Source organism: Thermobia domestica, chromosome 9, assembly GCF_964235325.1.
Source record: "Thermobia domestica chromosome 9, izTheDome1.hap1.1, whole genome shotgun sequence".
Lineage (NCBI taxonomy): Eukaryota > Metazoa > Arthropoda > Insecta > Zygentoma > Lepismatidae > Thermobia > Thermobia domestica.
This window is the reverse complement of record NC_137462.1, coordinates 251,493,546-251,565,634: the sequence shown is the minus strand read 5'-3', so window position 1 is coordinate 251,565,634 and position 72,089 is coordinate 251,493,546.

Below are 72,089 nucleotides of genomic sequence, written 5' to 3'. Positions count from 1 at the left end.
CAAAACATTCACAATCTTATCTTTAGATTCAATAATAAATTTAAGTGGAATGATAAAATTGGAGTAATCTGAATACTCAATAAAGTTTTTAACAAGAATACCAATGTTAAAGATAAATTATAAAAATGTAATTTAGTATTATCTAAATCAATTATATTTCCTATGCTTTTAACTTTATAATCCTTAGTGGAATGAAAATGTAGAATATTACCTAAGTATAAAACCACCATAAACTTATTCTCTTTTAAGAAAAAATTCTTAAGCCGTGATCTAGTTCCTTGTGAATTGTAACGCCCCCTTACACCAAGCCTCGCCTAATCGAAACCACATTGAGAGTTTATTTAAAATAACAAAACAAAAATGAAACAAGCTGTCAATCTGGGCTCAGATAACAAAGCCTGGCAGAGAGGGCTTGGGAGCACGGAGTCGAGCCGAAACGCGTAATCAACTTGGATAGTATGGGCTGGAATTGCAGATTCAATATTTCTCATTTAAGGAAGGTAAACACCTCAAATGCAAACTAAATAAACTTGTACACAATGTTTCAATTTTAAATATAACAACTTTATTAACACTGGTGGGTGGTGTATATGCACTAAATCGTTAGGATAGCGCATATACACTCAAATTAATCGTGAAATAAACAACTATCGTAACAAATATTTCTCTGTCTTTTAAACTTAATACTATCCAAAAAAATTCACTTTTTTACTTTAATAGCAGTATCAAATCTTCTTCTTAATCCAATTCACAATTATATTATTCAAAGAATCAAAAGTCAATGATTAATATTTTCACAAAAATTCTACTTTTAATAATGATTAATCTTATGTTCACTTTTGTGAATATTGACTACTCAAAGGCAAATTCATTCTAAAATTGAAATTTCTTCTAAATATGATTTCTGACAATATTTTCAATTCTCAAATTGTTTTTAATCAAAAAGATAGCAAACAAAATAGTTCTAGATCAAGAATGTTACCTTTAAGGCTGATGACAACTTTCGAGAAAAATATAAAGTATTTACGTCTTTCGAGAAAATTAACTAATCTCGCACCCTCTTTAAATATATAGTTAAATTACTGCAAAGAAAAATACTTAATTAGCTGAAATACTGGATCCGCAGGTGGTTCAAGTCTTAGTTCGATGTTTCGGACCAAAGTAGAAAACAAGAATCGCCACAAATCTGGGAGGAATTTTATTACTAGTGGAAAGCAAAGGCCCGCGAGTTTAATCCCTTTGAAGACAAACTACAACAACCGCACAATCCACACTTTCAACGAACACAACTACTTTATAGAAATTAGAATAGACTACTCACCCAGTTTTCGGAAAACTTAATGGTTTACCTACGAGCTTCCTTCCTCTTGTTGGATACTTGGTCTCTTTGACTAACGATATACTAACCACGTTAGCAACTCTTTGTTCTGTGCCAGAAGTTTTGCTCTTCAAACTTTCAAGATTCTGACTAATTCAAACATCAGAACACTTTATTACAGAGATTCACCATTGGACAAATCTTTAGGATTGCCAGAAAAAAAGATAACTACTCTAGCAATCACTTCAGACTCTAACAAGAATTGCCCAGCACTACAAATTTTCTCTCCTTAATAAATTTCTTTTTTTGAAAAAAGAAATATTCCAGAAAGATAAGGAGTAATGAAACAGGCACAAATTTTAAGTCAAATTCACTCTCTGATTACGATCAATAGAGCGAAATGAAGGGTTACATTCAATCCTCACTTTCCCTCAGATAACGGAACCTTGAGTCACCGAGCCAGGTAGAATCGGCAAGACAAGCCAGCCCCACTGAACATACACGCGCTACACTCTTTTTTCTCAATAGTTGTCATAGCACAAGAGTTTAAAGTCAATTCCCCCTTACATATTCCTTTCAACTTTTGTACTTTTTTCTTTTCTCTTCTTTTTCTCAAACGAAAAACTTTCTACAACATTGAATTAATCGTTTTAAATACTGAAATTCTTAACAATATTAATATAAATAACAATACTAATTAATTATATACAATTGTTCCTTCTTATAAACATCCATACTTCGTCTTCACAGAACTCAGAAGGATGGTATGTTACAACTTTTTCAGTTGTGGCATAGACTTCAAACTTGGTATAAGCATGTATCTAAAGGACTAGTACAAAAAAAGAGAATGCTTGCAATCATTCGGTTTGAAACACACATATTCTCGCGAGACAAAATGTATTTTTCTCTCGTCTGGATACTATAGCGAGAAAATGATGCTCAATGTTTTTTCCAAAATGTTTCTGGGGGGTACGCTGCCTCCATGGGGCTCTTAGAGAGCCCACGCAAGAGACCAAATAATACGTGTATAATAGAATAATAAATAGAATATTATCAGCAGTGCTAACTGTGATCCACCAGATCATTGTTTCTGAAAGAAACACTGGTGATGCCCCATCTGTAAAGCTACATATCTTTCTTCTTAAATAGTTGAGTATCGTCTCGAAGCTTCACACGAACATACTGCCTAGTTTCCAGACAATCTCAACAGTTAGCGTACAAATGTATCCTTTTCGTCTATATTTGCAATAACGGAAATATTTTGTTCACGCAATGCCAACACAAACTATTTTGATAAAACGAAGCACGTGATAAGAAAGAAAAACGCAAGATTAAACAAGGTTTGACGGGGAATCGAACCCAGACCTGCTACTCAGAACGCAGACACTTACCGCGGAGCTAACTTACAACGTTGAATTATGTTTGTTCTATTCTCCTCAATATACCACATAAGAGGCCAAATCTAGGCAATTCAAAAATATGGCAATTTTGCATTCAAGATGGCGACTTCTCCAATGATTTGTTTCTTCACTTAAACTGAACTACGTCCTTAATAACATAGCGAAACCTCGCTTACCTACCAAAAGCACAACTTACAATTTTCATGGTTACAAATTTTTGAGCCGAAATTTTGAATCGAAGCTGACGACTTTTCCAACATGTCCGATTTTTCCCCTCACATGCACTGTAATCTAAACACTTGAACGAAATTTCGTGATTCCACCATATCTACAAGTTGTGTAGAATTAGACGCGCCCTTATTACATTCCTAACACTTTCTTACACCGAATATGACTAATTTTATTTAAGTTTAAGGGCGGATTTGCTAAATACGCATCAGAATAAACATCATCTTGAAAATTTCAACGTCCGACATGCAGCCATTACAAATTTCACATCTTTTCGATTTGCGCCGCGAAACAAAAACGAATTTTACTGCTCATTTTAATATCATAAACTATGTTCCTAGCTTCACTGCCTGACAAAATATGACGTTTCTATGGTGTGTGGAACTACTCTAAAAACCAGCATTTCGAAACGACAAAAATTTCGACACTTCATTTACATGGAAAATGTCGCCTTTTTCGTGATATCGTAATTTTCCCATTACTCACATCCCATGACGAACAAGTATGCAAAATTTGGTGTTTGTATGTTTTGTGGAAGTATGCAAACAAGTAAGTGTGTTTCCGACTTTGGAGGTATATATAATTCGCCACAGATGCCGGCCGCTACGCACCAGTACTATGTGAGCAGTAAGAAGGAAGTCAAAAATCTAAGGAAATCGGTTTTGTAGGGGATTGACGTGAGCCTACTGGGCAGGAGACCTGGGTTCGATTCCTAACAATCTTTTTCTTCCTTTTTCTTACTTTGAAATTTTATTTTTATAGCATATATTGTTTGCCTACTATATACGCTGCCGACGGGACAATTGTCAAAAGGTGCGTATATATATATATATATATATATATATATATATATATGTGTGTGTGTGTGTGTGTGTGTGTGTGTGTGTATTTCCTTAAAATTTATAATCTTATACTTTTTAAGTTGTGTCATAGACTTCAAACTGGTATACGCATGTATTTAAACGACTAGTACAAAAAAAGAGATTGTTTGCAATAATTTCCGGTTTGAAACACACACTATTCTCGCGAGACAAAATGTATTTTTCTCTCGTCTGGATACTATATCGTGAATTAGAAACGTGTATAATAGAAACGTGCTCAATGTTTTTTTAAATGTTTCTGGGGGGTACACTGCTTCCATGGGGTTCTTAGAGTGCCCACGCAGGAGACCAAATAATACGTGTATAATAGAATAATAAATAGAATATTATCAGCAGTGCTAACTGTGATCCACCGGATCATTGTTTCTGAAAGAAACACTGGTGATGCCCCATCTCTAAAGCTACAAATGTTTCTTCTTAAATAGTTGTGTATCGTCTCGAAGCTTCACACGAACATACTGCCTAGTTAAGAGACAATCTCAACAGTTAGCGTATAAATATATCCTTTTCGCCTATATATGTAATAACGAAAATATTTTGTTCACGTAATTTTCGTGATATCGGAATTTTCCCATTACTCACATCCCATGATGAACAAGTATGCAAAAATTGGTTTTTGTATGTTTTGTGGATGTATGCAAAATTTTAAGTGTGTTTCCGACTTTAAAGGTATATAATTCCATGAGATGCTAACCACTTATCTATCATGTGAGTGTGAAGTAGAAACTTGAATATTTAAAATTTTAAGCAGTTCCCTAGACCAGTGTCAGTTCGTCCGTGACCTTCGTGCAGTTCACGTCGTGTACTGTGTTGTGTCTGTACGAGTTGTGTCCTTGGAGTTTGGTGGAGGGTGGTGTCTGTTTGATTAGTTGTTTTTGCCCTCGTTTGGTGTTGTGTTTGCTGACTGTGGAATTGAATTGAATTGCATTGTTTCTTTGTTTTTTTTCTCGAAATGCTAAGTTTATTAATTGTCATTATTCAGTGACTAATGGCTGCCACACGTCTTGATACGATTCGTATTAACTTCCAGAGTGTAGTAAATGTTCCTAATTCTATTTACTTACATGAATGGATACACAATGAATTTAAGTTTCCATTAAGTGATGTTTTGAGCATAGAACTTGATTTTGCTCGTGAGTTTCTTTTTATTAAACTTTCTCATGCGGACTTGTGTGATCGGATCCTCATGGATCGTAATGGTGTTGTGTCATATACTGACGCTGAAGGTACTTATGAACTGCCTTTAGAATCGGCTTCTCACATGTTCAAATTGGTGAAAATTCATACAGTTCCTATGGAAATTTCGGATGCTCAAATAAAGCAAGTGCTGGGACAGTATGGTGAAATTATTTCTATGGACAACGAAAAACACACCAAAGGTCATTATTATCCTGTACGAACTGGTCGGAAACTCTTAAAGATGATTTTAAAACGGCATTCCTTCCTATGGTACCATCTTTAATTTACGGCTTTGGGTTATCCATTTACGGCAATCTAATACAAATGCTAGGTGTGATAGCGAACATCACCTCATTTCCTCCTGCCCTCATCGCCAGGCCAAGCCAGTTCAGCCTCATGAGCATACGTCAACGACAGTGGCTTCATGTGTCCGTACCATACTGAGGGGACCCCCTCCCCCATTACAACTTGACAGTGTGCCCGACCTTACAAATTACAGTATTTTTCCTGTATTGCAACCGAAACCTCCTTCAGACCCTCCAGATAATACCAGTGTTGAGTGTGTTTCTTCTGTGCCAGCCCCCACCCCCGCTGTAACTGGGGAAGTGCTTTTTTCAACAGTAGTTCCTAACAATTCTAAAATTCTACCTAGTGCTGAGTATTTTTTTGAAGCTGAACCTTCTAGTGCCAAATGTTCTACCCCGGATCCTGTATTTTGCAGTCGCAGCAACAGTCATACTACCGTAGTAGAAGAATTGCCCGGCTCTCCGGTACCAGTTTCACTGCCTCCCACTGTTGAGACCCCTGTGGATACTCCTGTGACAGGTTTGAATGCTTCATCTACCAAGAGTACGACTACTCCTGACGTTCACCCTGTTTCTACCACTCCGACTTGTTCTGACCCTATGGTGCTGGACAACGTTTCAACCGCAGCTACTACCACGGAAGTCAACCGTTCATCATCTGCATCTCCAGAACGAGGACGTCGAAAACGTAAGAAGCGACATGAACTTGGTAAGTTACTCTTTTCTCAAACCGTTCAATTACAAGATGATATCAGTGCTCCCGAGGATGTCAGTGCTTCTCAGTGAACTCGCCGATCTTGTGTAAATTGAAAACTACAGTGCCTAGTGTATATTGGATATTGTCTTGTTTTTATAATGAATCTCCTCCCGATCCGTTTCTTACTTTTATGGTCCCTTTTTATAGGGGTTTCATTGTGTTTGTTACCGTTTCCGTATGACTATTTCTCCATGTATTCAGTGAATTTTGCTACAATTAATGTTAATGGTTTGTCTTCCGCGGTTAGAAAAGCTGCTTTAGTGGTCCATTATATTGGTCCATTCTCTTGACGTATTGTTTTTACAAGAAGTAAACTTTTCTACTCTTAACTTACTTCATCACTATATATCTATGTTGCTAATGATACTCCTTCTGGTACCGGAACCGGTCTCATTTATAGGGCAGATTTGGCAATTGATAATTTATTTTTACATCCGGAAGGTAGACTGTTAACAGCAAAATTAGAACACTGCCACCTTGCTGACGTTTATGCTCATTGTGGAAGTAATTAAAAAGCTGACAGAGAGCATTTTCTTGCTACGGATCTTGCAGTCGCTTTACATGATAGTACCGCTCCTATTATCTGCGCAGGGCATTTCAATTGTTCTCTTCTTGCGCAAGATCATCATCCAGGACGCAACTTTTCGTCTACCCTACAACAGGTAATCACTTCGTTTAACCTTATGGATGTTTGGAATTATTATAAGCCTACGGAACTGGGACATTCATTCTTTACTAGCCACAGTTCTAGTCGGTTAGACAGATTTTACATATATAAATCTTTAATTCCTTGTGTGCTAGATATACAACTTTAACCATGCTTCGTTCACCGATCACTGTTCTGTATTGTTAACATTGAAGTTACCTGTTCAAAAATTTTATGAGTGTTCTCCAGTATGGCATATGAATACATCTGTATTAACGGATCCTCAGTTGCAACAACCCCTTCTCACTAAATGGCGTCAATTTTTCAACTATAGTGAACGTTCATCCTTGCTTACTCGTTGGGAACTTTATGTTAAACCGGCTTTAAGATCTGTATGTAGACATTATAGTAAGGAGCGTTGGCATGCTTATCATACCCAGTTTAATTATTATACTCGTTTACTTCATGATTATTACTCTGCATATCCTGGACCTATGCCTCCTTCTTTGTTTGTCAAGGTCAAAGAAATTAAAGCGTTACTGATATCATTGTATCGGAAGCGCACAAAAGTTTTTTTTTGTCAGAAGTAAAACAGAAAGTTGTAATGCAACGAAGGATACGGCACTTCAGCAAATTTGTAAAGAGCGCAAACGCGGTCAACATAAACTTATAAGTAAATTAGTAGATCAGACTAACACTGTGCATCAGGGTAATCAGGTCGTGCCATGCTTTCATAAGTATTATACCAGTTTATATACAAATGTATCTCCCATAAATACTTCCTCTTCCCCATTTTTTGCTATGCTTCCTAGCTTGGAGGCTGTCGATCGAGAAACTCTGGATGCACCATTTACAGAACAGGAAGTTAAAAATGCTATTCTTATGGCTAAACGATAAAAGTCAGCAGGTCCTGATATGATACCCAATGAAATGTACTTAATGTTTACTGACTTGATGTTACCATTCCTCACTCAAATGTTTATTGAATTTTGGAGTCGGCCTCACTTGACTCGGCACATGAAAAAAGGCTTTTTGGTATTAGTTACTAAACATACCCATTCTACACGCATTCAAGATTAACGTCCTATTACCTTACTTAATTCTGACTACAAGATTCTTGCCCGTCTTCTTGCAAATAGACACGTCTTACACCGTTTATTGTCTCCATTTCAGTTTGGTCATGGCTCTTGCCCCCCCTTGTATGTCACCTTAAGTAATATCAGGGACACTATTGCTTATTTTACTAATGTTCATGGTTCTACCACTGCATTACTCTCAGTCGATATGACACAAGTTTTTGATCATCTCCATCTCGATTATTTATATCAATTACTGCCGTCTTATGGTATCGGATCTCATTTTATTTCTATGATAAAAGCGCTTTCTTCCGATCGCTTACTTCAAATACATTGTAATGGTATATTATCTAAGCAATTGGTTGCGAACAAGGGTCTCCCCCAGGGAACATCCTTAAGTTCCATTTTATACAGTTGCACCCTTAGTTTGTATACTATTGCACCCTTAGTATACAAACTTAATAATCTTTTGCCTGGTATCCGTATTGAAACAAGGGCCATTTGCATTCAAGCATATATTGATGATGTCCACGTCATACTTAATTCCCCTGCAGATTTACAGGTGGTTCAGACGGAGCTTAATAAATTTGCTAGTATTTCGGGTGCTGTTGTTAATTACCACAAAAGTAAACTTTTTTGTTTTCACTCTGAGGCTGAGCAATTTTATCACACTCCTATTACTCTTGTTGATGGTTTTAAACTTTTAGGAGTTCACTGGCGACGCACAATAAAAGAAACCATAGATTATAATTATTCGCAATTCACGGCTAAAATAATTTCTACTTTATATGGTAATAAGTTGCGAGACCTTACATTATATGGTCGTGCTTATTTTCGTAATGTATTTGCATTTTCTCAACTCCGGTTTCTTGCTCAAATTTTCCCATTACCGGTCAAATATGATAGTAAACTCACCAGCCACGCATTATACTTTCTGTGGCAAAAACAAATCTTCAGAGTTGCTCGTCCAACTATCAATTAGCCTTTTGCTCATGGAGGTTTACGTATTTTAAATATTCGCCAGCAATGCCGCAGCTTATTATTACACTGTACATGTGTTTTACTTTGTGTGTATGATTCTTCAATCACAGGTGTGTTACTAAAACAATGTCTTTTTTATTTAGATTCGTCAGTAAGTGTTCTACCTTGGTCTCATATGTACCCACACCTTACTAATGCTATTCTTGATATAAGTTATGCTCTCATCAGTCATGAGAAAATTGAAACGTATACTGTTAAACAATTATATTGTTATTATCATAGTAATATAAGGTATGTTCCTAACATACAGCAGCAATTTCCGACTGTTCAATGGTCGCAAATTTGGACCAATATTACGGCAAAATTTCTTTCTTTTAGTCTTCAATCGCTTTGGTTTCTTCTTGTCCACAATTTAATTGTTACAAATGTACGTAGATATAACATTGGACTCAGTAATACTATGTACTGTGCTCCTTGCCCTACTGAGGATACAATTGAACATCGTCTTTCAGGGTGTCATGAAAGCAAAGTGATCTGGTACAAATATTGTTCTATTGTAAGCCGCATTCTCCGTTTGCACCGAAAATATGTCACTGTTAGAAAATGTTGCTGCTTCCTGAATATAAACATATTCCGCAACCAAAGCACAATCTTATTATCTGGTTAACGATAACTACTGCAGCTTTAATACTTGAGGACGATATCAAAGGAAATACTGATCTGTATCTGAAACTTTTAATTTCTCGTCTGTCACTTTTTACATCTCAACAACAACAGAAATATTTTGCTAATTATATAAACGCCATTTATTAACGTTCAAAATTTGTTTTCTGTTTCCTTTTAGTTTAAGTCTGTGCTTAAGTATGTAACTGCAATTTTCTTGAATGAAGAAAAAAAAGTGGAAACATCTCAGACTACTGCGGGCGACACCTGGGTTCGATCCCCATCGATTTCTTCTTATTTTTTTCTTTCTTCAAACTTATATTTCGTTAACATATATTGATTGTCAATAAGGTTTAGTCTATTATACGCATCATTTCATTTCACCTTGCACGCCAGAGAAACTATTGAATCGAAAGCACTTTTCCACGTATCTCATATATTATAACTATTTACGCTGGTGACCACACAACATGCAAAAGGCGTTTTTGAGCATCTATTATGACTAATTTCCAAACCGTTTTTCCGATACTAACGTACTTCCGATTTGCAGGCTAGATGTGTGGTATACATTGTAAACTTGTTATACGAGGATCAAATAAGACAATAAACGGGAAGATTTTGTGCGATCATTTTTCCGATTTCTAGCATCGTTTCGGGGATGTCAGCTAATTTCCGGTTTGAAGAACACACATTTTAATCGCGAGACAAAATATCGTACAAGTGATGCCCAGTATTACTTCCAGACCTGTATTTCTTCGGGGGGGGGGGACCGCCGGACCTTTAAGAGTGCCTCTCGGAGCACATCAATATAATACCTCTTATAATACAAAACGTAGAACTTCTGAACAGAAGACCTGCGTTCGATCCCCATCAAATTCTTTTCTGATTTTTTTCTTTTTCGAAAATTTATTTTTATAGCATAGGTGATTGGCAATAAGCTTGACTCTATTATACACGGCATTTCATTCCAACCGGAACTGCCACACAAACTATAAAATCGAAAGGGGCACTTTTCCATGTATCTTATATATTACAACTATCTATGCTGCCGACGAGACAATTTTCAAGAGGTGCCCATTTGTGTGTGTGTGTGTGTGTCTTTCCTTAAAATTAATGTTTTATACTTTCCAGTTGTGGCATTGACTTCAAACTTGCTATACGCATGTATCTTAATGACGGACATAAAAGGTGAGAGAGATATTTGGCAATCATTTCTGGTTTGAAGCAGAAACTGTTGTCGCGAGGCAAAATGTATTGTTGTCTTGTATGGACACTATATCGTGAAAATGATGCCCAATGTTTCTTTCAGACACTTTTTGGAGGACAGTGCCTCCTCAGAGCGCCCCTGGAGGAGATCAAAATAATACGTTTATAATACAATAACAAATAGAATATTAACAGCAGTGCACCCGTCCTAATAATTCTCCCCCCCCCCGCGGAACATTGCTTTCGAAAGACACACTGGTGATGCACCATTTCCAAAGCTACATATCTTTGAATTTAAATACATCAGTATCGTCTCGAAACTACACACGAACATACCAGGGGGAGGTGATCGGGGGGGATCGCCCCCAAAAAACAGGAAACTTTCTTATTTTATATAAAAATAAAATATATAGTTTATTTTTTGACGCTCTTAAAAGTAGCTCTAAGTAGCAGTATTAAAACCCACCGCCCCCAAAAGTCCGTCCTGGATCCGCCCCTGGAACATACTGCCTCGAGTCGGGACCATCTCAAAAGTTGCTGTATAAATATACCTTTTCCCTCTACGTATGTAATAATGAAAATATTTCGTTCCCGCAATACGAACAGAAAGTAGTTTGCTAATACGAAGAAATGGAGATAAGAAAAAATACAAAACCTTTCAGCCGGGAATAGAACCCAGACCTGTTACTCAGAAGACACAAACGTTACCTCTTTTTTTTTTTAAAAAAAATCTTTATTCAAGATATTTGCAATTACATAATTAAGCACAGACTTAAGCTAAAAGGAAACAGAAAACAAATTTTGAACCTTAATAAATGGCGTTTATATAATTAGCAAAATATTTCTGTTGTTGTTGAGATGTAAAAAGTGACAGACGAGAAATTAAAAGTTTCAGATACAGATCAGTATTTCCTTTGATACCGTCCTCAAGTATTAAAGCTGCCGTAATTATCGTTAACCAGATAATAAGATTGTGCTTTGCTTTCGGAATATGTTTAAATTCAGGAATGAGAACATGTTCGTAACAGTGACATATTTTCGGTGCAAACGGAGAATGCGGCTTACAATACAACAATATTTGGACCAGATCACTTTGCTTTCATGACACCCTGAAAGACGATGTTCAATTGTATCCTCAGTAGGGCAAGGAGCACAATACATAGTATTACTGAGTCCAATGTTATATCTACGTACATTTGTAACAATTAAATTGTGGACAAGAAGAAACCAAAGCGATTGAAGACTAAAAGAAAGTAATATTGGTCCAAATTTGCAACCATTGAACAGTCGGAAATTGCTGCTGTATTTTAGGAACATTCCTTATATTACTATGATAATAACAATATAATTGTTTAGCAGTATACGTTTCAATACTCTCATGACTGATGAGAGCATAACTTATGTCAAGAATAACATTAGTAAGTTTGGGGTACATATGAGATCAAGGTATAACACTGACTGGCGAATCTAAAGATACATAAAAAAGACATTGGTTTAGTAACACAGCTGTGATTGAAGAATCATAAACACAAAGTAAAACAAATGTACGGTGTAATAATAAGCTGCGGCATTGTTGGCTAATAAATAAAATACGTAAACCTCCATGTGCAAAAGGCTCATAGATAGTTGGACGAGCAACTCTGAAGATTTGTTTATGCCACAGAAAGTATAAAGCATGGCTGGTGATTTTACTTTCATATTTGACTGGTAATGGGAAAATTTGAGCAAGGAACCGGAGTTGAGAAAATGCAAATACATTAAGAAAATAAGCACGACCATATAATGTAAGGTCTCGCAACTTATTACCATATAAAGTAGAAATTATTTTAGCCGTGAATTGCGAATAATTATAATCTATGGTTTCTTTTATTGTGCGTCGCCAGTGAACTCCTAAAAGTTTAAAACCATCAACAAGAGTAAAAGGTGTGTGATAAAATTGCTCAGCCTCAGAGTGAAAACAAAAATGTTTACTTTTGTAGTAATTAACAACAGCACCCGAAATACTAGCAAAATTATTAAGCTCCGTCTGAACCACCTGTAAATCTGCAGGGGAATTAAGTATGACGTGGACATCATCAATATATGCCTGAATGCAAATGGCTCTTGTTTCTATACGGACACCAGGCAAAAGATTATTAAGTTTGTATACTAAGGGTGCAATAGCTAAACTGTATAAAATGGAACATAAGGGGGATCCCTGGGGGAGACCTCTGTTCACAACCAAATGCTTAGATAATATACCATTACAATGTATTTGAAGTAAGTGATCGGAAGAAAGCGCTTTTATCATACAAATAAAATGAGGTCCAATACCATAAGACGGCAGTAATTGATATAGATAATCGAGATGGAGATGATCAAAAAATTGTGTCATATCGACTGAGAGTAATGCAGTGGTAGAACCATGGACATTAGTAAAATAAGCAATAGTGTCCCTTATATTACTTAAGGCTACATACAAGAGGGGCAAGAGCCATGAAAAAACTGAAATGGAGACAATAAACGGTGTAAGACGTGTCTATTTGCAAGAAGACGGGCAAGAAACTTGTAGTCAGAATTAAGTAATGTAATAACGGCAATCTTGAATGCGAGTAGAATGGGCATGTTTAGGAACTAATACCAAAAAGCCTTTTTTTCATGCGCCTAGTCAAGTGAGGCCGACTCCAAAATTCATTAAACATTTGAGTGAGGAATGCTAAAATCAAGTCAGTAAAAATTAAGTACATTTCATTGGGTATCATATCAGGACCTGCTGACTTTTGTCGTTTAGCCATAAGAATGGCATTTTAAACTTCCTGTTCTGTAAATGGTGCATCCAGAGTTTCTCGATCGACAGCCTCCAAGCTAGGAAGCATAGCAAAAAATGGGGAAGAGGAAGTATTTATGGGAGATACATTTGTATATAAACTGGTATAATACTTATGAAAGCATGGCACGACCTGATTACCCTGATGCACAGTGTTAGTCTGATCTACTAATTTACTTATAAGTTTATGTTGACCGCGTTTGCGCTCTTTACAAATTTGCTGAAGTGCCGCATCCTCCGTTGCATTACAACTTTCTGTTTTACTTCTGACAAAAAAAAACTTTTGTGCGCTTCCGATACAATTATATTAGTAACGCTTTAATTTCTTTGACCTTGACAAACACAGGAGGAGGCTAGGTCCAGGATATGCAGAGTAATAATCATGAAGTAAACGAGTATAATAATTAAACTGGGTATGATAAGCATGCCAACGCTCCTTACTATAATGTCTACATACAGATCTTAAAGCCGGTTTAACATAAAGTTCCCAACGAGTAAGCAAGGATGAACGTTCACTATAGTTGAAAAATTGACGCCATTTAGTGAGAAGGGGTTGTTGCAACTGAGGATCCGTTAATACAGATGTATTCATATGCCATACTGGAGAACACTCATAAAATTTTTGAACAGGTAACTTCAATGTTAACAATACAGAACAGTGATCGGTGAACGAAGCATGGTTAAAGTTGTATATCTAGCACACAAGGAATTAAAGATTTATATATGTAAAATCTGTCTAACCGACTAGAACTGTGGCTAGTAAAGAATGAATGTCCCAGTTCCGTAGGCTTATAATAATTCCAAACATCCATAAGGTTAAACGAAGTGATTACCTGTTGTAGGGTAGACGAAAAGTTGCGTCCTGGATGATGATCTTGCGCAAGAAGAGAACAATTGAAATGCCCTGCGCAGATAATAGGAGCGGTACTATCATGTAAAGCGACTGCAAGATCCGTAGCAAGAAAATGCTCTCTGTCAGCTTTTTAATTACTTCCACAATGAGCATAAACGTCAGCAAGGTGGCAGTGTTCTAATTTTGCTGTTAACAGTCTACCTTCCGGATGTAAAAATAAATTATCAATTGCCAAATCTGCCCTATAAATGAGACCGGTTCCGGTACCAGAAGGAGTATCATTAGCAACATAGATATATAGTGATGAAGTAAGTTAAGAGTAGAAAAGTTTACTTCTTGTAAAAACAATACGTCAAGAGAATGGACCAATATAATGGACCACTAAAGCAGCTTTTCTAACCGCGGAAGACAAACCATTAACATTAATTGTAGCAAAATTCACTGAATACATGGAGAAATAGTCATACGGAAACGGTAACAAACACAATGAAACCCCTATAAAAAGGGACCATAAAAGTAAGAAACGGATCGGGAGGAGATTCATTATAAAAACAAGACAATATCCAATATACACTAGGCACTGTAGTTTTCAATTTACACAAGATCGGCGAGTTCACTGAGAAGCACTGACATCCTCGGGAGCACTGATATCATCTTGTAATTGAACGGTTTGAGAAAAGAGTAACTTACCAAGTTCATGTCGCTTCTTACGTTTTCGACGTCCTCGTTCTGGAGATGCAGATGATGAACGGTTGACTTCCGTGGTAGTAGCTGCGGTTGAAACGTTGTCCAGCACCATAGGGTCAGAACAAGTCGGAGTGGTAGAAACAGGGTGAACGTCAGGAGTAGTCGTACTCTTGGTAGATGAAGCATTCAAACCTGTCACAGGAGTATCCACAGGGGTCTCAACAGTGGGAGGCAGTGAAACTGGTACCGGAGAGCCGGGCAATTCTTCTACTACGGTAGTGGGACTGTTGCTGCGACTGCAAAATACAGGATCCGGGGTAGAACATTTGGCACTAGGAGGTTCAGCTTCAAAAAAATACTCAGCACTAGGTAGAATTTTAGAACTGTTAGGAACTACTGTTGAAAAAAGCACTTCCTCAGTTACAGAGGGGTTGGGGGCTGCCACAGAAGAAACACACTCGTCACTGGTATTATCTGGAGGGTCTGAAGGAGGTTTCGGTTGCAACACAGGAAAAATACTATAACTAGTAAGGTCTGGTGCACTGTCAAGTTGCAATGGGGGAGGGGGTCCCCTCAGTAGTGTACGGTAGGGATGGCCAGACGGATCCGGATCTCGGATATCCGGATCCTATAATATCCGGATGCGGATCCTATAAGATCAGGATCTTAGATCCGGATACGGACTTTCGGATCTTAGATCCGGATCCGGAATTTCGGATCTTGGATTCGGATCCGAAGTTTGATCTTGAATCCGGATCCGGAATTTCGAATCTTGGATCCGGATCCGAAGTTTCGAATATTGGATCCGGATATTCGGTTCCTGGATCCACACCCGAAATTTCGAAGTTCAGATTCGGACTCCTGATTTGAATATTTTAGGCCTTAGATTGAGACCCAGAACTAAAATATCCATATGTATAAAATTTACTAGGGAATTTTATCTATCTCAGTGGGAAGACAATTCAATTTAAATGGTAAAAGATTACATGAAAATCTCATTTTCACATTTTTCGAGGTTAGACCACTGTTGCGCACACCCCATCATTTAGTCTTTAGTATATCTTTAAACGTACTACAAGTATGTCACTTTCATCTCAAGTCAGTAGTTGTATAGATCTGCCTTTTGTTATATATTAATCGAGTTAGGATTAAAACTCGATTATTTGTGAGACCTATGGTAATATTTTCAGAATGAGTTATAACGTTGAAAAACTGCATAGTAATGCTGCATATTTTCTTTGTGCCACATTGGAATTTAATGTAGTCTATCTTATACAGTCGGCTCTTATAATTAATTCAATGATCTGAACTCCTGCAGCATTACGCTAAAATCATGGATGTCTTTGAATTTTCGTCATTATTTCTATTTTTTATTACGAGCAAAATAAATATCATAAGCGGCATTTTACATAATACATATAGACACAGATCAGTCAGTTGATTGCTTAAAGTTTATAGCAAAGCTATTACATTTCTAAGACACTGGCGACCTTAGGACAAAATCCATGGCTTTCCCATAAAATCTTAAATCTCTCTATATAAAAAGGGCAAAGTCCTGAGTGAGTGAGTGACAGATCACCGAACAGGCCAAATCGCTTAAGCTACAAACTTGAAATTTGGACAGTTTATAGGCTTTGTGACGTAGGATACCACTAAGGAAGGACTTTGGGAAATTCGACGAGGAAGGGGGGAAATGGGATGGAAAATAATGATGATTCTTGACGTTAGATACTTCAAATTTGTTATTTGGGTTTCTCATTGAAAATAATTTGATACTTGTTAAAGTGCTTTTTGATATTTAAATTAGAAGGGGCAGGGAAGATGTAGAAAGTAAAAGAACGGGTGGTAATTGCAATTATTGCAATTAGTATAATAATATGCCTATATCTCGGAAACTCAAAGGGTCAGAAACATGGAATTTGGTATTTGGACTTCTCACTTAAAATAATTAGATACGTATTTCAACGTTTTTTTTGATATGTGGCCCAGAAGGGAAGAAAAAGGGCGAGAAGAAAATTAAGTGGAAATTACAATTATTGTGTTAATATGTTCAATCCTTTAAGGTTAGAGACTTGAAATTTGGTATTTGCATTTCTCATTGAAAATAATTTGACATGTGTTTCAGTGTTTTTTGACGTTTTAGTAAAAAGGAAAAGAAAAGAGATGGAAAGAAAAGAGGGTGGGGATTGTAATTTTTATAATAACATGTCGATATTTGGGAACCTCTGAAGGTTAGGAGCATAGAATTTGGTATTTGGACTATACATTTGAAATAATTAGGTATGTACTTAAGCATTTTTTGATGTATGTCTTAGAGGGGAAGAAAAAGGGGCGGGGAGAAAAGACTTTTATATCTCGGAATCCTGGAATGTTAGAGAAATGAAACTTGTTATTTGAACAAAAATTCGTTATGAAATGAAATCCTTGAGTTTTACGTCCCACGCTTATGCCGGTTAGGCTAAAGGGGACGGTGATTATGAGAAATAAATGAAATGAAGAAAGTGGGAGGAAACGGGAAAACCCCGAGAGAACCCACGAGCACGGTGTTTGTCCACCACAAAATCCACACGGCGCAAGCTGGGATCGAATCAGGGACCGCAAGCACCGGAGGTGAACGCTCTACCACTGAGCCACCGCTCCCTCTTAAAAATTCGTTATGTTTGCAGGCGTATGATGTGCGAGGCCGTAGACCGAGCAAATGTGTGGGCTGGGGGAATGCCCCCATGTACTCGCACTGAAATTCGGTATGTCTCGGGATACGGGAATGTTATTACATACAATTTGATATTTGAACTGAGGTTCGGTATGGTTGTAGGTTTACGAGGTACGAGGTCATAGGCCGATCAAATGAGATATCAGAGGGTCTAAGGGCAAATCCCCAGACATTTCTTTTTAAATTGATTATGATTAGAGGCTTTTGTGGTGCGAGACCCTAGTAGCGAAGCCCCCAACTAGCTGAGATCTATTTAGTATATAAATGTATTTGCGTAATGACTGGAAATGCATGTATGCCTGTGGACAAAATTGCATAAGTAGCCACGAGAAATGACAATCCTTTAAGATAAAAATTTTAAAATGCTACCAAAATGTACTCTTGAATGAGTTGTTTATTATGTTTGAGCAGGGGCGAATCCAGAACGGACTCCTGGAGGGGGCGGATGGATTCTTAGCGGGCAGTTGGAGATGCTAGCAGTGAAAAATTACTTAGATGATCTGAAATTTCCACAAATAACTACTAAAGTACACTGTTAATTGTGGCGCTGGGTAGAGGCGAACGACTTTTCGCCCTCCCCCTGCATCCGCCTATGTGTTTACATGAATGATATAGCTTCTTATACAACCTATGCAGAGTTAATAGTAGTGGATTACTAATTACAAAGATACGTGTTACTGCTCGAGGCTCTATATGGTATTTTGTATACACATACAGTACATTATTACATTGATTTTTATACATTAATTGCCATTTAGAACTTCATCTCTACTACAATTCTTAATTCTAACTGGAGTGGTACGGTCACAGAGAAACGTTTTTTTTAAAGAAAGAAAACAATCTCGTCAAGATCAAGAAAAGGAAGTTGCTCCTTAATTTGATTTGATCTATATTTTATGGGCTGTTCTATTAGCAATGGCCTAGCCCATCACGACTAGGAAATGGCCTCATTCAGTGACCACAATAACTCAGAAAGAATTAGAAAAGTAAGCAGACTGAGTATAATGAAGAAGCTTGGGCTTGAGACTAAAGTTTCATCCCAGCATTTGACTAGTGTTACAGAAAACAAGGGACAAATTTCCATCAGGACGACCGCTTTAAAAAAGATTTACTACCTTTTCGGTCAAGAATTTCCACTAGAATCGAATCTGATAATGAGATTGCTCTTACCTAAGTCGACAGTTTTACCCAATCAAATTTGGAGTAATTGTGCCATATTAAGGCACGAAAACCAAATATCAACAGAATGAAGAGAACGCAAGGCTGTCACACGATCAGATACCAAAAATGTCTTAAAATCTTATTTTAAGCATAGGAATGAAAAAAAAAACTTTGTCAATAATTTCGAAAATTTTGCTGATTCGGAAAACCCGAATTTTCTGACACGGAGTTTCGAAACCGGATCCAAGTTCCGGTTTTTCAGGTCTGGATCCAAGATCCGAAATTTTGGATCCGGATCCAAGATCCAAAATTTCGGATCCGGATCGAAGATCCGTTTTTTCGTATCCGGATCCGGATCCAAGATCCGTTTTTTCGAATTCGGATCGAAGATCCGTTTTTTCGGATCAGGATCCAAGATGCGAAATCTCGAATCCGGATCTAGTGTCCGGATATCCGGACCCAAGTAGATCCGGATATCCGGATCCAAAAATATCCGGATCTGGCCATCCCTAGTGTACGGACACCTGGAGCCACTGACGTTGACGTATGCCCTTGAGGCTGAACTGGCTCCAACCTGGCGATGAGGGCAGGAGGAAACGAGATGATTTTCGCTATCGCACCTAGAACACGTTTTAGTTTGCCCAAAATAGGTAACCCAAAGCCGTAAATTACAGATGGTCACATACGAAGGAATGTTCGGTTGCAAAATCATTTTTAAGTGTTTCCGACCAGTTCGCACAGGATAATAATGACCCTCGTGTTTTTTCTTCGTCCATAGAAATAATTTCACCATACTGTCCCAGCACTTGCTTTATTTGGGCATCCGAAATTTCCATAGGAACTGTATGAATTTCCACCAATTTGAACATGTGAGAAGCTGATTCTAAAGGCAGTTCATAAGTACCTTCAGCGTCAGTATATGACACAATACCATTACGATCCATTAGGATTCGATCACACAAGTCCGCATTAGAAAGTTTAATAAAAAGAAACTTACGAGCAAAATCAAGTTCTATGCTCAAAACATCACTTACTGCAAACTTAAATTCATTGTGTATCCATTCATGTAAGTAAATAGAATTAGGAACATTTACTACACTCTGGAAGTTAACACGAATCGTATTAAGACGTAAGGAAGCCATTAGTCACTGAATAACCACAATTAATAACTTGTCGTTCCAAGAAAAAAATAAAAGAAAAACAATTATGCAATTCAATTGCACAGGCAGCAAACACAACACCAAACGAGGGCAAAAACAGCTAAGCAATCAGACACCACCCTCCACCAAACTCCAAGCACTCAACTCGTACAGACACAGCACAGTACACGATGTGAACTGCACGAAGGTCACGGACGAACTGACCTCTGAGCTAAGCTCGTACGTTGATTCACGTTTGTTCTATTATGCTTAGCATAGGTCATAACAAATCAGATCTAGCCAATTCAACAAAATGGCATCTTTGCATTCAAGATGGTGACTTCTCCAGTGATTTGTTTCTTCATTAAAACTGCACTTCATCCTCAAGAATATAGCAAAACATAACTGTCCTACCGTGAAAATAACTTACAATTTTCATGATTACAACTTTTGAACCGCCATCTTGAATCGAAGGTGGCGACTTTTCCAACATGTCCGATATTTCCCTTTACTTACGCTCTAATCTACACACTTGAACGCAATTTCGCGATTCCACCATATCTACTAGTTGCCTAGAATTAGACGCACCCTTATTACATTCCTAGCACTTTCTTACACCGAAAATGACTATTTTCTCAAGTTTAAGGGCGGATTCGTAAACTACGCATCAGAATAAACATCACCTCGAAATTTCAACGACCTAGACACAGCCATTACAAATTTCACAATTTTTCGATTTGCGCCGCCAAACCAAAACGAATTTTAATGCTTTTTTTTCTAGCATATACTATGTTCCTATCTTCACTGTCTGACAAAATATGACGTTTCTATCATGTGTGGAAGTACTCTAAAAACTAGCACTTGGAAACGACGAAAAATTTTAACATTTCATTTGCATGGAAAATGTCGCCTTTTTCATGATATCGGAATTTTCCCATTGCTCACATCACATGATGAACAAAAAAAATGAAAATGAAATCTTTAAGTTTTACGTCCCACGCTTATGCCGGTTAGGCTAAAGGAGACGGTGATGATGAGAGATGAATGAAATGGTGGAATGAAGAAAGTGGGAGGAAACGGGAGAACCCGAGAAAACCCACGAGCACGGACGTGATGAACAAGTATGCAATATTTGGTGTTTGTATGTTTTGCGGAAGTATACAAACAGTTAACTGTGTTTCCGACTTTAGAGGTATATAATACTAATTTCCATAGAGCAAAATCGGTCAGAGATATCGAGATGCATTTTTTTAAAAATTAATCCAGCATCCCAAGAATAGATTCCACCTTCTTCGTTAACACTTTATTTGAACCGAAAGTGTTCAAATTAATCATTTCCAGTGTTAACACTTGTAGCGATAAAACAAAAATTGTAATAGATAGCGACAAGCAATTTTCTGGAAACAATTCAGGGTTATAAGAGAACCTATCGTCATAACCTGCTTCACTCTGTTGTAAACGGAAATGCTTGATATTTACTACTACTTTCGGTTCGAATACTTAATGCATAGAACAAAAACTAAAAAAGATATTGAGAACTTTACTGAAATCGATTTAGCATCCTAAAAATAGATTCCGTCTCCTCCCTTATTCCTCTATTCAAGCCGGAAGTGGTTCAAATTAGCCATTCCTGCTTTCAATCTTTATAGCCATAGAACAAAAACGATAAGTGATAGCTAATAATGGCGTTTTGATACGGGTTCAGCATCCGAGGAAGATATTCTATCTTTAATCTTATTAATCTATTCAAACCAAGAGTTTTAGTTGTGCTACTTGTTGTACTGAAGTTTGAATATTCAAGTCACATGGATTGGAAGTCTGCCGTAGTTTTACACTGTGAAATGAAACTCATTTGTTTCTCTACAAAAACAAAAGTAGGAAAAATGTATCACAATCAGGGGAGATCCAGGGGTCGATTGCCCCCCAGAAGAGAACACTCTTATTTTATATATAAATAAAACCCATCCCAGAGTTGGAGCTCGTAAAAATAGCTCTAAGTAGCAGTAGTATTATAACCCCCCAGAAGTCCGTCCTGGATCCGCCCCTGATCACAACTCCCGGTTTCAGTATTGATCACCATAGAGCAAGCATGGTAATAGCGAGAAGCATGAAGTCAGTACCTTCGCAATAGACTATCTCCAAGTTTTATCCTGTGGTAGAAATTTACTACCACTTCTAATTTCAATAGTGATCACCATAGAGCAATAATAATAAGAGATAATGAGATATGTTTATATTTATGAATCCAGGTTTCGAAGATTGTCATATCGATCGCTATCCTTCTATGTAAAACGGAAATAGTGAGAAACTACCATTTCCGATTTCATAGTAAAGAAAAGGCGATAACCGGAAGCAGTTTTTGATATGGGTTCTGTGCCACAATGGTAGTTTCCATCTCTAAGTTTAATGCAACCGAAAGTGATAAATACTTACTATATCTCTGGTTACAATCTTTCTTTCTCATAGAACGAGAGAGGTACTAGGAAGCGACAAACGTTTCTTTTCAATATATAATTTTATAATTCCAAGAAAAGATTTCAAGCCCTGCAACTGGTCTAGTGGCTAGCGCGTATTCCTTTGATGCACAGGGTCCCGAGTGGGAAAACATTGAACGTGTTATGGTGGTATCAGTACATATAATCACTTCATGTTTCATATTTTGTTAAAATCAATTGTTAAAAGTCAATTTATTACAGAGTTGCCTGATACTATCACGATCAGTTTATACAGCATCCTTCTATTTGGTAATTTATTAGTCTTTTTTTACATTATAAAATATAATGTCGGGCTAATTGCTGTATCGCCGGACTAATTTTAGGAAATTTACCGGGTCAATTGGAGAATTTATTTAAGTTTATGAGGAAGAGTGATTGAAAGTCAGGTAAGGGGAATAGCAAAAGCTCAGATAGTGATTGCATTTGCTGGTTGTTTTTGATGTTGTAAGCGGCACTGTATGTGGAGACGGATGGACTATTTCGCGGAGAGGTACACTTGTTTTACTATACGAATCCATAGATTGTAAAATGTATAGATAAATTTGAGCAAATCTTTAATTTGCCCATTTCATGCCGAGAACAGAAACCAACAAACCCCTGTGGGGCTTCTAATCCGTTCCTACTACTATCACTACCCCTACTCCTACTCCTCCTCCTACTACTACTGCTACTCCTACTTATACTATGGATCCGTATAGTAAAACTGCGCACCTAATAATATAATCTAACGTAACTTAATGTAATCCAACCAAATATAACCGAATGCAGTATATTTTGTTCCAGTTTTTCGATTTTCAAATTGATCCGGCGATTCAGCTGTAATGCCATATTGTCGGTAACACATTAATAATCACTAGTAAATAATTATTTTTTAATATTCTGTAAAATATAAATTTTACATTGTTTACCTTTGTGAATTATTATTTCTAATTTATATCCCTCAAGAACCGAGAACCAAGGGTCTGTGGATCACAATATTTCATGCTGAGCTCGCACACGTACTAGACTTGTTAAAGTCTATGACCATATCAACTTTGGCCAATATCGGATGAGATTAACGCGTTTTAATGAAATTTATTCATTTAACTAAGTTCAAGTCCAAATTTTCTGAACAGTATTTTGAGAAAAAATACTGCTACAGGCTAGTCAGAGCATCAATGCAACTCTGTACTGCCAGCAGTTGAGCCATGTTCAAAAAAAAAAAAAGACTCTGGAGCCAGCACTTCTGAATCGCAAAGGGGTCCTCCTCTTACAGGACAAAGCTAAGCCCCACGTGGCTAGGATAACCCGGGACACCATTCTACACTTTGGTGGGAAACACTATTGCATCCGCCATACTCCCCGGACATTGCACCGTCCGATTACCACCTGTTCCATTCATTGGACAATCAGCTAAGAGGACGCCAGTTCAAATCCCTAGTAGAGGTGCAAAATGCACTTGATACCTTTTACGATTCACGGCCCACCAAGTTCTACCGCGATGGAATACATGGCCTTCCAAAACGTTGGCAGAAGGAGACTATTTTTGATCTTCCAGGTATGTCTTAGGTTAAATATCGATGTTTGAAGGTGTTGGGTGAAAAAGCGACAGATCTTTCTTGGTTACCTTTATAGTTACTAAGCTCGTCAAGATCTACCACCTTACCAAGTTTGGTAAAAATTGGATGAGTTCCATCTTTCGCGCTTTAATGAAATTTCTTGATTTCACTGATTCCAAACCTAACATTGATAGCTAATAACTCAGGAACAAAAAGTCTGCACATCATAATATTTTATATGAGCTTCCATGCGTACCAAGCTTGTCAATATTTACGATCCTACCAACTTTAGTCAAGATCATTTGAGTTTAATCAAATGCGACTTAGTGAAATTTCTTGATATCACTAACTTAAAACACAAATTTGATTAGCAATAACTCTGGAACCAAAGTCCCAAACACCATAATATTTAACATGTGTACTAAATACATTGCAGTCCATAACCATACTAATTTTGGTCGTGATTGGATGAGTTTTCGTCAATAGTAGCACTACACACTATCCTTTCATTAGATCGAGCTCCTCCGTGGCTTAGCGGTTAGCGTACGCGCCTTGGGCGTGTTAGACCCGCGTTCGATTCCCAGCGGGAGCTCATGTGGTTCGGATTCCACGTTAACCAATGAAATGAAATGAAATCTTTGAGTTTTACGTCCCACGGTTATGCCGGTTAGGCTAAATGAAATCTTTGAGTTTTACGTCCCACGGTTATGCCGGTTAGGCTAAATGAAATTTTTGAGTTTTACGTCCCACGATTATGCCGGTTAGGCTAAAGGAGACGGTGATGATGAGTAATGAATGAAACGGTGGAATGATCAAAGTGGGAGGAAACGGGAGAACCCCGAGAAAACCCACGCACACGGTGTTTGTCCACCACAAAGTTCACTTGGCGGGAGCAGGGTTTGAACCGAAGACCCCTAGCACCAGAGGTGAACGCTCTACAACTGAGCCACCGCGGGCCCCCGCCGGTTAGGCTAAAGGAGACGGTGATGATGAGAGATGAATGAAAATGGTGGAATGAAGAAAGTGGGAGAAAACGGGAGAACCCCTAGAAAACCCACGATCACGGTGTTTGTCCACCACAAAGTTCACTTGGCGGGGGCTGGGATGGAATCCGGGACACCAAGCACCAGAGGTGAACGTCCACGTTAATCAGTAGGTCCACGTCTCATATAGCCTCGCTGCTGAACGGGACGTTAAACTCAAAATCAATTCAACCTTTCATTAGATCCAAATCCAAGGAGCACGGTAGCTCAGTGTTAGAAGGCTTACCTCTTGTGCATTTGATCTGAGACCAAGTAAGTTCGTGGCAGACAACATCGTGTCCGTGTATTTTCCCGGGGTACTCCCATTTCCTCCCACATTATCATTCCACGAATTCCGAAAACTTTTTGAGAAACGAAAAGTCATCAAAAAAGGGAAAACGAATTTTTCGAAAAAAATCTTTTCGAAAAAACGAAAAACGATTTTTTTCGAAAAACGAAAAATCTTTCGAAAAAGCGGAAAACAAATTTTTTCGAAAAATGAAAGACGAAAAAATTTCCGAAAAACGAAAAACATTTTTTTCGAAAAACGAACGAAAAAACGAGAAACGAAATTTCCGATAATCGGAAAACAGATTTTTTAAAAAGGCTTTCCCTAATGAATACCACCGCGACAAGTCATGGTTCTTATGATAGTGGCGTATTTTCGTCCGGAGAAATTATGGAAATAATAAATAATGTAGACTCCGATGCTTTTGAAACGGACGATGAATGTAGTTTGTACGAAGATTCTAGCATCAATTTATGTGACACACATACCTCTTTTCATATAACATCGCTGTTGAACGGGACGTTAAACTCTAAATCAAAAGTCAACACATACCTCTTTCTATTTAAAAATATTGTGTGGTATACAATATTCGGAATTCAAGATGGCTGCCATGATGTGCACTAAATCATTTATGTCGTTATTATTGTTCTGTCCCAATACTTTTCAGTAACCCTGTATACAGATCCACATGTCTTCTCACAGCAAAATTAATCTAATGTTTTCCACAGAATATTTTTCATACTAATATGTATTTTTATACTTTGATCCAGGAGTAGAAATGGAATTCTAGAAGTAAGGGAAAAGTCAGCAATAGATAAAGTTTGAGCTATGTCACGAGAATACAAACTCAGAAAGACGGTAGTTAGGGGCGGACTGGCCAGGGCCCTTAGGTCGCAATCGCGGCCTAGGCCCTCTAAGAAAACAATGATGAAAGAATAAAGAAAGAAAGAGAAAGAAAAGCTAAAACTAAAGAGAGCTAAATAATTCGGTAGCTCAGTGTTATTATGCTACCAACACACACTCCTCTTCCACCCTTCCATCAATCAGTAAGTTATCTTTTTTAATAGGGTCCTTTCGTTACTAGATTTGTGGCTAGGTCCATCTTTCACTATGGTCTTTTATTATCAGAAACTGTGATTTAGTTTGTACCTGGGGCCTTGGGCCCTTCTTTCAATATATTGGACAGTTGGGTCCTTCTTTCATTACATTGAGAAGTTGGGGCCCTGGGCCCTTCTTTCATTTCATTGAGCAGTTGCGGTCCTAGGCATGTTTTTCATCATGTTGAGCTGTTGGGACCTGGGACCTTTTTTCATAATGTAGGGTAGTTGCATCCCTTTCAAGGTTGAAGACTGGTGCCTGGTTTGTAGCTGGGTTCATATTTAACCACAGGCTGATTGGTTCTTTATGGATGTTAATACACCTTGTAGGTCTATATTTGATAATTCAAAAATGGGAAAACAACGCATTTTTAAAAATTTATTTTCTATCAAAAAGTTTACAAAATAACAGGAGAAAACAGTGGAAGACGCCAAGAAAGCGGACATTTCAACATAATGGTTGATTCTATTCAAGATGTTTCAGGGCTTAATCAGCTGGCTATAGTAATTCTCTGCGTTATAAACGGTCAAGTATTTGAGCGGCTGTTAGTAGTTGTCGTAAACAGCTTGGGCGTCTCTGGCGGGGGGACGATGGGAACGCGTCCCTCCAATATTTTGAAGTACAAAATATTCAATATTTTGTTCTAATTTAATTTATTTACTAACGGCAGAATAACATATAAATGATAATAATTATATTTATTTGTCATATAATATTCAGGCTGTGTAACAGAGTTCTTGATATGCCTCACGGGGTCCGTGAAGGTAAGCAGAAATGTAACAAATGGAATTAAAGATAATAAACAGGTTGGGCTAGATAGTACCATTTAAATAACTTTCTTTGATGTCCTCCCCAAATTGTATATGCCAGAGACGCCAGTGGTAAACAATGACACTACAAGACATGTAACTTATAATGAAATCAAAAGAGTACTTTGTGACAAAAATGTTTTGATGCTTGTGATGATATTGTAAGTTGCGTTTTTGATGGAGCTGCTAACTTCAGTGGCTGCTATTAAGGATTTAAAGCATTACTGGAGAAGGATAATCCTGAAATCATTTACACCCAATGCATGGCTTATGCTCTTAATTTCGTTATGACAAATTCGACTGAGTAGATACCTGAAGGTGCAAATTTTTTTGAAACCAGTGCCATGTTCTGTCTGAATACTACAAAAGAAAGGATGTTTGTAAGAAAATGATTGATGCAAGCCACGAGGGACATGACAGACTACGAAAAGTTCAACAAGTTGGTACAACACGATGATGGAGCAGAAACAAGGCACTGAATGCAGTAGTGGACACTAATGAGTTTCGCTACGAAAGATGAAACCAAGACGAGGATGACTGTCTATCATCAAGATTTCTTTCATTTTTATTGTTCCTCAGTGATGATGAACAGAACATTGGTTTTAATGCGAAATGAAAATTTTAAGCTAAACTTTGCTGAATAAATGGACAGAATTTAACACTGTAATGAGGACTTCTATGTTTCAGGACTTATTTACGGAAACGGAGCCTGTTTCAAAATACCTGCAGTCTCACGGATTGGACTATCTTACTACCTGGAGATTTCTAGACAATTTGCAGCAGCAGCTTCAGAAGAAAATAGAGGCAAAAGATGTCTGTTTAATACTTTACGAAAACAAAAATATTTTGTGTGAAAATAAATCAACAGCTTGCGCAATCTGGTGTAGAGATAGCAATGGAAAAAAACTTTTTGCACAGAAGAATCTTAAAGAAAAAGAAAATTCCAGGAGAGCAGACGAACTGGAAAAGAACTTAAATATAAGTGAAAATGATTTATTCAGAATAAAAAAAAAAACGAAAATTCTGAATACAGCTGTTACATGTGTCAGTGATAGATTTCAGCAGCCGAAAAAACTCCAAATACTGGAACCTAAGGACTTTTCAGAAATCAAGAAGAATGGTGTATCTGCAAGAGCTTTCAGAGTTCTTCCGAAAAAAAAACTAAATATAAAACAGGAGAAAATATACAAAGAGCTCCAGCAGTTCTCTGTCGTGTATTTCACTGTCACAAAACGTTCTCGTTTTTTATGATCCTGAAGAGAATGATGCCCCTGAATCCGTAGAAGATGATGATGATTATGCATCTGAGCATGCTATGGAAGATGGAACATCTTTGGACGGGATTCACGGTAAGAGTGATAATGATACTGCAAACACCTTGTATAAAAATTGTTTGTCATGTGCAGGGAAAAGTTTGCACCAATTTCTGTCAGTCTAGTTGCTTTAATAATTTATACATTGTATACAAACATGCGTTGTCTCTACCATGCACACAAGTGACATGTGGAAGGTGCTTCTCAAAGTTAAAGTTAGAGTAAACAAATCTCAGAGCTAGTTTGTGTGAAGACATTTGGACACATTTTTGCTAATGAATATGGAAAGAGATATGTTAAATTTAGTGTCTGTGAACGAAGTTATTCAGAAACTCCGCGATTCATAAGCTGAACTGCAAAGAATCATAACTTTTTAAAATTATTAGTTGTTTCGTGGTTCAGCAGTGTTTATCATTTTCAGTAAAACTGTCGTGTTCATTCCACAGTCAAAAGTTATTATTAGTTGTTTAGTGTTACAATTTTTAGTAAGCTGCCCTGTTCATTCCATAGTAAAAGTTATTCGCTATTATTTTTTAGTGTTTCAGCTACTATACAGAGTGTCTCAAAAGTCCCGTGACATACGATAACTCTCTTATTATCAGAGTTACAACAAAATATAGGCGGGGAAACGGTCTCCAAATATGATGATTTCAATCTAAAGTGAAAGAATTTTTCAAATCGGACAAGCCGTTTGGGCTGTAAACTCTATATGCGCCCAATGTTACATGAAAATGCAACGTTACCATTTACCCGGACCCACAACATAAATGAATGAAGTTACTGTCTATTAAAAACATTATATTTGTAGGCGGTTTCCTCTGTTACATTTTGTTGTAACTCTGATAACAACAGAGTTATCCATGTCAGGGGACTTTTTAGACACCCCGTGTGGCAATGCAATAATAATTATAAAATATTCTCTTGAAAGTTTGTTTCTGGAAATTCTGTGCTTGCTGTGTCATCAAATTTTCAACGACCAATGATAAATTATAGCTTGCAAAAACTATCAAGTAACAACAAATTTATAACTGCACAACGCGATGGCTCATCGCAGATGTTCATTGTACGCAGTGGCGCAACCAGGATTTTATTTCGGGAGGGGCCAAGAATATCCAGTACAGTAGTCTGCAAACGACGTGCTGCACCATTTGATGTGGACAAAATTGAAATTTTGAATTCTTCTTATTATAAGCAATTTAGTTATCCTTATTATTAACATGCTAAATAACCTTAAAATGAAAATTCCAATTCACAAATTCCCTATTATTAACGGTTACGAGTTTTAAATTTTGCGCTGTAATAAATATTTTGAACATCTTTATTTTTGCATAAAATGACGCACTCTTTACTAACATTTATTACTCTAAGAAATTAATGTAGGGGTTTTCATTGGGTATTTCTCCTTTCGTACAGTGCTTTGACTTAATTCAGTATTCATTTATGCTTTGATCTATTTTGAAATTTCACCAAAATTTGTCTGCAACGCTGCTGTATAAGATAGATCAGGTTTGCTTCGGAGAGGGCATGGGCCCCCGAGTTCATAGCTCGTTGCGCCACTGATTGTACGTTATTTTAGAAATTGGTGTTATAGTCTGAGCTCCCTCCATAGTAACCGCGGCCTAGGCCCTAATACACCCAGTCCGCCTATGACGGGAGTGCAAGCAAACTTTCATGGAGAACGACTTAAGCGATAGCGATTGTTCCAAAACACTCAACAAGCAAACAAATCTAATATTATCATTCAAATTTCCATTTGTTATTAATAACCACAGATATATTTCCTTCATTTGCATAAACACTTCAACTTACTAAGGTGACACAATCCTCTTTTGCATGATTGATCTCCACTCTTGCTTTGATCTCAAGCTTTTAACACGTGGAACCGTATTTACCGGGCCCTTTGGACGCGGGGTCTTTCTGATTTGTGTCTTTTTGACGCAGGACCCTTTTGACTCGCACCCAGTTGACGCCTGGCCGTTTTGACCCGTGACCTATTGTAATGGTGCTCCTTTTGATCAGGGCCCGTTTGACGAAGTTCCTTGTTGACTCTGGCCCTTTTGTCGCAGAACCCTTTGGACCCGGACCCTTTTGACAAAGCGTTCTTATAACTCGGCTCCTTTTGTTGCAGATCCTTTTTGACCCGGGCCCTTTTAACGCAGAGCCATTTTGTCGCGGAGACCTTTTTACCTAGGCCCTTTCGACGCGGGGCTGTTTTGACTCGGGCATTTTGTAGCGGGCCCCCTTTTGACTCGGATCCGTTTGACGCAGGGCCCTTTTGACTCGGATCCTTTTGTCCTGGTACTATTTTGACCCAGGCCCTTTTCATGAGGAGCGTTTTGATTCGGCCCCTTTTGACTCGGGTCCTTTGTTGCGTAGATCTTTTGACCCAGGCCCTTTTGATAGGGGGCCATTTGACTCGGGTCCTTTTGTAGCGGGGCTTTTTTTCACTCGGGCCCGTTCGACGCAGAGCCCTTGGGACTCGAGTCCCTTTTGTACTGGGAACCTTTTACTCGGGCCCTATTGATGAGGGGTGTTTTGATTCGGGTCCGTTTGACGCGGGGCATTCTGACTCGGGTCATTTTGTCGTGGGACCCTTTTGACACGGGCTCTTTAAATGAAGGGCGTTTTGATATGGGTCTTTTTGACTCAAACCCTTTTATTGCGGAGAGGTTTTGACCCGGGCAATTTTGACTAGAGCCATTTTGACTCGGGCCTCTTGTAGCGCGGCACCTTTTGACACGGGTTCATTTCAGGCAGGTCTCTTTTGACTCGGGCTCTTTTGTCGTGGGACCCTTTTGACGCGGAGCTTTTGATTCTTGCCCTTTTGACTCCTACCCTTATCTTGCGGAGAAGTTTGACCCAAGCACTTTTTTCGCGGGTCCCTTTTGACTCGTGCCCTTTGTAGAGGGGCAACTTTTGACTTCTGCTCTTTTCTTGTGGAGATCTTTTGACACGAGCCCATTTGACGTGGGAAAGTTTTGACTCGGGCTGTTTTGTAGCGGGACTCTTTTGATCCTGCCATTTTTATGAGGGGCGTTTCGTTTCGGCCCTTTTTGACTCGGGCCCTTTTGTTGCGGATACATTTTGAACCGGGCCCGTTTGACACAGATCGCTTGGGACTCAAGCCCTTTTGTTGTAGGATCCTTTTGACTCGGGTCCTTTTAATGAAAGGCGTTTTGACTCGTGCCCATTTTTGCGGAGACCTTTTGAACCGGGCCCTTTTGACGCCGAGCCGTTTGACTCGAGCCATTTTGCAGCGATGTCACTTTTTGACCCGGGGCCTTTTGACTCGGGTTATTTTGTCGTGGGTCTCTTTTCACCCGGGCTCTTTTTATGAGGGCCGTTTTGATTCGGCCCCTTTTGACTCGGGCCCTTTTGTTGCGGAGGCCTTTTAGCCCGGGCCGTTTGACTCGGGTTCTTTTGTAGCAGGGCTCTTTTTTAGCCGGGCTCGTTTGAAGCAAGTCCCTTTTTACTCGGGCCCTTTTGTCATGGACACTTTTAATGAGGGTCGTTTTGATTCGGGCAATTTTGACTCCTGCCGTTTTGTTCCGGAAACCTTTTGGCTCGAGCACTTTTGTTGCGGGGTCATTGTGGTCTGGCTCTTTTGTAACATAGTCCATTTTGACTCGGGTGCTTTTGACTTGGGCTCTTTTGTTGCGGAGACGTTTCGACCTGGGTCCTTTTCACATGATCCATTTTGACTCGGGCCCCTTTGTAGGGGGGCCTCTTTCAACCGGGGTCCGTTTGAAGCAGGGCCGTTTTGACTCGGGTCCTTTTGTTGCGGGCCATATTGACTCTGGCCTTTCGGTGTTTTCCCTTTTGTCATTCCCTTTTGACATGGAACCGTATATATAACGCAGCAGCTGAAATACCTGGGGAAGGGGGCCTGGGGGAGTATGAGTAAATCGAAGGTAGATCGATCCAGGGTGCAGTAAAATTAATCACATCACTGTTTATATCAATTTATTTTTTCTTTCGACATATCTGGAGATCAGTGTTCTGACTAATAGCCTACAGCGGCGAAAGACGATATACGTTATCAGTGTTATGACTGTTAACGTAATATATATAGGGAATAAAACGAAAAACTCTATATCGGTCTCCCCCCCGTTAGAAAAAATCCTGCGGGCGTTAGTGATTATGATGTTGCTTAGTTACTGTATTATATTATTCTATACACGGAATAAATACTTATGTGTTTTATATAATAATAAGAACCTGATCTACATTTATTACGGCCCTTGCTTTACGACAACGAAACATATTCATGTTCAGCGTAATCAGTTTCCATTCACAAATAATTACAGTGAGGCGAATGAAATAATTCAAGCCCGAACATGTCGTAGTAAATAACTGAAGAGTGAAAAGCGCTAGTAGCAGTTGTTAGCAGTTTTTAACTTAACCTATAAGACAATAATTTGAAAAACTGAGAATACAAATCTTTTCAGAGATGACAGTGCACTGATGCTTTAAATCTATGCCCTTGCTCCCTATACCTACGTTATTTCCCTAGTCAAAATAAAAACTCTTCAAAATTAATCAAAATTTCTTATGCAACCATCCCTTCCTTAGAGTACTGCGGTGTCACATACCCGTCACGGCGATGTAAAGGCACTTTTGGCGACGAGGATATCATGTGTTTGGTTTTTGGCCCAATTTTTCCCCCTTTGATGAGGTTTTATTACCTTATATGGTTATATGGTCATGTATAGAGGTTCATTTCCTATCATAAGACATGGGTACATTGATGAGCCCTTTAAAAATTTGGGAGGGTATCTTGGCTCATCCACTCAGTTTTAGAAATTGTTTAATATAAGCATTTGGTATCTTCGTACAGGTCTTCAATATGTACCACTATAAATTTGGATGGTCCACCTCGTTCCCTTTCATGGGTGAAAAACTACCAAAAATCAAATTTCGGAGGTTATTGACCCTTATTTAACACGTTATATGGTTTATTACCTTTATATGTTTATGTTCCCTTTTAAATTTGGGAATTATCAAATAACAAAATTCGGTAAACGTTTTCTAGGACCCATTGGTATTCCTCTTATGGCCAAATATTCAAAATTTAAAGGTTATTGACCGGCTTTATTATTGAATAAGTACAGGATTTATTACTTTTTTATAAGACACAGGTGTATTTGTGTACAAATCTTAAATTCTGAGAGGGGTACAATTCTTATTGTCGTAACAATAATTGGTAATTGTTCTTAAAATTTGATAGTATCTCATTCATTGGGTAAATGATTGTCAAATATGAGTATGATCACGTGATCAGTTATTGACCTATGATGGGATTAGAAGTCCAGGACATTGGTACATTTAACCATTGTAGGATAATTTGAGAAAGCGTCATTGGTTTTGATTATTCCAGCCTATGGACCAAATATAAACGTAAGCAACACGATGTACCACGTGATTGACCTTGATGAGGTAGTGTACAGAGATTCATTTCCTTTGTTGTGGGACTTCTTAAGTTTGAGTACACACACTTGCAGAGAACAGTTGGTTCTACTCAGGTAAACAATTGACGGACATTATTGCTCTTATTGAACATATAATGATATGATTAATTCTAAGACTTAAGTATATTGAGAGAAGTATTCCTTAAATTTGGGAATTGTGATAAACAGAACTTTAACATAAGGCGCGAAATTTGAAACAATGCTTTGAGCTTTAATCACAGCTCATAGTCTAAGATCATTTTGGTGATTGATTGGACCTTGAGCTTTAGAAATCTGATAGCTAACCTTATTGAGTCTTATGACTCATAGTCTTAAGGGAATACACGCTACAACACAGAAATTTAGTCACAAGGTGATGTAATCTGACACTGGCAAAGTTATTGTTGATGCAATTTGAATGGCTCATCACTATTTTTCGCGCAATCTGATTGGTTGGTGATTTTCAAATCTTTGCTGCATTCAGTTTTGTTTTGTTTAACATTAAAAAAAGTATTTGAAATTTTTGTTTAAAACTTTGGTTTGACATTTTTTTGGTTTGATATTTTTAGTTTGAAAATTTTTGTTTGAAAGTTTTTTCTTTGAAACTTTGGTTTGACATTTTTTCGTTTGATATTTTTAGTTTAAAAATTTTTGTTTGAAAAGTTTTTTGAATGTTTCTCAAAATTTTTTCGTTTGAAATTTTTAGTTTGAAAATTTTTGTTTCGAAATTTTTTTAATTTTTTTTTAAATTTTTGTTTTAATTTTTTTGTTTCAAACTTTTTGTTTGTAAATTTTTTTGTTTCAAAATTTTGAAATTTTTCGTTGTAAATTTTTTGTTTAAAATTTTTCGACTCAAAATTGAAAATTTTTTGTTGAAATTTTAGTTTAAAAAATGTTCGAATTTTTTTCTGTTTAAAATTTTTGTTTGAACAATTTTGTTTCGAAATTTTTGTTTGGAAAATTTTGGTTTCAAATTTTTAAATTTGTGCACTCATTAGTGAAGAACCGTAACTGCTTAGAAGAAAATTTGGTTTGAAAATTTTTGTTTCGAAAGTTTTGTTTGAAATTTTTGTTTCAAAGTTTGGTTTGACATTTTTAAAAATTTGTGCACTCATTAGTAAAGAACCGAAACTGTTTAGAACAAAACCTCTGGCAACATTGTGGTGCAATAGTACACGTCAGAACATGATAATGCAATGTCATCAGTTTTGCATCATCGTTCGAGTTAGTATTCATGATAACATCATCATGGCTACTTGTCTGCAGTTTCTAAAGACACGTGATGTGATGAAATCATTTACCAAGATTACTGATTTACAACAGAATGTACCTTATAGAATCTTAGCTAGCCAAAAAATCCCTACAAAGTTTGGATTAAGAATCGTAGTGAAGCTTGAAAATGATAAGAATATAATTTTACGAGCAAGATATTTACCCATGGAAGCATCAAAACAGGAAGAACTGCTGCGTTTCTTAAAAACTGGATGTGTATCTATGTTACAAAGGATTCTTGGGTCGAAGTCATCAATTTGAATTTAGTACATAGCCGGATTCGTCAGCAATTGTGATGAAATCATGAATTCAAACGTCAGCACACTCCTTTGACGTCAGACATAGTTGTATGAATTTGGTTGGTCAGCATGACGTCAGCAACTGTGATGAAACCATGAATTCAAACGTCAGCACATTCCTTTCCAATGACGTCAGCCGTAGTTCTATGAATCAACCAATACACTGTCATCCCACGAAATCATTTGAGCAAGTGCTTTTCAGGAGGAAAGATGTGTACTTCTAACGATAAAGAGTTCATCTTCGCAAGCTATTATCCAATAAATATATTTCAAACAAAACATGTGATGATTGGTATCAGTGCTAGAACATTTGAACCAGTAATTCGATTGGGCAAAGCAGAACAATTTGGTGTACAACTGACCTTTGAAGAATGGCAAATATTATGACCTAATGAACGATTATTTTCATGATGAGCTAAATGTGACCATAGTCAAATCATTAGGCTCAAATCATGAAGTGGTGCTGCGTACAGTCCTCGAAGAGAAGATGGTGCTGTTACGTAAAAAGAGTACATTCCATGTCCCTCGCAACATGGTGTATCTAACACAAACGGAATGGAACAAATTCATCAGCGTATTTCAGTGTGTTAAACATGCAGTGGAAGTGTGCAACAAAACAAGTATATTTCTAAAAAAGTACTATTTTGAAAAATGTGTTATGCATATTGTACAACATGTATCTAGATATTGTGATAGTTGTCAACATCGTTCGTGGGTGCATACCTGTATTGATAAACAGTTTATATGTGATCAAATGGACATTGAGATTCCACCAATTGATATCGCAATAGACCTTAAAAGACTTCAATTGGAATTAAAATTATACGCTAAAGACAAACTAGTGCAAGAAGTTCAAAATACATTGTATCGACAATATCCAGAACCACTATCTGGTATGGATGTATGTGGAGTGTAATAAAATGATCCATTTCAATGAATTGTGTTTTTTTATTTCAAGTACAACCCCATATTCTGATGTGTACTATTGCACCACAATGTTGCCAGAGGTTTTAGTTCTAAACAGTTCCGGTTCTTTACTAATGAGTGCACAAACTTTTAAAAAGGTCAAACCAAACTTTGAAACAAAATTTTTGAAACGAAAAAATTTGGAAACGAAAAATTCAAACAAAATTTTAAAACGAAAAAAATTTTCAAACAAAATTTTGAAAAAAAATCGAAACAAAAAAATTTCAAACAAAAAATTTGGAAACGAAAAATTTCAAAACAAAAATTTCGAACAAAAAATTTTAAACAAAAAATTTTCAAACAAAATTAAAAATTTTCAAACAAAAAATTTTGAAACAAATTTCAAACAAAATTCTGAAACAAAAAATTCAAACAAGAGTTTTCAAACAAAAACTTTCAAACAAAAAATTTCCAGACTAAAAAAATTTCACGTTTCACGGTTAACGTCAAACTTTATCCGGTTTTTAACTATTCGATTAACAAATAAACGATTTTGATCATTTTTATCAGTGAGTGCAAAATGTTGAAGGAAACCAAGATTTTTAAATGTTAAACAAAACAATCAGATTGCAGGAAAGATAGTGATCAACCAATCAAATTGCATCAACAATAACTTTGCCAGTGCTGTAGCATGTATTCCCTTAAGACTATGAGTCATAAGATTCAATAAGGTTAGCTATGTATCCCTGTACACTACCTCATCAAGGTCAATCACGTGGTACATCGTATTGCTTACGTTTATATTTGGCTGTAATAATCATTACCAATGACGCAATTTCATTTGACAATTCTCAAATTATCCTACAAAGTTTAAATGTACCAATGTCCTGGACTCCTAATCCCATCATAGGTCAATAACTGATCACGTGATCATACTCATATTTGACAATCATTTACCCAATGAATGAGATACTATCCAATTGTAAGAACAATTACCAATTATTGATATGACAATAAGAAATGTACCCCTCCCAAAATTTAAGATTGGTACACAAATACACCCGCGTCTTATGAAAAAAGTAAAAAAATCCTGTAGTTATTCAATAATAAAGCCGGTCAATAACCTTTAAATTTTGAATATTTGGCCATAAGGGGAACACCAACATCTACAATGGGTCCTAGGAAACGTTTACCAAATTATGTTATTTTATAATTCCCAAATTTAAAAGAGAACATAAACATATAAAGGTAATAAACCATATAACGTGCTAAATACTTATCAAAAGGGTCAATAACCTCCGAAATTTGATTTTTGGTAGTTCTTTACCCATAAAAGGGAACGATGTGGACCATCCAAATTTATAGTGGTACATATTGAAGACCTGTACGAAGATACCAAATGCTTATATTAAACAATTTCTAAAACTGAGTGGATGAGTCAAGATACCCCTCCCAAATTTTTAAAGGAGTGCACAAATGTACCTATGTCTTATGATAGGGAATAGACCCCTATACATAACCATATAACCATATAAGGTAATAGAACCTCATCCAAGAGGATAAATTGGGCCAAAAGACCAAACACGTGGTACAACGTATTCCTTACGTTTATATTTTGACAATTTTGTACCCCTAAAAGGGAACGAGGTGGACCAAACAAATTTATCATAATACATGTTAGGGTCCGGTACTATAATACCAAATGTTAAAATTGGGCAATTTCCAAAATTTAAGGGGTGGGCCAAAGTACCCCTCCCAAATTTTTAAAGGAGTGCACAAATATACCCATATCTTATGAAAGGTAATGGACCCCTATACATGACCATTTAACTATATAGGATAATAACACCTCATCAAATGGGATAAAATCGACCAAAAACCAAACACGTGGTACTAAGTATTGCTTACGTTTATAATTTGGCAATTTTGTACCCCTAGAAGGGAACGAGGTGGACCACCCAAATTTATCATAATACATATTAGGGTCCTGTACTATAATACCAAATGTTTAAATTGGTCAATTTACAAAATTTAAGGGGTGGGCCAAGGTACCCCTCCCAAACTTTTCAAGGGGTGCATTAATATACCCATGTCTTGTGAAAAGTAATGGACCCCTGTATATGCCCATATAACTATATAGAATAATAATACCTCATCAAAGGGGATAAATTAGGTCAAAACCCCGAAATTTGAATTTTTTGAAATTTTTTACCCATGAAAGGGAACGACATAGACACCCAATACTGATAGAGGGACATATTAGGGTCCTGTACTATAATACCAAATGTTTAAATTGGGCAATTTCCAAAACTTAAGGGGTGGGCCAAGGTACCCCTCCCAAATTTTTCATGGGGTGCATTAATATACCCATGTCTTATGAAAAGTAATGGACCCCTGTATACGCCCGTATAACTATATAGGATAATAATACCTCTTCAAAGGGGATAAATTAGGTCAAAAAACCCCAAAATTTGACTTTTTGCCAATTTTTTACCCATAAAATGGAACGACATAGACACCCAATACTGATAGAGGCACATACTATGGTCCTAGACTATTATACCAAACTTTTAGATTTGGCAATTTCCAAAATTTAAGGCGTGGGGCAAGGTACCCCTCCCAAAATTTTCAAGGTGTGCATTAATATACCCATGTCTTATGAAAAGTAATGGACCCCTGTATACGCCCATGTAACTATATAGGATAATAATACCTCATCAAAGGGGATAAATTAGGTCAAAAACCCCGAAATTTGACTTTTTGGCAATTTTTTACCCATGAAAGGGAACTACATAGACACCCAATACTGATAGAGGTACATACTATGGTCCTAGGCTACCATACCAAATTTTTAGATTTGACAATTTCCAAAATTTAAGGGGGGTGGTCCTATGTACCCCTGCCAAAATTTAGGGGTGGGCCATGGTACCCCTGCCAAAATTTAGAGGCGGTGGTCCTAAGTACCCCTGGGTCATTGACCCCGGGCCAAGGTGATTGACCTTTGACCTATGACGTCACAAAGTCGGGGTCAAAGTCCAATTTTTCCTCAGGTGCTGCAAATACTACTCCAGAACTATATCAACCCCAAACCGTATACACCTCATCATTTCATCAATAGACATATTACATCAGGGAAATAGACATAAATTTCAGATATTTCGAAACAGATTTCGTTCGTTCTTACCGCTAGTCTAGTGGTTAGCGGGTGTGCCTTTGGTGTATGGGGTCCCCGGTTCGATTCCCGGTGGGGGAATTTTAATTGAACGAAATGGTTTTGCATTCGTTTTCCTGTCGTTCAAGCTCAAGAGAAATTATTGTAAAACGTATAACCGAGTAGAAAATAAAGACAACTTACTCAGATACGTTCAGTGAATCAGTTAACTTAAAGAAAACAAACAAAGTTTCTAAGGCATTAGTAACTTGAAAGGAACTCTTAAAGGTTAGTTCCAGTCCCACCAAAGTAACATTTTTCTTTTACGTGTTCTCGAAGCTTATCTTTGTATTTCTATCGGATTCGAATAAATAGAATTTCGAATAGAGACCTCGTTGAATTCATTTAATGAGTAAGCCTGAAATGGCTATGATTTTATTATTATTATTATTATTAGTAGTAGTAGTAGTAGTAGTAGTAGTAGTAGTTAGAAGTTTCAAATCAGGCGATGCAGTATTTACGTAAACTAAATGATAATTTATTTGATAATATTCACTAGCCCACTACACATTTGCAAGGTTTTGTTTTGGGAAATGAAGTGTATACAACATTGAATAGTGAAAATATTATAATAAAAATATATTATTAAATATATTGATTAAGTAATTGGAGTTAAACATGCTTTCCAGTAAGAATTATATATAGAGAAGATTTACTTTAAAATGCGATGCAATGAATATTCTACTTTTAATCCGATTAGAAACCGATAAATTACACAATACTATGTACTTCATTAGTTCTATAAACCTTTATGCTTATCGTATTATAATTATCTTTAAAATTATGATTTTGTCATTTCAAAACGTAGAACGAGAAATAAATATAATATTCTACGTAGGTATTTGGTAAGGAAACCTTTGAAACAGTAATGATTTCAGGGCATGACCTGTGGGAGAATTTGAGACCATGTCGACATAAATTCGTGACCATATCTTCGATCATGCTCAAACTGGACTAATAATGTTCTATAAATTTCCTCTCATCCATATATTGGCCATTACATGGGGACAATCTTCTGAAATCACCAATGCTTATAATTAGTTTTTCATTACAAATCAAAAGATAATAATGAAATATTGAACATACTTAATATTTTGTTTTCAGTTTTGGATTTTAAATTTGCAATTCATATAATGTTCCCTTCTAATGGAATTTGAGAGAAAAGTAGTTGCCAAAGATTTATTCAAAGAAATGTTTTCAGTTCTCTGATGAAAATAAGGAACACATTTTTAAGGAAAAAAAAACAAAACGAATACTTTCTACAGGATTTGAACACACAAACTTATGTTTGATAGACTATTGACCCAAACCGCTCGACCAGTTTTTTTAATTCTTTATTAACAGTTCTATCATATGTACATTGGAGAGTTATAAAAGCAATACAAGAGCGAGTTGATTTAAAAAATCTACTTACAAATCTGAAAAGTTTACCGAATTGTTATGGAGCTAAGACAACAAAATAATTTCCGAAGTGTTGTTTATACTGCCCATTCATTTGCTGCAAATGGTACCTTAAATAAGACAAATACACATCGACATGATATGGTCGATGTGTGGTTAGCACATAAAGAAGCGTATATGCAGCGAGCCAGACTACGCTGTTATTTTTTGCTTTAGGAAAATAGTTAAAATCTGGATATATCAGAACATCAGTAGCAGTAATATGAGCTGGGGAAGAATGACAAATCTTACTTATGAGTGTACTAAATTTGTTCCATATATGTTGAATCTCTGTACAATATTGTAAGCGATGCTCAAGAGTATCTCTATTATGACAGTAGTCACACAAATTACAAGACACTATACCGAGCTGATATAGTCTGTCTCGCGTTTCGTATTTATTATTAACGATAAAATACCAAAGAGATCGTTGCTGGGTAGTTAAAAAGGGAGCATTAATATTTTGCCAAATATAATTCCAATGAAGTTGTGGTTCTTTCAATTGAATGTGGGGCGTGACGATATGTTGCGTTCTGAGATAATGTCGGTAGAGTGCTTTGACAGGCATTAACTCAATTAGTGCTCGTTCAATTAATGCATAAGCGATATCTAAGACGGGTTCACACAAGTGTGGGAATTTAATTCCCCAAGGAAAAATAATAATCGGAGCTACAAGGTCAATGCAACCTAAACATTCGGAGAGAACAGATGACGACACACTGACCCTATCGTTCGTAAACAATTCAATGCTTCTTTTCAGCAGTAGTGATTTTGCCTGGAGGGCTATTTTTACATAAGCTACGCCACCCTGAGCTGGTAAAAGCTCAAGTTGATCACGTGCAATTCTCAACAGCTTGTTTCCACAGAAGGAACAAAGCGTGACTGTTGAGAAATTTATATGTTTTTGTTGGAAGAGGGAAAATCTGACAGAAATACCACAAAAGACTCAATGCTTTTTGTTTGAGAAATGAATTCCTACTGATCAGGTTCATATTGCGAGGCTTATGCTGTATTAGAAGACCACGTATTTTGTTTTTAATTATGTCAGAATTGTAGTGAATGGTTTGTTTGGTGTTATTGAACCATTCAATACCTAGGATTTTAACTGAGTCAGCAATCGTATAGTGCGAACTGTATGTAGTCCGGTATTCGGGGTGTATACATAGTAGTTTGTTTTGTCCTTATTTGAAATCGCTCCAGAAATTTGTTGATACCTGTGTAAAAGGCTCTGAATATCTTCTAAGGTAGAAATACTGTTAACATAGAAATGAACGTCATCAAGATAACTTGCGACAGAAATGGAAACTTGATAAACTTGTATGCTAGTGAGTCTGGTTTGTGCCGCGTATATGAGAGGTGCAACTGAGAAACTGAATAAAAGGCTCGACATGCTATCACCTTGAAGAATATCATTACAGAAAGGAATGACACAACTGAGACTACCATTGAGTTTTAATTTAGTTGTCCTGTTATGATATACTCCTTGGAGCATGGACAAAAAGACGCCATTGAAACCAAATTTTTGTAGAACTTTAAAAAGATACTCATGTGATACCCTATCAAAAGCTTTCGAGAACTCGGTAGATAAAATAGCAACGGGCGTAGGAGAGGCAGTCTCATGATAGGCTATAACATCTCTTATGTTAGCTAAGGCTTCATGAATTAAAGCTTGTTGCCCATGTCCATATTGACAGGAACTTAATAACTCTCCCACATATTGTTTCATACGAAGCGCGAGACATCGTGTTAAAATTTTTAAGTCCGCATTTAAAAGGCTGATAGGACGATAATTGTCTATGAAGTTAGAGTTAGGCAGTTTAGGGATTAATACAGTAATACCCGTGGATAGAGATTAACCTAAGGTACAGGTATCTCGATATTCATTGAAGAGGTCCGTAAGAAACGGAGCAAGAATATCAATGAAAGTAATATAAAATTCTAATGGTAAAGAGTCAATACCAGTAGATTTACCACGTTTCCCTAATTGAATTGATCTCTTGACTTCATCAAGTGTGAAGGGACTGTTGAGATACTCTTGAGCATTTACATCTAGGTTTAGAGGAATAAAGTCCAAAAGAGATTCATCTTCATTATGTACATTAGGTTTTGTATACAATTGTTTATAATACTGAACAAATTGGGGAAGTACCTGCGAACCTTCATAAATTTGGCCATCCTTGCCCTTAATAGAAGAAATTAACTTTTGGTTGCCTCTGAGTCGTTCTTTGTGAATTTGTACGATGTTAGCTTGTTCCGTGTCATCGGCCTGGACAAGTTTGCTTCTAACAAAAAAACCTTGCATGCGTTGTTTATGCAACGACAATAAATGCGCTTTGATTTCTTGAATTTGAGGCCTGACCAGACGGCCTCGTAATTGTTCTTGCATGTATTATTTGAGAAGACTAGAGTAATAGTTGTATTGAGTATTGTATGCCTGTGTCCGTTGAATACAATATTGTTTACTTATGGATCGAAATGTCGGTTTAATTCGCTTGTCCCAAAAATACATAAGTTTGCCCTGATAGCGTGATATTAACGGAAACAAGATCCGCCATTCCTCTCGAATTAAATGCTGATACTCAGGGTCCATAAGCATAGATGTGTTAAAATACCAAAGGGGACTACTTCTCAAAAATTTGGATACTGGTAGGGTTATTCTCATAATTAGAGCATAGTGATCACTGAAACAAACAGGTTCGAGCTTAATATTGCGCACTTGTGCAACAAGTGAGCGGCTTATGTAAAAACGGTCCAAGCGACTAGATGATTGTGAAGTATGAAATGAGTGACCCGGTTCAGCGGGTCGAAAATGACGCCACACATCCACTAAATCATACGTATTTACTATGCGCTGGAGTTCGGTAGAAAAGTTAAAGTTCGGAGTCTGGTCAATGGGTTGTAAAACGGAATTAAAATCTCCACCTAATATACAAGGGTTAGTACCATTAAATAGAGCCTGAGCAAGGTCAGTGTTGAAGAAATCTTCGCGCTCTCTCTTGTTATGAGAACCAGAGGGGACATAAATATTACATAATTTGATGCGTTCAAGCATACCAAGGGAGATTCGTTCATTTGGCTAATCATTAATTGTCTTAAAAGCTAGATCACTACGATAGATAATTGCTGTACCTAGCCCAATCTCTGTAAAACGAGAATAGCATGTATGATTGGAAAGAGATCCATATTCTGGAAGGGCCACTTCTTGAGCGAACAAAACATCAATATCTGCTTTGTAAATAAAATCTCTTAGCGCTTCTTGTTTAACAGGAGAAGTAAATCCATTTAGGTTAATGGTGGCAAAACTAAAACTATACATAAACAAAAAGAAAGTGAAACGAAGTGGTAAACACTGCATAAAGGGCTGAAAATGATACCACAGTAATACAAAGAAGATAATTATAAATCTTCTCCAACAGGGGTACCAGCTTTCAACTTTTTCAAGGTGGCCCGTGTTCGTGCAACTGAAACAGGTGTAACATCTGAAGAACGACCTCCTTTAAAAGTTTTTGAAACTCCAGTAACAGTTGACTTTAATTTGGAAAGTTTACGTTTTTCATATACAGGGGCACTAAGATCGGATTCACTGGCGGAATCACTTGTGAGTGATTGCACATTCCGGTCACAGGTGGTATTCGAGTCGGCTACCAATGGCACAACAGACTGATTATCTTGGTCCATGGGAGCACTAGAATCAATTTGTAAATCCTTTACTGACTGTTGGTCACCTACCTGAGCTAGTTGTCCTTCCTTGAGAATTTTTTGGGCCTTGCATTCAGGAGTAGACTGAGGTACTGCAGTAGATTCCAGAGGGGCAATAACTTCCGGGTCAGGAGTACGATCTTCTTCCATTGGTAGGTCGGGGCGAATAACGGGATCGTGGGATGTTTCAGGTGCTGGAACATCATGACTTGAAGAAATACCAGGGTGAGCAGAAGTGAGCAGAGGAAATTCCGTATAGTTATCAGTATGCAGAGACACCTTTTCATGTGGGAGATTATAAGGGGTACGAAGCGGTGGCAGTGGAGAACTGCGAACTGACGGGTGAACTTTGAAGGGCGGACCTTCTTTCGGGAGCATTCTTGAACAAAATGGTCCTGTGAATTGCACAACGCGCAAGTTTGGATTTGACCGGAATAACTACAAAAGAGGCGCAAACCACACACAGTAATAAATGAAGGAATATTTTGTTTAACCTTCATTTTAATTAATTTACGTCCAGTACGGGTGACATAGACATGATCCGCAGAATAATGTTCATCTAGGATTGACTGTATTTCTCCATACTGAGAAAACACTCGTGTTAACTGCTGATTACTAAGTTCCATGGGGCACAAAGACACCTTAACGACGGTAATACTGTTGTCAGCGAGATCGATAGGAAGTAAATGTTCCTTGTCACTATCGGTGAATTTGACTTCACCATGAGTAGAAGATAGAATTCGTTCACACAGAACCTTGTTGACTAACTTAATATACAGTTGTTTCTTGATATAGTCCAGTTCAATGCTGTATATTTTGATCTATGGTTAATTTAAACGTGTTTCGGATCCATTCATGGACAAAAATTGTAGAAGGCTTTTGACTTACTTGACCAAAATTTATACGTAAGGTATTTTCACGTAAACAACTCATGTCGAAATTTCGTCGTAGAACGATCACAAAATCACTCGAAGAAATAAATATATGAAGAGCTAGAAGACACTAATAAATTCAATACCCCACTAAGATAATTGCACAGTACACAAACTTAAATCGACTCGTCGTGTGTTACAACACTAACAGCGAGCGAGAGGCGATGTGAGTAGCTCGAAGTCTCACGAACGTATATAATTCGTACGTCTTTATTGAGTGTCTTTAGACTTTTGTGTAAAATAGTGTCCTGCTCCACACTTTTTTGTTTATGTCGATACCACTATAAGTTTGTGGTGAATATTCGGGCGTTACAGGTCTTGCAATGTATAAAGGTCTTTTTCGTAAAAACTATATTCAACTTTAAGTCCTAATAACTTATATGTAACAGGTTAAATCTGTGAAATGATTGGGGGAGTGATCGTAAATGTTTTCATAGTTAGACGCCTGGATATGGAAACCCGTCTGGATATTGGGATTTACTATTGTGAAACTTGGTATATTCTTCAAGTATATTACATAGACAGTATAACTATTATCAATGATACTACTACTACTACAAATTTTATTTTTAATAATAATATAATAGTAATAATAATAATAATTGTAACAACTCTGTATGTAAACGTGAAAGATATGCGGTTTGTATTTCAATACTAAAAAACTAGTTGAATGAGAACCTCGGTAGTCGTGAAGTCTAGGAGTCAAGGACATTGTTCACTAGCTTCTGAATTTGGGTTGAGGGTCTAGGTTGAGTATTCGCTCTCGAGCCAAAAACTATTAAAAGTTGTAGGACACTGGCCAAATATCTTCAAAACTGCTCGGTCCGGGTTTAGAATTTTCAACGACTCGACCAGCTCGGCTCACAGATCATTCACTATCGACCCGAATCGAGAAGTAAGCCGAACCAACAGCTCACCCAACGACTCGGCTAGAGCCCTCGGCTCGGTTAAGCCGAGCCGAGCTGAGCTTGTTATTAAAAACCTCATGTGGTTTCGCTATCGAGACGAGACGAGATGCGAGCATTGTCCAATCTCGTGAGCAACACTAGAAGTACTCCATATTACTGTTTAGCTTACATTTCTCATGGCTTTCGTTTTCCTGTATAATCAGCCCATGATTTCAAGACGAGTTAAAACGAACGAACCATTTATCAAACTCGACTGAACTCGACGCGAAAAACTGAATTGGCTCTTAACTCGAATCGAGGTTATTACCTTTGACTTTACTCGAAACTCAATTTGAATTCGAGTCGAGTAGAGTTTTAGCTTGACTCGTGCTCATCCCTATGCGTTAGAAAAAAATGTTGCTTATTATTATTCTGCTAAACTAATTATATAATAATAACAATGTTGTTATGTAAAATTAAAAATACAGAATATAGAGAAACATTACACTACAACTAATAAAATGAGAACACATGAACTGGGAGTGAATCAAAACTTGCCAGTAACTCTAAAATCGATACATTCTTTTTAAAGCTAGTTTCAAACTCTATAATCAACGGGACTCTAGGATAAGCAAACTGATCTCAAAGAACTCCAATATTACATACCTTCAGCAAACTATTTTCTAGTAATAAATTAGGCCTGCTCATCAGAGCACAGTTTATTCATATTAACCCCTTACTATAAATCGTTAATTATGGCACATTAGTTGTTGATAAATATTTTCCGCCGTGGCGGTTCAGACGGTTTACTTTTAAATTTTGTCCACCTTCATCCTCGGCTCTCAAGAAAAAAGTATTCTTTCAAATGTTCGAACGGTAAAATATTTTCGTTCTCCATCTTTATAAAAACAACACAAATCAAAGTAAAATAGAGTACTGGTATCATTGCACTTCTAGTTCACTCACTGAACGTATTGATTTTGAGCTGATAAATCTACGACAAAATCTTCCAGGTGCTTGGAATCAGTACACGTGATTTCCCTAAGACTGTCTTCTTCTTCCAAAAACAGCAATTGGCACTACAAACATGGTATTTGCCTCCATCCAGCTGTAACTAATGCCCTCAATTTCCTTCGTGTAATTGAAACCGATTTTCCTCCAAATTATTACACAACGACAATTATTCTAGTTGTCTACGCGTCTAACTGCTGAGCGAAAGGACGAGCGATCGAATTTCGGAGAAGGACATGAAAATTTTTATTACTTGCAGAATTATACGTTTCACCCATAATAAAATGAGCATTCAAACAGTTTGTGTTTCCGTGGAAAAGTAAGAATTTTTTTGAAGCTAAGCTTGTGAACAGTGAAGCAAAACGAATTGGCCTCATGCTTGTCCGAAAATCTGACCGTTTGAATAAATCATACGACACGTCTTTAGTATGGAGTTAAAGAACTTTCTGATACGTATTAAGAAATCTCGCTGTCCTGAAATTCATTACGAAATAGGACCTACTAGAAGCTTCAAAGACACGTCTGCATCACTTCGGTGAACGCTGTATCGAAACTTCCTATATAAATTTCACTCACGTGACGTCTAGTCAATCGATCGTTTTTGGTTTGTTAGCTAACTATATTGAACGGGTATAGACGAACAATATGCTAAATCCATTTTTCAAATCCTTATGTTTCAGAATTGTTGAAATTTTCGGGGGGGGGGATTTCACTCATCTGCTATAAGTAGTGACTACTGCTGTTAACCATTGCTTTCTTTAATTTTTCATTTACACATCCTATTCTCTTTCAAGTTCAGTTCCACATGCCATTCCATTTAGTTTCATATATTCTGTTCGATTACATACACATTCCTCAATCTCTTATAATATGTCCAAATTAACAAAACGGTTCTCTTGCTTTCTTTCTAATAATGATTATTTAGATTTCAAGAGAGTTAATTTTAAATAAACATGCAACCATTTTGTTGATTACTACGAGCATTGAGTTCTTCCTCATTGTGTGTTAATATATATTCTTCAGTGTTTACATTCTAATAATAATAAATATTTATGCCAAACTTAGATATAATTGCAGTATACGAAGGTTAGATGGGTAATAAAGCAGTTCAAGCCAATATCTTACTTCAATCCGTATCATAGATTACAATTAATTGTTAATAGAAATTGAATATTCGTATCTAAAATTGATTTCATGTAAGTAGGGCGGATTGGTATGCGAGAGACAAGATTTGAGGTCTCGACAATATGCTGTAAAAGTGATGTCTCGACTCGAAAAATGTATATTTTTCTATTGGAAGAGCTATGTCTTGACTTGTATTTTGTCAGGAAAATTCTGTCTCGACTCGGTTCTGCGCATCCATAAGAATGGACAGTTTGAAGAGCCCAGTATTCCAAATCTGGCGGGGTAACCAACTACACCATTACGCAACATCTATTTAAGATACAACCATTATTATACACTTCATTTTCACAAGCTTCTTCTTATAATAACTATATCGATTTCCTACTTAAATTCAATTATAGATAATTGTTTCTTATGTAGCAGCTAATATTCATGCCATACAGTATAAAGCCAGTACACATTCAATGTAAATAAATAAAAATGTAAGATATTACAGATTCCTGGCATTGCGATTTAATCCGATTTTAAGCAGCACATAGTTTCTAAATAATTGTTCAAATTGCTTTATAAGAATCCAGATTATGAGGTACCCTAAGGTTTTGTAATGCAAAAAAAATTCAAGCATATATATATATATATATATATATATATATATATATATATATATATATATATATATATATATATATATAGAGAGAGAGAGAGAGAGAGAGAGAGAGATGTATTTTAGGGGACTTCCGGGCTTGATCCCCCCAAATTTTATGTTGATTCAAATAAAATATTGTAAAGTGAATGAAATATGTTGTAAAATGTTCACATTTCCAAGAATGAAGTTAGAAAGGGCCCCCCGAAATATATATATGAATAATTTTCATTTTGGACATTCATTGTGGTTTTAGGTATTCAATTGTCTTCACAATTCTCATTTTTGGCGTTTTCGTATATGAATTATGGACATGGCGGGCTAGTAAATGGAATAGGGATTTGAAAAGTGACAGTATGTCGGATAATGTGTTTCCAATAACTTCACAATAAAAATTAATATTTAAAAAATGTTCACATATATTTAAAAAAAGAAAAAAAAACATTTAACTTTCCGCACGGAGGCTCGAACCGTCGCCCTTCGATTTAGAAATGTAATAGCAGTAGTAAACCCGCTTGCAAGAGAATAGCTCCAGCACAGGTTTCTACTTGGATGTTTAAATATTCATTTTCTGTCGTTTTCAGCAATTTCTGCTTAAGCTATTGGTTGATTTTGCATATTGGAACTGTGCATGAGGTGTGCAATCAATAATAATCTAGAAAAAGGTAGTTTAATTTTGTTTTTACATTTTCACATCGCTGTTGAAATTTACTCAAACAGGGTTGGGGCTGAAAGTGTTAAGTATCTTTCTACCCTTGGGCCTTCTTTTAACAACTTGTGCAAATGTTCGGAGGTTCCAGACCTCCTGGCTACGCCACTGATTGGTAGCATGCATTTTTCCTAAACATCATCAGTCTCTGTTCACTTGTACCTTCAGTCATAATTTTATTCTTTCAAGCCAAAGATTATACATTCGTTCTTCTTCGCATTTGGCATTCTTAAAAATAAAATGATGTTATAATTAAACGTGCGATTTTGCCATTTTCAATTACAATTTCTGTCCCCTCCTCCGCAAAACAAATCTCATGTTCGCAACTTGCGTGTATGCCCCCCTGTTCCAGACAGAAAAATTGTTTCTTTTTTTTAATATTTTCTGCAAGACTATTGCCAAAATATAGAATTTCATGTCCAGTATTCCTGTTTACTTGGTACTGGAATTAATAGAGTTGGAAGTAATTGTTTTGTATATATATAATTGTGCAGAAGAGCCATGGATAAATGTTTTGTGCTGCTATATATAAATGTATGAAAATTGTTAGGAAAGTTTATAGAGGGGTGGAAAATATTCTTCCCAGGCTGGGACAACAGTAATTAAGTTAGTGCCAGGGAAAGAAAACTAGAGACAGGGAATTTCCTTTGTTTTCCCCCTTACAAAAAAGTTTTGTAAGTAACAAACGTTCTGTGTCTGAAGTATGACTGCCTAGCGTTCAGTGTGGCTCCGTGGAAGAGTGAGTAGAGTCGTTGCTTAGTAATCATAATTTTCATGGTTCAGGTTCTGCTCAAAACAGTCCAATTTTTTCATTATTTGTTTCTCATATCTGAAGATGTTTTTCCCCTCCGTAATCATCTGATGCTCTCAACTGAGTTCTTTACTTGAATCCAACAATTGGTTGTGGGATGCTCTCAGTTTTATGTGAGCTTTTACATGTCTACTTACCAAATCAAAATTGTCGACAAAATATGGATGCTATCTGATCATTTTGTCTCAAATTCTAAATATGCGCATGTGACTGTATACCTCTTTCATCATATTTGCATTTCTCCTTCTCCAATATCATCAGCTATGACATAAGATGGCTTGGAGCAAAACTTGAAATCATAAAATTGCCGTACCAATGGGCTCACTCTCAAAAAGCATTTGATTAAATGTATGTGTTTTCACACTGAAGGATCCGCTCTTCCTACCCTGTGTATCCGCTCTTCCTACCCTCCTGAACTGACAGAAAATTATTCAGACTCTGCAAAGTGATTTCAGGTCAAACGGCAAAAAGAGTGTTCGTTCCAACAGCAACAGGATTGGACTTTAAATTTTTGTTTCAATTTATCTCCACAAATAGGACAAATATCAAGTAATATGTTTTCCATAAGAAGTATATCTCTAGGATTCATTTCATTTAGAGAAATGATGCTGTGGACGATAGTGGGAATTTCGCCCAAGTGTACGGGAATTTTCAGCTCCTGGCGATTATGCACCCGCCTCCTTTTCAAGTTAATTTAGTTGCAATACTTCCCGGCAAATGCTTCGGACTCAACTGGTGGAGCACTTTAGCCGTAAACTTCCATATGGCTGTACCATCCAGAAGTTTCCCTTACTTTACATACTGGACACATTCCCATGTACCAGAAAGAACATCACAGTCATATGCCTACTATGTAATTGAGCTCTTAATGTTAATATCACTGAACAGTAAGGCATATAACAAACTCACTTTTAGGATATGCAGAAGTAATTATAAGAGCTTTGCTACGAAAACAACTACACAGACTATAATAAATTCAACGAGCTCCGGAATACAAAGTAACGAAATAGGGTGTAAGATTCAGTCTACAAAGCAAATGTTACTTAAAGAATAGACATACACTATTTCGAGAATCGAGATTAAGTAATGTTTACGATACTTTTCGTCTTTCCTCGATTTCCATTTCCAAAGCGAGACGATAATTTGAGTTAGTCTTGTCCTGTCTTGAATGTAAAATGTTATCTATTATCTCAGTTTCGTTTATTTTGTTTCAAAACCGAGACGGAAAATTCTTTTCTCGTGAGCGACACTAAAGAAAACCGAAATATTCTTGCCAAATGTTACATTTCTGGATATAATGTTATGTCCTGAGCCACAATAAGCTCCTAACTTTTAATGTTCTATAAGATTATTATTATTATTATTATTATTATTATTATTATTATTATTATTATTATTATTATTATTATTATTATTATTATTATTATTATTCCGGAAGATTTGATAGTTCAAGTATTGAAATATCCGAGTATTCAAATATCTGAAGAAAATAAACCGTGTGTCATCGCCGATTAATAATTTTGAAGTGAAAAAGGACTACTCGTTCGTGTATCCGATTCGATTCCACTACCTTCAGTTTACTAGTCGAGCGCCTTGACCACTTAACCACGATTATTAACCAGCAATTGATTTGCCTTTAGTTTGTTTACGATTAAATACACGCACCGTATTTGATTCAAAATAAAAGAGTTTTTTTTTTTTTGAAAATCTTAATGTAAATAATTTAGTGAATACAATGATCTAATACCCTCCGAGTCCTCAATTACATATTTTTGAGCGAAAAGAAAATGCTTTTTATTTAGGCGAGCCGGAAGGAGTAACGCATTAGATGAGTGCTTAGCGTTGTAGTTTTCTAATCCGACAACCTGTGTTAGGTTCCTGCCTTCACTGTTTACACCTTTTAAAAAGTTTCATTTAATCGCTGGGCTCCAGTTGGATGCTACATAATGAAAGATAATTTCCAGTGGAGAAATTCAGCGATGATGGGTACAATTGTTGATGTCTAAAGTGGAATATGGATGTTGTAAGTGCTCAACTTGAGGTGAATCAAAGTTCAAATATTTGATTGCATATAACTCAATTTCCGTGTATTTTGTGAACCGTTCCACATATTTAAAATGTAATTTTAGTTTTAATTCTACATCAGCAAATAGATTATGTATAAAATTGTCAACTCGAGGTGAAATTTGAATTTTAAAATTGCAATTGACAACCGTAGTGTCAGAATTAGACTTACAGGTAGCATTGGCAAGGTGAGCCTAATCGGAGGAACCGGAACAGGAATCGAAACCAGTCGCAACGGTGTTTCGCTTCTTTGGAGTCACGCACAACACTCTTACGCCTCAGGCATTCGCAATTATTGCTTAAAGACCCCGTCATGAAAACGTAATGTTATTATATCCACATTTTAAGAAATGCTTCCCGGCAGTTCCCCAAGGTCAATTTCGAAAAAAGAAAAAATAGTAGTTACTAAATTTTGTTCAATAATGGCTCCGAAATTAGTATTGAGTTATATTAGTCGTCAGTCTGACAATTTGTACATATGCTTTGTGCCAACGTAATACCAAACTTAAAAATAATGAGTGTACTTATCTAAAGCAATATTTTAGGCTACAATTTCTTTTAGATTTATGTGTCTGTTTAATATTTTTGCGAGCTAAGATTTAAATTTTAAAAAAATATTTTTTATTTTTTGATATTAATGAACCAATTGAGCTTCTCACTGCAAGCTCATAAAAGAGAGAAAAACTTTACTAGATTTGATTTTAAAATGCCGCCGAAATTAGTGTCCCCTAGAAATTATTTTCGTACCTATTTAAAAGCGAATCTGAAAATAAAATCTCAAATAGTTCCCCCACATTGACCTCGAGCTGACCACTTTTTACATATTCTATGAGCCAACATAATACCAAAGTTGAGAATAGTACATATACTTATCTGAAGCAAGATATGTAGCTGCAACTGCTGCTCTTAATATTGTCCCAAGCTAAGAATTAAATATTTAAAATTATTTTTTGTTCATTTTAAAATGATTGTACTAATTGAGCTTCTTACAGCAAGCTCGTAAAAGAGAACAAATGTGTTACTAAATTTGATTCCAAAATGACACTGAAATGAGCCTTGCCAACGCTACTTGCGGTTGTCAACTACCCGTGAAGAAAACGCCGGTTAAGTAATGACACGCGACTAACCACGTGAGCATACCGTTGTTCGGTAACAGAAGGTTTGGGTCCAGAGTTTTGTATTAATGCTTTAATCAGCTGGTAAAAATGTCCTATGCGCAATGCAGCGATCAGTGAACCAAACAAACAGGAAGACTCTCTTATATTATGAAAACTTTACGGTGGTTGGAAAAAGCTAAAGGGATAAAGGAAACTATTATTATTTTTGGAACAAAGAAAAACATATTCTTAACACCATTAAAATTTTCGAAAATTACACATAATAATTGAATCTCTGACATCGCATTTTTTAAGTTTAACGGCTCAAAATTATACTTTAAGGTTCAGGGAGAACAATATGGAAGAATTGATGGAATGACAAATTGGAAGGAAACGGGAGGGCACAACGTTGCCCAGTACAAACTTACTTGGTTAAGAACCGAACGATAAATCCAAGCACAAAAGGTAAGCGCTCTGTCACTGAGCTACCGTGTCTCCCAATTAAAACGCACAGTTCTGTTGAAAGGGACTTTGTACCCATCCTGTACTTCGTCGGGATGCAGGATTAATCCTAAAATGTGCTAGTCTAAAACTCCAGAATGAGGGTATCCTCCGCGCTGCACCTCAAAAACTACGCATAACAGTCAAATCATTTTCTTGAGCTCTACGAAATTGATTAAATCGAAATTATGCTACTAAATTGGAACTTTAGTTTTACTGCGCATACGCCATCAATTGCTCCGTGAAATGTGTGTGTGTGTGTGTGTGTGTGTGTGTGTGTGTGTGTGTGTGTGTGTGTGTTTGTTAATCACTGCTTCACTATTTTGCACGAGTAAAACTGATGGACTTTGTATGTTATTTAGGTTCCGATTCTGCATTTCTGCATGCTGTCACAACCTTTCTAGACTAGGAGTTGGAATATGTGTTCATTGTATCCCTTTCCAGGTTTGCGAAATATGCCATACGTTTCTGCATGTTGTCATAAAGCCTACTGCTACAGTGTTCAACAGGAATCGGAAGTGGGAGTTAGAACTACAATATTTCTGAGCATGTGTATAATTTCTACTAAATTGGAACTGCGAATCCGCCACCAAGTGCTCCGTAAGTTGTGTGTATGTGCGTGGGAGTGAACCGAAATGCAATTTTTATGTTTTACGTCCCACTAATATGCCGAATAAGCTAAACAAGACAACACGCAAAGTGAGAGCGAACCATTGAGAAACCGCAGCTGTTATTTTTTTTTAATTTCTGCTCTACTATGTTGCCGTAGTCTTTTTTCATACCAAGACAAGTAGTACGGGTAGCTATTGTATGTGATTTAGGGAATGAAAAAGTAATCGTAAAGGTCTATAAAAACTAAAATTGTCATAAAAGTGCGTATGCCGGATAAGCTATAAGGCTTAGGTAAAAGCAAAGACGATATTCGTATTTAACATGTCAGAAAAAGAACTATATACCGAGTTCCATCCAAATCGGTAAAAAATTGTCATAGAAATGTCTTATCTCATATAAACTATAAGACCTAGGTAAGAATAAATATGCTATTCGGAATCAGCATGTTCGAAAACCTCTATATGGAGAGATTCATCCAAATCGGTTAAAATTTTCACTGGAAAAGCGTATCCCATATAACTGTAAGACTTAGGTACAAACAAATATTATATTCGTAATCAGCATGTTCGAAAAGTTCTATATACTGAGTTCCATCCTAATCGGTTAGAATTGTCTTGAAAAGGGAGTATCCCACATTAATTATTAGACCTAGGTAAAAATTAATATGGTATTTAATTAGCATGTCCGAAGAACACCATATGCCGAGTTTTATCCAAATTGGTTAAAATTGTCATAAAAAGGGCGTATCTCACATAAACTATAAGACATAAGTAGAGGTAAATATGGTATTCGTAATCAGCATGTTCGAAAACCTCTATATGTAGAGTTTCATCCAAATCGGTTAAAATTGTCATGAAAGGGCGTACCACACATAAACTATAAGGTAATATCTGCACTATGCGTCATTGTCATAAAAGACTGCAAAAACACTTTCGCCAATGTCATACTAGTGCTGCTTCTGTGTGTTATCGAAACCGGAACTGGAACAGTAATCGGAATCGGAACTGTATTTTCTCTACTAAATTGCATCTGTAATTTTATTAAGCATGTGCTCACAAGTGTTCCGTGAACCATGTTATATATATATATATATATATATATATATATATATATATATATATATATATATATATATGTGTGTGTGTGTGTGTGTATGTGTGTGTGTGGGTGTGTGTGTGTGTGTTTGTGTTATAATCGCAGCCTCACTCTTTCGTCGTAGAAGAGTGAAGGAGTAAAACGGATGGACTTTGTATGTTATATATGCTCCGTTTCTGTATTTCTGCATGTGGTCATAACCTTTCTACATTGGGAGTTAGAATGTGTGTTTCGTAGTCTGTTGCTGCTGTGCCGTACCTTTCTTATGTAATCTTAAAAAGTCTGCTATGTTTATAGTCGGGTGCAACTTCTCCGGAGTTCTGAATTCGGAACCGGAACTTGTACTCCAACTTGAGTCGGAACAGTTTGCTAATGCGCCACAAAATGCTACGTAAACCAAGTGTGTATGTATGTTGTGTGTGTGAGCTGGTAAGGAAACCACACGCAACCGGTGACCAACCACTGCTCTACTATGCTCAATAGGAGTTGGAATAGGAGTGTTCATATTTCTATTTTGTAGCCTTTATAGTCTGTTGCTGCTCCTGCTGCTGTGTTCAATCGGAACTGGGAGTGGAAATTGGAACTGTATTTTGCACTAAAATGGAACTGTGCATGCGTAACCAAATGTGTGTGTGTGAATGAAAAATAGGGCATAGTCTTTTATAATGGTTCATAAAATGGGGTCATAACAGCCTACTCCTTGCGTAGTCTGTTCCTGGTGAACCGATTATGTTACTGGAACTTGAGTCGGAACAGGAACTGGAACCTGAACAGTTTGTTCATGCGCTGCCAAGTACTCCGTAAACCAAGTGTGTGTGTGTTCCCGCCTTCCTACCCTTGTTGGTACCTGCATATGGTTTAACTCCTTACCAGTTGGGACGGAAAAATTGTTGGGACATTTTCGGCGCCAACAATTTTTAAACCTACAGGGACTTCATGGTGACCACGTTGCCACCTGGCCGAATTTCGGAAAGGTCCCAATAATTATAGAAAATGTGAGAATGTGTGTAAGCCGCTCTGTGTGTAAGCCGTGTGTAAGCTGCCTCTTGGTGGTCTCACTTTGACTAAGAAACGTTGTATAAATGTGACGCATATCGCATCTTTTGTCACTGCTCTGCTTGCGGGATGGGGAAAGGTATGAAAAGTGGAAAAAGGACGTGAGTCGAGTGGAGCTAAAAACACAAGTAAATTCGCACAGCACTTGTTGGTATCGACACAACCTTGAAATTTGCGCTTCCTCAGTCACGTTGACTCCCAATAGCCTGCCTGTCACGTGTCATAGGTAAAGGAGAAGGTGGGTTGAAATCAGGGGAAGTATTGCTCACAATTGATAAAAGGTATATGCATATATTAATAACTCGTACTTCCAGAAACGATGGAAACTGAAGCAAAGATAGTGATAAATAAATGGAAAGAGAGGTTAAAACATATACACAGGCGTAAAACATATACACAGCGCGTGATCTTATCTTGACACAATTATTGTTTGTATCTCTACAAGTAGTTATACGTTCTGTTGCTCCGGATAACAAGGTCTGGGACCGATATCTGGAGCGAAAGTTAATCCGTTTGAAGAAAAACAAAGCAAATGTATGCCTAGAGGTACACTAGAATTCTCTAAGACTGAAGACTTACAAGCACATTTCCAAATCACAGATTCATACATACCTACATACGATATATTCCAACTTTCACACTATTTTATTTCCTTCTTTTGTTAAACAGAACTCGTTAGTTTAAACATAATAATAAACTTAATGTGTATTTTAACCTTTAACAAGTAAAAACCCACAATCGTAGTTTGCCAATTTCGTAATCATATACAGAATCGTTAAATTAATTGAAACATATGGAGTAAGAAACACGTAAGATGTTTGGGTTGGCAAAGGACAGGAAGCTACCGCAGCCCTTGCTTGTTGGTGGAGGTGATAGGACTAAGTGCGTATTCTGTGAGGCTCAGGAGAATAGTAGTGTGCTTGTATTGAGCAAGCGGTCATAAAGTAAAATAAGTCAACTCCAATTTCCAAAGAGGCCAAATTCTTTTAGCTCGGCTATGGGGTGTCAGAGTGCTGAGTGTGTCGCGAGTAACAACATTAAGGTGACGGTCAAAGTGATGAAACCCTACAAAACCTACGGGAAAACCACATCCTCGAAGTGGAACAGTGGTTAAAAGAAAATTCTCGGTGACAGCTGTGCGATATGTCGATATATCGATTGATAGATATTTTTAAGTATAGAAATTGTTATGGTGGATGTTTTAATATTTTGATATTTCAATATTTTTCAATATATCGGATAATTATTTTTAGCAATATTTCGATATTTTCAATTTAACCTCTTCAATCCCAGGTACTTATCTGCAATCTTACACATTTATATATTTGTGTATTTGTATCATAGAAAAAGCAAAATATATACATTTTTAAATTGGAGTAATATAAATCATACAAATGACGTTTTGTAAGAAGACAGTATCTAGGTATATTTATGGTTATAACGTTAACCTGCATAATCGAAAAATAAAGAAAACCTATTATCTAGTGCACTATATATATATTAGTATTGTTCAACTATCAAAATACGATCACAATATGTTAAAGGTGTTTACCAAAGGCGGCTCCTACGACAGGTATAAAGTGTACGACTTATGACAGTAAACTATAAAGTGGTATTGAACCAAACACAAGTAAAATTTTCTCTTGTTATGTCTGTTGAGAAAAAATAAGAACAGTAAGTATCATTTCTTCTCACAGTTTGATGCGACAAAACTTAATTTTTATAGACATGACTTCCCTCCCGAGCCGACTCTGATGTCTAAATGGTAATATTTATTATTATTATGTCCTTTCTTTTGCCTTCTATATTTCATATCTGTTTTACTTTACATGCAAATAATAAGCAGAACTTATATTTTTCTCAATACACAAAAACATCTTTCACTTAGTGCACTTGAACCTTTTTGATTTCGAAGACCCAACCTTACTCCATCTTTGGTAGTTTTTGTCTTCAGCTTTTCTTTCTTTCTTTACATATCTGCATCCCATTCATCTGTTTCTTCACACCCTGACTTAAGAGTTGGTTGATTCAGCGCTTAGCATCCTGTACAGCACCCAGGAAACGTGAAATACAGCCTAATGCGGAATGCTAACCCACCAGAAACCGAACACCGGTTTCATGCACTTAAGTCGCTCATACTAACCATGTAGCCACTAGGGAATATGAAAGAGGAAATCCAGTTAGTCTTTCTAAGAGTATCCGAAATAAAAATTGTCTTTTCTATGGGTTATCAACGAATTCACTAAACGCAGTTCAAGTAAATGCCCATATAGCCAACGTACCAATATTTCTTCTTTCAAATCTACAAATGTTTACCTGTTTAACGGTCACACCTGGAGTTGGAAACACATCAGATATGTGCGTTACCATGGACCACGCGGCCACCGCAGATCTGAGGTGATGGCAGTGACGTGTTACGGCCAATTCATACTGCGTGAGAGGTAATAGAACGTGAATGGGCAGTGAGTTGAGCAGACAGTGTTAATGTAAAACGAGAGTTCTATCTAGTTTCCGAGGAAGGAAAATTGTTGCTCGGTCAAGTTCTGCAAGCCCAACAAAACTTGCAAGTCTGTTAGGTTTCCCGCAAAGATCAGTATCCAAAGTGAATACGACTTACAAAACTGACGGTAAAGCCCCATCCGCGAAGTGAAACAGTGGATGGAACAAAGCCGCCGTTGGCAGATCTCGCCAAACATTACGGCGTATTGTCACTCTGTATCCTCATATGACTGCGGAACAAATAATGGAGAAAGACAACTAGCACATTTCTCAAACGTCGCCGACAATCACAGTCTGCCGAGTTACATAACATTAATATGACCTGACATGGATGGCCTTAATAATGTCCATAACGATTTAGCACTATGTCAACAGTGAAATATATCGACAGCTCTGTGCGTTGTTGGCTCAAATATCCTGTTTTAAGTAGGTTCAGTGCTGACGCATACCCTTTGTGGCAGTGCACTTGATTGTCTTCATTTTAGGGAATCATGTACTCTATGGTCCAGTTGTCCCCGTTATGAAACAGAACAACACCGAGAAACCCCATTGAATTCAAATAACTTTTCCTGTACCTGTGGTATAGGTAGGGAATGCGAAAGCTGACCCAACCTAGCATCCTGCAGACAGAGCAAACTGACATCAACATGCTCTTACAAATTTTCACAGGAAAAATAAGGGGAGAATGAGCAATTTCGTTGATAACTTGTACCAAAATTGTAAACGAAGTATTCCAATTCTCAACTATCAACGAAGCTGTTTCGAAACTGTTCGTTCATAGTTTAGATACGAAGAAAAATCTTATTTCATAGATAGAACTCGATTAAAGAAAATTTAGCAACCGTCTAATTAACATTTGAAGAATCCAAGGGGAAAGGGGGATGTATACTTTTGGGGGAGATCTCGATTTTCATGCCATCATGTTGATCACGCTGTCAGTTTCATTCATTCAATATATGAGAAAGGGAGAAAGATTTACGATTAGCCTGCAATAGCAGCTTAAATATTGCTTTTAAAATGGGAGAAGTGGTATCGTCATCACTTACAGAGGAAGAAGGTGGCATTCATTTTACTCTTATTTTTCTACCTCTTTTGTCGACAATGTTCAACTCTGTTTATGCACAGTTCAACTGTGTGTGTCTATGTTTTGACTAATGATACAGCTACATGTAGCTTCAACAATCTATTTTTTTTAAAAATAGTAAAACAAAATATTTCCCAACACCCATCATCTTGAGCTCTTCTGTGACTCTTGCAGTGATCAAAATAAGGATTTCACTTTATTCAGATGCCTTCATTACATTGCACATGAAATGCAGAGATTCATTTCCTTTCAAGTAACATTCCCAGTTCATGTCATTCCTACCTTGAACGTTATAAGAACATGAGACTAGTGAATATAAGATCAAGAGATGAAATACCGGAGGATAAGAATAATGCGATAAAAGGCAGCAGAGTGAAACCTGCACCATATCAAGTAAGTGAAATTGACAGTTTCATAAATCGAGGTTGGATATCATTCTTAGAACCACTGTACTTGAGAAAATGCTCATTTCACTCTGGCCAATCATGGAGCTTCGAGTAGAAAAAAGTCACCCAAGTTTTGTGGTATGTAGGGACACTTAAAATGGACCTGGGTTTTGTTCTCTGATTCACCTACTAATAAGAAATGGCCCACCACTTCCATATTTATTGGAGGGAGAATTCTTACATCCAGAAATGACTCGCGTCACACAGTGGTCGGAAACTTGAAAAACAGCAGACAAAAATAGTTTATTCCGAAACTATATAAGTTGTTGGACGTCTCTATCGTTCTATAGGTAATTGTCTTTTGTAAATCAATTGCAAGTACTGTTAATGTGATTCGAAGAACCCCTGCTGCAATACGTTCAGTTATATATACAGCAGCAGCTAATAAATAGACGGTGTAAAACAAATGTGTGTTTGGCCTTAGGATAAAAAATTAAAGTTCGCGGTTTTGCACTCGCACCATCTTCGAAAAAAACACTAATACTTACTGAAATGTAATTTTGTTCAGGATTACTTTGTTTCGATAATATTAAAAGATTCAGTGTAGAATTTTGTATACTACTGCACTGATGTGTAATATACAGCAACTCTTGATTGCGACCACAACATTGCTAATTGCACATTTCCAGTTAGATAAGGCTGAGTCCTCCAGGAGCACTTGGGTGCAGATATTTCCAATGCTCAGCCTTTGTAGTACTCATGGACTACTCAATAAACACTATTTTACAGACAAGCAAGGATAAGCTTAGACTGCAGAGCCAGTAACTCAACTCACTGCCCATATGTAACTTGTAGGAAACAATAACAAACCTATGATATTAATGATATAACAATAGATAACAAAGAAACTCTTCATTAAACACAAGTATTTGAGTCAAATGTACTATCTAACCTATTTTATCGACCTCTCAAACGATGTAAATGATTAAAACATATACGATTTGGTTATTATTTTACTGATTTTTCGGCACTTTGGTTTGTTCAGATTTACATGCATTTTATAGACAGCGAAATTTTACCTATGTCCTGAAACTCCGGAATTGAAAGCAGGAGATATATCAATACCGCGGGCCGTGGTGTCTCTGTGGTAGAGCGTTCACCTCTGATGAGTGGGGTCCCGGGTTGCTTATCGTGTGCGTAGGCTCAGTTCGTTAACCAAAGCAATATGGGCGTTGCTGCTTCTTTTTAATTAAAACTATGCTCCCTTGTGTTACTTAACTCAATGGCAGAAGGACTACCATGGACATCTGGAGATTTCATCGTGCTTGAGGATTATCAGATAAGCTGCTTGGTTTTCTTAACTTGGAATAATATATAGCTTCCAGAGCTGTCTGGTTTGCTTAAGTCTCCTTGTTCGTGCTTCTGTAATTTTTTCTCTATTCTATGATGTTCAATTTGAACCAATGTCAAATAAATTGCCAAAATTGACTCTCAGCAAGGAGGCTTAAACCCGTATTACGAACACAAAAAAGAAAATAATTTTCCATCGTTATTATTATTAATATTCTTGTTATTATTATTAATATTCGATAGCTAATTTCCTTTAAATTGTTTCAAAATTATTTTCATGTTCTGTTTTCGTTCTGCAACTGATTCTATAAAAGTGACGAGCATCAGTCAGTTCAGTTAATTATTAAGTTTGTTTTGATTAGGTGAGTCATCACTTTTTTAGTATAAGAACGATGTTTTTATAATCGATTAAATCTTTGCGACTATTTTAGGACTTTTCCGGGTGTCAATGGTTCATGTCCCGACGGAGATTCTTTGTAGTGTCATACTGAGGAAATTTTGGCCGCCCGATCAGCTGTTACATCGACGTATTCTGCTGGGTATTTCGGAGGGTTCAGGTAGTATAAATGAGGTTTTATGCCTTCCTATACCCCCCAATTGATTTCCAGAGCAGTGATATTGTTTACGTGTATATACGTGAAGGATAAATTGTGGCCAGTAAATCAAGAAGATAGCCTACAGCGTCGTGCGCGTGCTATTTCCATTAACTTGTTTTTATTTCTTCATTCTTTATTCTTTATTTGGCAGTGTCTTTAGTTTCTGTCATGGGAATCGAAGTGCTGACCCGGTGATACAAAACAACAGTGCTCCATTTCAGTGTAGTGATTTTTTATGTTAGTGTTAATAGGATGAGTGGATATTCTTTTGGTGTGCGACTTGTGTTTAAACATCCTAGTATTATCGTACTGTAAGTGAAATGAGAGATAATCGCTAAGAGAAAACTGAAAATGTAAAGATTCCCTCTACTATATCTACTCCCATTATAATTCAAGAGCCTGGCTGTGATTTGGGGTGTAAGTGTTCGAAACCTTGTTGTGTCCTTATTGTTTTCCCTGGATAATGAACGTTTATAAGCAACAACATTACGATTACATTACGATCATTACTGTTTAAGAGACTGTAATGATCAATACCTCTGTGCTAAAAGACTGTTATATTAACTTGCTCTGGGATTCGAAGTACGGACGGTTTACTAACCGAGAGACTGTTATTCATTGCCCTACTCATGTAACGAGATTAATGAAACCCAATCCTAGTGCTTGAAGTTACAACGGAACACTAGGAACGTTTGGATTTTCTTTTTCATTTCGTTTAGAAGTTCCTTCGACTACATAATAATGGAGGTGGAGTCTAATTAGGACTCCCGAAATGAGATTAAAGAGAGTGTGATTAATATCCAAGTTCAGTGAGGCGCTTCCATGTCTTATTTTCTCATCAAAGCACAAGAAATTGGTTGATTATTTGATTTAATTTAGTTTGAATCTTCAGAAGTCTTATCTTATTACCTGAGAGTTCTGAATTCTACGTGAATGAGAGTTATTACCTTTTCGGGTTATCTTGGCAAGGTGTAATCGTGAGAGAGCGAATATTATTATGTGTTCTGTGGATTATCAATGACTAGGTGACGTGCAGTGCCACAAAATGAAAATTATAGCTATTTTAATTTCGTTCTGCATTCTGGTCCATAGAAATTTTTGAGTGAGCCTTTTGTAATTTTGAAACCGGACCCATTGGTCTGAAAAGAGCATTAAAATGTGTTTGCATAATCCATTACCTTAGAAACTGAAATTCCTCCTAAAATTTCTTCTATGAGTGTGTAGTGTCTAATATTGTTGATATGGACTGTGGTAACGGGTACAAAAGAAAAATCAATCTTAATTAAAAGCAGTATTAAAGATCGTATGTTGGTTCAGAGCTGTACAAATGAACTAGTTACCTCAATTCACCAGTTTTCTGTCGGGAGTAATGTTTGGGTGAATTTACTGGAACTATATTCGATTCATTCTCATGCGCTGATCTTTGAGGCTAGTAGGGCCGCAGTGTGTGCCCCGTGTTAAATTTTTGACTGTTATATGACTTCTCTTTAATACTTGAGCATGTAACATTATTCTGATGCAAACAAATAAGTAGCGAGCGAGAGCCACAACTAGAATTTTAGCATTAGTGCAATGAAGAGGGGAAAAAGCTTTCCCAAAATTTAATATTTTCGTTCTCATCTTTTTTAGATAAACTGGTCCTTTTCCGTTTTCCCCTTATTGCTAAAGTACCTTCAAATGGCATCATCGATTAATTTATGAAACCGTCTATTCGTATTTGTTTATTTGATTTAGTATGTTACCTCTGTAGAATGTTGGTACTTTTTCGCCCATAATAATGAGGCAGTTTGGCGATAATTTTGACAGTTTCTAATACACTGGAGGTTGTCAGTTTGAAGAATAGATACGCCTTTTTTTCCGCATAGGAATGATCTTGTAAATGACACAGAAGAAATACGATAATGTATACACCTGCGTACGTATAATGTAAACGGAAAACAGAACATGACACATAATAAATCTTTTCCAGTAAAAAAACGCTAGTTGGACAAGCGGAATACAAAAGAGACCTTTCGGAAATAAAATATGCAGATCACACACACGTCTAGCAAGGTAATATAAAGTTTGATTCATTTTATATGCATGACATGTAACGCGGCAGCTGATGTTGATCGTTGGAGAATGTTCTGGAATTTTGGTCGTTGGAATGGAATATCACGTGATGGACGAAACCTATTAAATACCCGTTTTTTTTTGTGAAACCGAGTTATAGATTGGTTTTAAAGCGTGTCTATACCGAAACCTTAGAATTTTAGTACAAGAGGTGAAAGTGATTTTGCAGAAACGTCATTTTTGCCGGGAACAGAGGTTTTATCCCAATCGGTGTAGTAGATAGGGGTCACTTGGCGCTGTTTTCTTCCAACTGCGCATGCGCAAACCCTTGACGCTGATTGGCTGGCGCAGGTCACGTGACCCCGCCCCCTTGGCCACGCCCCCTGACGCTGATTGGCTGGCCACGCCCCCGACCACGTCCCTTCACGCTGATTGGTCGGTGCAGGCCACGCCCCGTTGGCCACGCCCCCTGACGCTGATTGGCTGTCCACGCCCCCGACCACGCCCCTTCACGCTGATTGGTCGGTTTCGGCCACGTCCCCAGCCACGCCCCTTCACGCTGATTGGTCACGCTCTTTTACGACCTCCTATCTACTGCGCTGAATGGCTGGCGCGGGACCTCCGCCGATTGGCTGGCACCGGACCACGCTCCCTTGACACTGATTGGCCGGTCGGCACCGGACCCCCGCCCAGCGCACATGCCACATAAGAGTCGTTCCCTTTTATGAGCACTTTACGAACACATAGCAGATCGATAACACATTCTCCATCCACCTATTTAACATAGCACATAGCAGAGCTAATAAAAGACTATGGTTTATTTAACATAACATAGCAAAGATTCGTACCCTTTTATGAGCACTCTTTTTAAACATAGCAGAGAATAATGGGGGTGTATTCGCCCTCCATTTGGAGACCAATTTTTGACCTAAAGCGCATATGCGCAGAAACATAAAATAAGACATAACACCCCCGTTCTCTTTTACGAGCACTTTATAGCAGCATAATAGAGCAGACCGCAGATTGTTCCAGTTTAGGAGCAGACTACGGCTATACGCAGAAACATAAAATAAGACATAACACCCCCGTTTTCTTTTACGAGCACTTTATAGCAATATAATAGAGCAGAGAATAAAAAATAACAACACATACCACACACACACACACACACACACACTTGATTGCTTATGCGCAGTAAAATTAAGTTTCCAATTAATTACACATTGCACGCATGCGCAGAAAAATAACACTAGACTACAGACTGTTCCAGTTGCAGTGTTGGTTCCGGTTCAATAGAGCAGACTACGTACAACGAGCAGGTCATAAAAGACTATGACCTATTTTTCATCCCCTAAATAACATAGTATACACACAGTTGGTTGCGTATGCCAAATCCGATTTAGTACAAATAACACGCATGCGCAGAAACATTTACATTTCCGATTCGACCATGCTCGTAAAGAATACCACACTTATTTCTACCTGGATCTTATAGTTTATGTGGGATACGCCCTTTCTATGACACTTAAAACCTAATAACTCAAAAACGAAGCAACATATTGAAGTGGTGTTTCCACATTTAGTAATGGGCCACCAGCAACTACACGTTCCAAAATAATGACCATCGAGGTCAAAGGTCAAAATACTTAAAACCTAATAACTCGAAAACGGAGCCAAATATTGAGGTCGTGTTTCCACATTTAGTAATCGGTCATCAGGTACTACAAGTTCCAAAATAAAGACCGTCGAAGTCAAAGGTCAATATACTTAAAACCTAATCACTCGAAAACAGACCCACATATTGAGATGGTGTTTCCACATTTAGTAATTGGTCATCAGGTACTACAAGTTCCAAAATAATGACCATCGAAGTCAAAGGTCAAGATACTTAAAACCTCATCACTTGTAAACGGAGCCACATATTGAGATGGTGTTTCCACATTTAGTAATTGGTCATCAGGTACTACAAGTTCCAAAATAATGACCAACGACGTCAAAGGTCAACATACTTAAAACCTAATCACTCTAAAACGGAGCCACATATTGAGATGGTGTTTCCAAATCTAGTAATCGGTCATCAGGTACCACAAGTTCTAAAATAGTGGCCATCGAGGTCAAAGGTCAACATACTTAAAACCTAATAAATCGAAAACGGCACCACATATTGAGATGCTGTTTCCAAATCTAGTAATCGATCATCAGGTACTACACGTTCCAAAATAATGACCATGGATGTCAAAGGTCAACATACTTAAAACCTAATCACTCGTAAACGGAGCCACATATTGAGATGGTGTTTCCACATTTAGTAATTGGTCATCAGGTACTACAAGTTACAAAATAATGACCATCGAGGTCAAAGGTCAACATACTTAAAACCTAATCACTGGAAAACGGAGCCAAATATTGAAATGGTGTTTCCAAATCTGGTAATCGGTCATCAGGTACTACAAGTTCCAAAATAATGACCATCGAGGTCAAAGGTCAACATACTTTAAACCTAATAACTCGAAAATGGCACCACATATTGAGATGATGTTTCCAAATCTAGTAATCGGTCATCAGGTACTACAAGTTCCAAAATAATGACCATCGAGGTCAAAGGTCAACATACTTAAAACCTAATAACACGAAAACGGACCCACATATTGAGATGGTGTTTCCTAATCTAGTAGTCGGTCATCAGGTACTACAAGTTCCAAAATAATGACCATCGAGGTCAAAGGTCAACATACTTAAAAGCTAATCACTCGAAAACGGACCCACATATTGAGATGGTGTTTCCAAATCTAGTAATCGGTCATCAGTACTACAAGTTCCAAAATAATGCCCATCGAATTCAAAGGTCAACATACTTAAAACCTAATCACTCGAAAACGGACCCACATATTGAGATGGTGTTTCCAAATCTAGTAATTGTTCATCAGGTACTAAAAGTTCCAAAATAATGACCATCGAGGTCAGAGGTCAACATACTGAAAACCTAATAACTCGTAAACAGCCCCACATATTGAGGTGGTGTTTCCGCATTTAGTAATTGGTCACCAGCAACTAAATGCCCCAAGAAAACGGGGAAGGGCCTTTTTATTTAATTTTGTAGTACTCAAAATATACAAAGATATAAATCTGTGTGACCCATCCAGTTTTGTACTAAGCAGAAAATTTGTTGGCTTTTTTAGAAAGACCATTTTATCTTTTGTTTTCAGATTTTCCGGCTAATTTTTCTGCTCTACAAATACGCGGGGGAAAATATAAGAGAGACCATTTTATGTGCCTTTTGTAACGAAGAAGCAAATTTAAAGGAAGTTCATTTTAAGTAATCCTGCTGCGAGTAGATCTATTAGTACATAGTAAAAAATAAAACAATATGGCATTATTGCGACTTTCATTTTCGAATACATTCGAATTAAGCTACTATGGCAAAAAAATTCTACTCTCTCCTTATGCTTATTTGGAGCAGACTTAAGAGGACCAAGCATTAGAAACCCTCTAGTAGGGCGTCGATTCAGTAATCCATATTGGAGTATACCTTTTATACAACAAACAAGCTTCTTAGCCCCGCTCCAGAAATTAGAAAACAAATTCTTTCTTCTACGGTCTTCGGCACGCATTTTAGACCAAGGGCAGCAAGACACTATATTAAATAACACTTCTGCTGGATAGAAATTCCATTCTCTCGATCTTCTGCTTTATCCGGCAACTTTACTTGGAAATTATCCACACATTAGAATGTATCAGGTTACATCTAGTAAAAGAAAACGAATAGATAATTTTGAGGCAGTTCCATATGGGTAAATACAGTATTAGTAGAAACGATAGTTTTTAATTAAGTAGAGATAAGGAGAGAGTGAAAAAACGGAATATTAAATTTTAAATCATTATTATTATTATTTTAGAGGTCAAAAGGAAGAATAAATGAATTTGAGCGCCATATGTACGGAATTTAATTCTGTACCGGGCAAGAAAAAGAAGTGAAGAATTAATAAAATTTGAATGGAATATTTTATTTTGTACCAGCTGGGAATTTAGTGTTGTACCATTGTATCAATTTAAGTATTTTGTACTATTTAGTACCACCGAGAAGGTGTAGAATATTTAGTTTTGTACCAAGCAGAAATTTGTTGGCTTCTTTATTTTGTATTAACGACTAAAACCTTTAACACATACTTGGATGTGTGCATTACAATGGCCGAAGTTTTCATTTCCCTGTGGTACAACGTAATGGTCGCCCCGCTTATTCTAGGTCTACAGTTAGATATTTTCGACTGGATAATGGTATACATCCATGTTTTGTTGAGCACACTGCCCACTATAACGATGTGGTAGACAATTATTTGATGGATAGATATTTGTTTAATAGTCGCTAACAAATGGTATATGGTAAAATTTGTTAAGTATTTATCGCAGGTAGATATTAAGATAGACTTTTTGTCGTTGGTTATTCGTTTAACCGCACACAGTTCTCTTTTACAATCAGCTACCTTTTTTGCCATGAAAACTAAGGGTAATAGTTATACTGTGACAGCTTTCTTTCGCTATGGGGGAACGCAGGACACTTTGGATGAGTTATTAAAGTTTTGGAATCATGTGTGCGAGTTCAGGCCAAGTATCCAGATTGCAGATTTACTTGGTTGCTTTACACGATGTGGTAAAACTGGCCTTTTTGCGGTATCTCCTGATACCTATCTGTTGGACCTCGCGGTATTTGGAAACTTGGTGAAAAAGAATAACAAATGTTTTTTCTCACAATAAAGCTATACATACAGAATAATCCATTATGGCAAAAAAATACTACTTTCTCCTTATGCTTAGTTGGAGTAGACTTCGATAACAAGAACGATAAATTGTGTAAGAATTTCCAAATAATAGCGGTATTGCACTGTACTTATAATAGTCTGTAATAGTGCAGTTTATTTTTCGAATGAGAGTAGGTTTTAAAGGTGTATTGTAGTCTACCAGCAATAATGATCTCTAAGAGGGTTATTAGGTAAAGATAACAATTACACCGCTATTCTGCGAACACATTTATACGATCCAATTTCTCAGATTTAAACAGAAAGACCATATTCTGCTACTCAAACAAACGAAGCAATAAGCTCAGAATTTCTATACCTTTTTGTGCTATTCAAATAAACGAAGGAATAAACCTATTCACTTTTATACCACCTTTTGGTTTTGTACCAACCCCAAAAAGGGGGAGAAGGACCATTATAACAAGCTCACTATTTTTATACCATTTTGTATTACTCTAATAAATTTGGGAGGTCTATTTCATTTTCGTAACGACCAGAAGAAAAGTGAAGATGATACATTTTATACCTTTGTGACAGATTAAAAAGAAAACGAGTGGTTCATTTAGTTGTGGTGCTACATTTTGTATATTTTTTTGTCATCCAGAGAACAATTTAAATTGCCTCTCTCGTCACTATATGGGTATTGACGTGTGTTTAGCGAATTAGGTTTACAAAATACTAACGGCGACGCTAAAGTCCAAAGTTTCCCGGTCATTAACTAAATATTTGAGCATGAGATTTAACAAACCGGAGTTGCGTCATAATTCAATTATAACTTAATCCATAGCAATTAGCGTACTAAAGAAAACTGATGAAGGACGACGAATCATAACAGCATGCATGACCATTTTTGATCAGAGTGGTGATAGAGGAAAAATCAGAAGGAATCATATCAAAGTAAGAATCAGCTCATCAAGGAAAACAAAAGTTTCATGTTCCACACCATCTATAAAGAGTGCGAAATTATTCATTCTGTTGCTGCAGATATTTAAGCAGCGTTACGAATGCGTAACCTAACACTTGTATTGCTAGGGTACTGCCTATTGCTCAACGATTCAATTATCTTTTAAACTTTCTTTCCTCGTCTAAGTCCAAAAAGACAAATATATATTTTTGCAGTTATGTATTTTATTTTAATGGAATATAAGATTATGGAGTATATTTAGAAATAATAGAACATACATCATGACGTTATATTAACGAATTATTTTGCATTGCCTTGAAACATATTATTAAACACGGAGAATGCATAGAATGCTTTTATTGTAGGTATATAAGTAGATGTGTCACACTTGATTTGTTTTTGCGGAAGAGTAGAAAAATGACTAGCATGGAAATTGCTTATGTTTCACCTAGAGAAAAAGAAATTCAGCGTGAAAACGAGAAACCAATACTGTTAATCCTGCCGTCTGACCCCGATTTGCCGGATGAATTACGTGATAAAGTGAGAATCATACCCAACACAGGAAATAGAAGAAGTGTATTATTTTAGACGGTATAATAGATATAATGTTCCGTAACCCATCCCAGAGGTTCCGGATTCGATTCCCGACGATGTACACAAGGAAGATTTTATTTATTTATTTTTTTTTCCTTACAATTATTTTTGTAGTCTCAAGGCTCGAAGAGCACGCTGTAATTTCTTTTTTTTTTCTTTCTGTTAATAATAAATGATGGCACAAGGCAAATGTCCTTTCCTACCCAAGCTTCCGCAAAGCTTGTTAATATTTCACTTCTGGATTCCTTTATTCTCTTCCTGTCTGTCCTAACTTCCCTATAGGTCTGCATTCTTAAAGAATGCTGAAGTATCGATCTAATGTTCCTGTTTGGTTGTCTACAAGGAAGTCAGAACTTGCTGAGCTACGTATCTTCCGTATTTATGATTTAATGCTGCATTTGGTTTTCTTGCTTAAACATCTAAATTTCTACCGGGTTTGGTGCCCGCTTGC